General features: G+C 48.2%; 2 protein-coding genes and 1 pseudogene across 2 annotated transcripts in view; 2 read left to right on the forward strand and 1 right to left on the reverse strand.

Annotated features, from left to right (window-relative positions):
- The first annotated feature begins 12,862 nt into the window (after positions 1-12,862).
- On the forward strand, positions 12,863-15,551 carry LOC107124585 (annotated as a pseudogene).
- Positions 15,552-28,524: 12,973 nt separating this feature from the next.
- On the forward strand, positions 28,525-39,751 carry LOC107124582 (zinc finger protein 345-like). Its single transcript, XM_015428069.1, has 7 exons — positions 28,525-28,547; positions 28,680-28,929; positions 30,616-30,730; positions 32,165-32,235; positions 32,436-32,562; positions 37,519-39,313; positions 39,352-39,751. The coding sequence occupies exons 1-7, from the start codon at positions 28,525-28,527 to the stop codon at positions 39,524-39,526; spliced, it is 2,556 nt and encodes an 851-aa protein (XP_015283555.1). The 3' UTR covers positions 39,527-39,751.
- Positions 39,752-60,063: 20,312 nt separating this feature from the next.
- LOC107124583 overlaps positions 60,064-71,221 on the reverse strand; it is a 117,009-nt gene continuing 105,851 nt past the window's right edge. Inside the window, 3 exon segments of the mRNA XM_015428070.1 lie at positions 60,064-61,415; positions 65,595-65,721; positions 68,307-69,479. Of these exon segments, the coding sequence (XP_015283556.1) occupies positions 60,064-61,415; positions 65,595-65,721; positions 68,307-69,479 (2,652 nt within the window).

Here is a 71,221-nt window from a genome sequence, read left to right on the forward strand (position 1 = left end):
TAGGGCTTATTAGGAAACGGCCACCATTATAATGCCCCGGTATAGATCTATAGATCGAATACTGTGTACAATTCTGCTCACCACATCTGCAAAAGGACACTGCACAGCTGGAAAAAGTACAGAGGAGGGCGGCCAAGATGATGAGGGGTTTGGAGCAACTTCGCTATAAGGAAAGGCTGAAGAGTCTGGGACATTCCGGTTTAGAAAAGAGACGACTGGGGGGGGGGGGGGGGGGGTGCAGGGGGGGGGGAGGTGGGCGCGGGGCACGGGGGGTGGGTGGGGCAGAGGGTTGCTGGAGCCCTCGGGATTGGCTTACTTACCCATGGAGGCCACGGCACGTTTGGCCCCTGACCTGACTATGCTGGGCCGGGCCAGCCCAGGCACTTTCCCTGCCAGAAAAGGAAAGGGCCACTTACCTGCTGCCTATGTGGTGCTGCGATGCCCATGTGATGTTCGCAGGGAAGCAGAGATGGGGGAGGGAGGGAGGGTGCCAGGCTTTCCTTCTGAGGGAAACGTCCTGCCCCAAAGTGGCATGAAAGCGGCAAGCCTTGCGAGGAGGAGGGCCACACTGTGCCGTGGTGGTGTGGCTGCCGAGCAAGAGAGATACGTGTGAGACAGAATGCTGGACTAGATGGAACATTGGTCAGATCCAGCAGAGCTCTTCTTGTGTTCTTACGAGTCCTCTGTCAAATGGAGTACCTTCAGTTCTGGGATGGTTGAGTAAATCGCCGGTGCCCTGTGGTACAAAATGGGGGGGGGGGGTGTTGCAGGGCCTGTTTTCAAATATTTCGATAATCTGTAACAAACATATCCTGACCTAGTTATTAATATTTATAGTCAACTGCTAATGTCACAAGGAGCTGTGGTGGCTCAAGTGGTTAAGACGCTGAACTGCAGGCTGTGGAAGGTTGGTAGTTCAGCAGTTCGAGACCCGAGTGTGCCGCATGACGGAGTGAGCGCCCGTCTCTAGCTCCAGCTCCTGCCAACCTAGCAGTTCGAAAGCAAGAAATTACAAGTAGATAAATAGGGACCACTTCAGTGGGAAGGTAATAGCGTTCCGTGCACCTTGGTGTTTAGTCATGCCGGCCACATGACCACGGAAAGGTCTTTGGACAGCGCTGGCTCTTCGGCTTTGAAATGGAGATGAGCACCGCAACCCTAGAGTCGGATTCGACTGGCTTTAGAGCAAGGGAACCTTTACCTTTTTAAATAGGTACCACTTCGGTGGGAAGGTAGCAGTGTTCCATGCGCCTTGGTGTTTAGTCATGCCGGCCACATGACCATGGAAATGTCTTCGGACAGCGCTGGCTCTTCAGCTTGGAAACAGAGATGAGCACCGCAACCCTAGAGTCGGATTCAACTGGCTTTCGAGCAAGGGGAACCTTTATCTTTATACCAGAGAACTTTGACAAAAAAAATTCTCACAATACAAGAACTGAAGGGCACTCAATTACCTTTACCTTAATGTTGTCACAGCAATGTTAAATATTTGATGTTCTTAAACAGCCCTAATGTAGTGGGGGGGGGGAACTGACAGCTGAGGAGGGAGCTGAGGTAAGGAAATGGCCCCGAAGTGGGCAGGACCTGCAAAAGTGTGCGTTTTCTTGCCCACACAGTGAGCAAATGTGCTTTCCCAGAAGATTCTAAATCATATTTGAAAAACACTGCAGCCAAAGAGGGGAGGGGGAGCACAGAAGGTGTGCAATTTGGGGATGAGGTCATGTGGGTACTCCGAAAACCCATATCTGTGGAAGCAGATTCAGAGCAGCAAGATTCAAGTCCAGCAGTTCCTTAAGAGACTGACAAGAGACCTGGACTCGAATCTCGCTTGTTCTATTGAAGACCAACACAGTGACCCTTGATCCTCAGAGACAGCCTAAGAAAAATTTCCCAGTTGGAAATTCAGCCTTCATGAGGTTGGTTTGTGAAAAGCAATCCTGCATTGCCCTCTACTGGCAGATAGTATGTTTGTCCTGACAACATTTTTAAAATTTTACAGTTTTACATTTGTCACTTCCAAGGAAGTTGTTTTTTGGCCCTGAAGTAGCTTGGGAAATGAACTCTGAAAAGTGTGGCATTTAATAGGCATAACACGGAAGCACCATTTCCTACTCTATTTGGATTGGTTGCACAAATATGTTCCTGACATAAAAGACATTAACTAATGGGGTTGGCTGGAAATCTAGTCCCAGTGGTACACACCTGGCTGAACAGCAGGCCAAGAGCATGGCAAGAGTCCGATTCCCACAGAAAGTAGTCTCCTGAGCTGTAACTCCATCAACCCTCACTAGCACCCTGCTTCTGAGAAAGGATCCACAGGGCATCCAACAAGAAGGCAGATTCCTGCCCCTTTGTCATCCCACTAAGTCCACAGAAAGGGCTCTTTTTGTAGCAGGAACTCCTTTGCATATTAGGCCACACACCCCTAATGTAGCCAATCCTCCAAGAGCTTACAGAGCTCTTCTTACAGAGCTCTAGGGGTGTGTCGCTTAATATGCAATGAGTACCTGCTACAAAAAGAGCCCTAAAAAATTGCAAGGGAACTGCACAGACCTGTGCCCCATGAATAAGGGCAACACCTCAGAAGAGTACTTTTGGGGACTGGGTGGGGAAAAGCCTGTACTCCTATAAACACATGAAGCTGCACTATACTGATTCAGACTAATAGGCTCACTATTGCCTACTCAGACTGGCAGTGGCTCTCCAAGGTCTCAGGCTGAGGTCAGGTACTGCCGGTCCTTCTCACTGGAGATGCTGGGGATTGAACCTGGGATCTTCTGATTGCCAAGCAGATGCTCCGCCATTGAGCCAGGGCAGAATGCACCACCCAAAGGTGCTGGTACTCCCGTGCGTCTCGACACACACACACACACACACACCTCTTCCTAAAGCTGCCTTGAAGTAGGGACAGTGAGGTGAGGTCAGGGGTCCTTTCCTTACACCTCCCCCACCTGAAAGTAGTAACTTGTATGTCCCCCAAAGCCTCCGAGGGAAGAGAAAGGGGTCAGATCTCCAGGAATTTTCCCTGCAGGAGGTGGCAACCCACTCCGACGGTGCAAACTTCCAACACGACCCCCTAAGCAGGGACAGGGAGCGGACTCGCTGGTAGGCTGGTTTTCAGGAAGGGGGTACAGGAACACAGAGTATCGAAAACTACTTGAAGCCCCATTAAATAGGAAGCTTGTGGCGAGCCCCGCTCCGGATGGCTGAAAGGGAACCGGCTGGAGTTCGCCTCCCTCCCATCTCCCCACCAGCCCAATTGCCCCATTTGCTGAGAGGACTGATACAGAACAGCCTGGGATCCCCTGTGCAGCGTTACTCCCGAGAAGCCCCGTCGAGCAGTATTTTAGGCTGAGGACAGCCTTCCTGACGACCGGCCCCTCGGTCCGGATCTGAGCGCCGTGCCTCGCGGAGAGGACGGGAGGCTTTTCTAATTCATGTGTCTGCAGCACTGAGAGGGTTAAAGTGTGCGAGCTCATTCCTAGAGAGCCCGAGCAAGGGGGGGGGAGAGTCGACAAAGTATTTTCGGGGCGGGGCGGGGGAGGGGCTCTGCCATTGAATCTCCCAAAGAGAACCGGGAGGGGCTGCAGATTTGCAACTGGAGGGGGGAAAGTCGTGTTGCCGGATCCCTGGAAGGTTTACTCGCAAGTAAGTCATGGGAGGGGGTGTATCAGCTTTTCAGTCCTGGAAGAGAGAAATGGGGCTGTCCTGTGTTTTTGACGGGGAGCTGCTATTAAAGCAGTTTTAAGTAATAAAATGATCCCTGCTTCAGAACCATGTTTTTGCAGAATGGTGTCACCACGAAGTCCGTGATTTTTGTGGTGCAAGCTGTGGCCATGGACATGATATGTGATTTGATGACGTGCTTGGGGTGTTGTTGTTGTTCAGTCGCACAGTCGAGTCCGACTCTTCGCGACCCCATGGACCAGCTCCCGCCAGGCCTTCCTGTCTTCCACCGTCCTCTGAAGTTGGCTCAACTTCATGTTCGTTGCATCTATGACACTGTCTAACCATCTCATCCTTTGCCCTCCCCGTCTTCTTTGACCTTCAGTCTTTCCCAGCATCAGGGTCTTCTCCAGTGAGTGCTCCCTTCTCATTTGGTGGCCAAAGTATTTGAGCTTCAGTTTCATTATGCAAAAACCACGAGGATCCATGCTTTGGAACCATGTTTTTGCTGCATGTTGTTGCAAGGAAGCTGTGGATCTGTGATTTCTGTGGTGCAAGCTGTGCCTTTGTGATTTGATGGTGATGTTGGTGTGACCCAAAGGAAAAATTATAAGAATCTATGAGGATCCATGCTTTGGAATCATGTTTTTGCAGCATGGTATTGCCACAAATTCATGGACACATGATTTCTTTGGTGATAACTATGGCCATGGACATGATATGTGATTCGATGGTGAGTCTGGGGTGACCCAACACAAAATCCCTGAGGATCCATAAGGATCCATGGTTCAGAACCATGTTTTTGCAGTATGGAGTTGCCACCAAGCCATGGACTCATGATTTCTTTGGTGCAAGCTGTGGCCATGGACATGATATGTGATTTGATGGTGATGTTGAGGTGACCCAATTGAAAAACCCTGAGGATCCATGAAGATCTGTGCTTTGGAACCATGTTTTTGCACTTTTGTTGTGCCATGAATCCATGGAGGCATGATTCTTGTAGTGCTGCCTTTAGTCTAAGCAGGGGTTGTTTCGTAGAAAAAGAGCTAGGGGAACTCATTAGCATAACTCATTAGCCTATGCCACACCCCCTGACATCAGGGGCCTGGCGGTGGACCTGCAAGGCCGGAAGGAGAACGAGGAAGCCCCGTCAAGGCCCTCCCTGGCCCCAGGCAGGCGGGGGTGGGGAGAGGCAGGGAGGAAGCAACTTACCTTCCCTCTTCTCCTGCTTCCTCCTGGCTGAATGAGGGCCTGAAGCGGGGTGGCTGGAAGCAGGGGGCGGGGCTTCATCGTGTGCCCCCCCCCCGCACCTCACCGGGGGAACTGCGATCCCCCCCCCATCCCCCCCCGAAATGACCTCTGAGTCTAAGACATACTCTACCGTATGGTGGTGGTTTTATCTCGTTTCAGTACAAAAATCATATGAATTCATGAGGATCCATGCTTTTATAATCATGTTTTTGCACTGTTGTGATGCCATGAATTTTGTGGTGCTCCGTATACACTACCACATGGTCCACAGTATGATGGTGGTTTTAGTCTGTTTCAATGTAAAAATCATATGAATTCATGAGGATCCATGTAGACCCGACTTTTTTCCACAATTCTGGAAAGACAGAAGTAATGCCAGTTGGGAAGGTGGAGGTCTTGAGGGACATTCTGCTCCCCTCTTTCCGTGGGGGGTCAGCTGCCCTTGCTGACTCCCTTAAGTTCCTCAGGGTTTTATTGGACCCAATAGAATTGCTGGAGAAGCAAGTTAACGGGTTGCAAAAAGGGCTTCCTTCCAACTCAGCTCACCTTGATACAGTTGCTCTGGCCACTTGGATCCATCTCATGGTGACATCATGACTGCATTGATGCATTGAACACGGGTCTCCCCTGCACAAAATCAATTTGGGAATTCCAGTTGGTGCAGAATGCCGCAATTCTGTTATCCAAACAACAGGGACCCCCAAGCGTATGAAACGAACAGAGATGAAAAACGCTAGATGGAGTATGCATATTCCTCCCATTTTGCAGTCACTCCACTGGCTGCCCATCAGCTATGGGGCTCAGTTTAAAGCAGTGGCTACCCCATATAAAGCTCTTCATGGCCTTGGAGCCTCGTACTTGCAAGTCAGTCTCTCCTAGGCTCTGCCGTGATGGCTTCACTCATCTGAGCAGGGACTTCTGCAGGTCCCACCCGGCACATGGGCAGAATCAACCACTGCTGGTCCACGTGCCTTCTCCTTCGTGGCCCCCACCTTGTGGAGCGGCCTGCCTGAGGAGGTCAGAAAGGCTCCCACTCTCCTGCCTTTCCACAGACTATGGGAAATTGAACTATTCAAGAGGGGTTTTCTACAGAGAGGCAATAGGGTAACACTATACAAAATGATTCACAAACACGCTTGGAGAAATTCTTAGGGGTTGTGGTCTATATTAATGTATATTTGTTGCTGCTGTTGTTAAGTCACAGCTGGCGACCCTGTAGGGTTTTCAAGGCAAGAGACATCCAGAGGTGCTTTGCCATTGCCTGCCTCTCTGTCACGACCCTGGTATTCCTTTGAGGTCTCCCATCCATATATTAGCCAGAGTCAACCCTGCTTAGCTTCCAAGATCTGACTAAATCAGGCTAGCCTGGGCTATCCAGGGCAGGGTACTAACGTGTACAGCTTATCGTAAGTAAAAAGGTAAAGGTTCCCTTGCTCGAAAGCCAGTCGAGTCCGACTCTAGGGTTGCGGTGCTCATCCCCGTTTCAAAGCCGAAGAGCCAGCGCTGTCCGAAGACGTTTCCGTGGTCATGTGGCCGGCATGACTAAACACCAAGGCGCACGGAACGCTGTGACCTTCCCACCGAAGTGGTCCCTATTTATCTACTTGCAATTTCTTGCTTTCAAACTGCTAGGTTGGCAGGAGCTGGAACTAGAGACGGGAGCTCACTCCATCATGCGGCACACTCGGGTCTTGAACTGCTGAACTACCTACCTTCCACAGCCTGCAGTTTAGCGTCTTAACCACTTGAGCCACCGCAGCTCCTTTATCGTAAGTAGGATGGTATTATTTAATTTTTGTACTGCTGGAAGTTGAATCCTACTATGTAATTTTGCATCATTTAGCAGTTTGTGTTAACATTTATGCTTTTCTTTCAGTACTTTTTTTCAGGTTCCTGGTTGGTTCTACAACCCAAATTCTATTTCGTAGTCTATTGAACGTGCCATCCTACGGACTGTATTGAGTCATTCTGCGTGAACTCCCTTGAGTCCCCATGAGAAAGGTGGACTTAACATAAAGATATACATACATGTTTTAATCTGTTAGGCACCTGAATAAAGGTACCTTTCCACAGTAGGAGGCAACCCAAGGGAAGGGGAAGGAGATTGAAGAGAAGGGCCCAGAAGGACCTGTAATTGGTAAGAGATCAAGGAAAGGTCCCTGTCCCATCCAACCAGAGATCTTGGCTCAGGACACTATGACCTCAGATGGACGCAGCCGATGCTTCTGGCAGTTCTCTTACCACGAGGCCAATGGACCCCGAGAGGTTTGTAGCCAGCTCCATGGACTTTGCAACCACTGGCTGGAGCCAGAGAGGCACACCAAGAAGCAGATCCTGGACCTGGTGATCCTGGAGCAGTTCCTGGCCATCCTGCCCCAGGAAATGCAGTGCTGGGTCAGAGGGTGCGGGCCGGAGACCAGCTCCCAGGCAGTGGCCCTGGCCGAAGGTTTCCTCCTGAGTCAGGCAGAGGAGAAGAGGCAGGCAGACCAGGTATGGGGATTTCATTCACTCATTTCAAGCAATGACTTCATCCTAAGGCTTCCCAGCCAGATATTTCTGCCTCTAGAAAATTTGCTAGGCTGGGAAGAAAACCCAACACTGACTCTTGCCCCTGTGGTTACACCAGCTCTGCTAGTGGATGTAGGATGAGGAGTCTGGGAATGGGGCAGGATCCTTCTCCTGTTCCAATCCTTCTCTTACCCGTCTCCTTTTCTGCTCTTTCAGATGGGGGGACCAGCAGTGAAGATGGAAGCTAATTTCTCTGAGGAGGAAGGATCTCCTTTGGAGGAAGGACAGAGAGCTCAGGCCCAGGAAGGTGACCAAGATGCCCTCTCACATGGTAAGGCTGCTTTGTGGCCAGATGGGATTGGGGCACACAGTGAAGTTCTTGGGTAGAAGGTTTGGGACAGGAGAGAAAGGAAACGCTTCTGCTCACAACACACCTTCCTTCTATTAGTGGGACTCAAATCAGTTCAGAAGAGGAAAGGTCAGCCAATCTGGGCACAGCTGTAAGGTAAAGGTAAAGGTTTCCCTTGCTCGAAAGCCAGTCGAATCCGACTCTAGGGTTGCGGTGCTCATCTCTGTTTCAAAGCCGAAGAGCCAGCGCTGTCCGAAGACGTTTCCGTGGTCATGTGGCCGGCATGAGTAAACACCAAGGGGCACGGGACGCTGTTACCTTCCCACCGAAGTGGTACCTATTTATCTACTTGCAATTTCTTGCTTTCAAACTGCTAGGAGCTGGAACTAGAAACGGGAGCTCACTTCGTCATGCGGCACCCGGGTCTTGAACTGCTGAACTACTGACCTTCCACAGCCTGCAGTTCAGCGTCTTAACCACTTGAGCCACTGCAGCTGTGAGCCATGGCAAATGAATACCTCTGAAAAAACATTGCTAATGGCCGATGTTTGTCTTCTGTGCCCCTGCGGAAAGGCTTTCCGGGAGCATCTGATGTGCCACGGTCAGAAAGAGGATTGTGGACTATAGATGCCCTGTGACGTTTGGGGGTGTGTGTATGTTACTGGATGTGGTATCAGAGCATCAGCAGACACTCTGGAAATCCCTTCAATAGTACCCAGGAGTTTTCATAAACGCCAAAATCACCTCTTGGTTTTCGGAGGGTTGTGGCAGATAACGTGTTCTGCCCCCCTCTTTTTCTCCTGCCAGCCGGGAACGAAGGGCTTTTGGGAGGGCCCAGCTGGGGGGAGAACGGAGTCCCTGGGCCATGGGTCTGATCCGGCAGGGTGTCAGAACCCACAGCCAACAACGAAGTACACGCATTCAGGAACGGTTATACTTTTATTGCAGAGCTATAGATGCAGTAACATAAGCACTGTTAGGAATGGCGGCGGCCCCATGGGCATAATAGGATATAGGGTATTTGTATGCACCCCCCCCCCCATGGTACTGGCCAATTAGGCACCCTCCCACACGCGGGATTAGCTAGGAAATTGTTAGGTGGCTAAAGCTGAGAACCAGGAGTGTCTCACGGTACCTAGGAGACAATACAACCTCCTCCTGCACATCTGTAGAGATAAGCGTTTCAGCGAACGGCAGAACAGCATAGAAAGGAATGTAGCAGCAATTAACAAGATGCAGCCTGAGCTCCCCAACCCCCATGGCAGCATAGCTGACACAGGGGTGCTGTCCTGTTTTAGAACTTTAGAGATCACAGAGCAAATTTCAGTCCTCACGGAAATCTCAGCGGGTCAGCAGCATTTAGAAACCCCCAAGACTCAGCAGTTCGAGACCCGAGTGTGCCGCATGACGGAGTGAGCTCCCGTCTCTAGTTCCAGCTCCTGCCAACCTAGCAGTTCGAAAGCAAGAAATTGCAGGTAGATAAATAGGTACCACTTCAGTGGGAAGGTCACAGTGTTCCGTGCGCCTTGGTGTTTAGTCAGGCCGGCTACATGACCACGGAAATGTCTTCGGACAGTGCTGGCTCTGCGGATTCGACTGGCTTTCGAGCAAGGGAACCGTTACCTTTAAGACTCATGGGTACCTGGTGCTTCGCCAATGGTTTCCTAAAAATCATTACAAATGTTGTGGAGTATGTCTGTTGCAAAGTTTCACAGCCCTGTGAAGGAGGTTGCATGAAGCAGGATTCAAAGAAGCAAACAAACTAGGGAGTCGAGCCTAACAACCTTTCCTCCTCCTTTTTCTCCCTCTCAGGCAGTGGACAGGTGGTGTTCCGCCATCATCTTGGCAGAAGTCTGGAAAGAGCTGCTTCGCCTCCAGTCCAGGTAGAGGAGATGGGGGGAGGGCTTTCACAAGGGGGGCTTTTGCTCCTGCAGTTCCTGCTAAGATGGCCGAGGGGACGGGGCTCTGAATTCCACTCCCTTTGCCCATGCCAAGCTCTACGTTCTGTGGCCTCCCCCACTGCCCCTTTCCAGTGGGCCTTCTCTACCTGGCTTGATCTCTGAGGAGGGAATCTGCTTCTTCTTCCAGCGTCCCTTTTCCTTTGAGGAGGTGGCTGTGTATTTCACCAAGGCAGAGTGGGCGCTCCTGGATCCGGGCCAGAGAGCTCTCTACAGGGAAGTCATGCTGGAGAACTATGGGAGCGTGGCCTCTTTGGGTAAGGATCTTTCACGGGTGACAAAGGTGTGAACTGCTGCCATTGCGAGGAGGCATGAATCAAAATATTGGACACGGATGATGAATACATCGTTTTCAGGCCTGCCCCACTACCTGCCCCCTGTGGGTGGTCTCGAGGAGCTGGGGTGAAAGTGACGTTCAGCATGGCCCGGGAGAGCAACCCAAGCCCCCTGGCTGGCCCAGGGGCAACTGAGGCCACTGTTCTGGCCATCACTTGAGCCAGGGAGGGTGTCCTGGGCTGGAGACAAGGAGGGGCTGAGAGGCCCTCAGAAAGCGGTCTGTGACCCTTGCGTGTCCACCCCTGTAAACTAGCACAATCATCTTTCTGCTAGCAAAGAGAAAACACTTGTATTGTGGGGTATTAATTCCCTGAGATCGTAAACCTATGTCTATTAGGGCCACAGGAAGTGGTGGTGGCTACAAGCATGGACGGCTTCAAAAGGTAATTAGATAAGCATATGGAGCAGAGGTCCATCAGTGGCTATTAGCCACAAGGTATAGATAGGGACTCCGGGGCAAGTGATGCTCTGTCTTCTTGGTGCTTTGGGGGGGGGTCAACAGTGGGAGGGCTTCTAATGTCCTGGCCCCACTGGTGGACCTCCTGATGGCACCTGGTATTTCTGGCCACTGTGTGACAGAGTGTTGGACTGGATGGGCCTTTGGCCTGATCCAACATTGGCGTCTCTTATGTTCTTATTAGGGTCGAGATACAGACCAACGCTCAAATGAACAGTATCAGTTTCTTAAACAAGAAAACAATTTTATTACGTTCACAGAAAGAGAACTAGGCTAGGTCAGGTAAATAAAAATAGAGGCGCAACAGAAAAGAAATAAATGCACATGTGAAGTACAAATACGGTTTAAATCCTTTCCCTCACCAACGTCCTGCTACTAAGGGAAAAAAATAAAAGGGAAGAGTCAAAGGCATACAAGCCTGTTGTTTGAAGACAGCTGGGTAGCTCTGGAGAAGCACAGCAGAATAGAGTGGGAAAGGAGAGAAGCCAGCTGTACAGTTGGGGTAACAGGATGGGATCCAAAACCTGCTACAAATTGGAGGGCCTGAGGGAGATTGCTTTTTTGACCTTTCCGCTAAGATGAAGGAGGAGAAAAAAGGTGGAATGTGGGAGTGCTGAAAAGTCCATCACTCTGGAGATGAGCTAATTCGAAAAGGTTTTTTGTGTGTGTGCATTATGGAGGGGAGGTTTTCTTCTTTTGCATTACAGGTAAACGTATCCAGGAGAAGTGTTCCTTTGGGGAAACTGAGGGTTTAGATAGGCAAGTAGATGGCTGAGTTTTCATGATGGAGTGGGGGGAGAACTCTTTCTGTCTAGCACTTAAGATGAAGAAGAAATGGCGGGGGCTGGCCCGTCGTTCATTGTGTTGATTATTTGGGTTGTTATTCAGGCCAGGTGATCAGGAAGGGAACCTCTTAGGTCCTTGGGGAAAAGGCCCTTCGGTGGACTCCCACCAGATATGGTTCTTGCACGGTTAGTGGAGGAGTTACTTCACATTCCTTGCTCACTCTCAGTGTGACTCACTGTCGTTTTGATATCTGCATGATCCAGACTCCATTTTTCATTGCTAGGACCCTGCTAAGATGTGCCAAGTGTACAGGGATCCAAAACGGAGGTCCCCAGTGATGGGGACTCCCGTGGCATTGGGTCAGATCCTGATTTCTCAGTTGCCAACCTTTACAACACACCGTTCCCCTGGAATGGGATTCTGGCCATCCCCTCTGACCGTGATCTGGTATGGATTCATCCCCATTAAACTGCTTCAGATTGTGGGCTTTGATCCTGACCATGTTTCCATCCTTCCAGAAGAATTTTTCCTCTTCCTTGGAATCCTTTCCCATATAAGAATGACTGCTTTTTCTCTCTCTGTCAGCCAAAGAAGCCAGGAATGTAAGAGAGACCAGGGCGGAGACGCACAAAGGCCTTTCACCTGGAGAAAGGCTGGAGAGTTTCTCAGGAAAAGAGGGTATTTCCTTTGCAAATGAACCTGCTGTGAGTTGGTATCTTTCACGGTTATTTCAAAGGAATGGGCAAGGTATAGGAATGGAGGGTTTCTGCTCTCCTTCTTGGCATCTCTTGGTTTGGTAGGGTTAGGAGGGAAGGAAGCCTTCTGGGACCTGAAATCTGGAGGCTCAGAAGCTCCATCTCGGCCTGACCTCAGTGGTAGGTCTTGAGGGACTGCGATATCCATAAATATGGGATATTCTGGGGAGGGGGGGTTACTTAAGAACACCCAGGCTGAACAAAGCAAAAGGGGCATCAACGATTCTCTTCAGTTGTCACCTAGATGCCTTAACCCCCCCCCACCTTCCAAAAACCATGGGGGGTACCCTTTGAATTGTGGTGTTCACTTGGTGAGGTCCTGGCTACTCCCTCCCCCACAGGAGAAAAAGAAGTTCTACCAAAGGAAATGAACACTTGTGAATGAGGAGTGCCTGATTGGTGGCCTGGCTTCTTGCATAGGTGCTGATTGGACCTCTTTCTGTATTCCAGCAGTAAATGTAGAGGAGACAGATGGGGAATTCCAGGTGTTCTCTTTGGAAAAAGCCTAGAATGAAAAGGCTAAAGGAAACTTCAGAAATAGACCACACAGCAGGCAGGAACCCACTTCTAACCTGTCTATTATTCTATATGTCAATGTACAGCAGGAACAAATCCCTGGAATGCTTTGAGTGTGGATAGAATTTCAAGTGCAAATCAGACCTCCTTGTGTGGGTGCTAACGAGATCTCTCTCTGTATTCCAACAGGGGATGATCAGAGGAATGAGGAAGATGAGAAACTGCATCATCTATTGCCAGATGAAGTCAAGAATGAAGACCTGAAAGGAAACATCAAGAATCAAGGCAGACCCAAGAGGCAGAAGGGAAGCCACACAGTCCAGAAGAGGGATCAATCAATTCCTTGCCAAGGGGGGGATTCCTGTAAATTAATTCACATGGTGGAGGAAGCGTACAAGTGCTTGGAGTGTGGAATGAACTTCTCAGATCAAACCCAATATAATATGCATTTGCGAAAGCACAGTGGAAAGAAGACCCATCAATATCTGGAGTGTGGAAAGATCTTCCTTTGTAGAGCAGAACTAATTGGACATCTAAGAACACATGGAGCAGAGAAACATTATCATTGCTCAAAGGGTGACATGAGTTTCTCACAGGAACAGCATCTAAGAATCCACAGTGGTGAGAAACCTTTGGAATGCTCAGAGTGTGGAAAGAGATTCAGTCAGAGTGGCCATCTTCAACGGCATCAGAGAACCCACACAGGGGAGAAATCTTTTGAATGCTCAGAGTGTGGAAAGAGATTAAGTGACAGACTTAACCTTCGACAGCATCGAAGAACCCACACAGGGGAGAAACCTTTTGAATGCTCAGAGTGTGGAAAGAGAATCAGTCAGGGTGGCCATCTTCAACAGCATCAAAGAACCCACACCGGGGAGAAACCTTTTGAATGTTTGGAGTGTGGAAAGAGATTCAGTCGAAGTGGCGAACTCGTGCTGCATCAAAGAACCCACACAGGGGAGAAACCTTTTGAATGTTTGGAGTGTGGAAAGAGATTCAGTCAAAGTGGCAATCTCATGCTGCATCAAAGAACCCACACAGGAGAGAAACCTTTCGAATGTTTGGAGTGTGGAAAGAGATTCAGTCAGGGTGACTATCTTCAACAGCATCAAAGAACCCACACAGGGGAGAAACCTTTTGAATGTTTGAAGTGTGGAAAGAGATTCAGTCAGGGTGACTATCTTCAACAGCATCAAAGAACCCACACAGGGGAGAAACCGTTTGAATGTTTGGAGTGTGGAAAGAGATTCAGTCAGGGTGGCCATCTTCAACAACATCAAAGAACCCACACAGGGGAGAAACCGTTTGAATGTTTGGAGTGTGGAAAGAGATTCAGTCGAAGTGGCGATCTCGTGCTGCATCAAAGAACCCACACAGGGGAGAAACCTTTTGAATGTTTGGAGTGTGGAAAGAGATTCAGTCAGGGTGGCCATCTTCAACAGCATCAAAGAACCCACACAGGGGAGAAACCTTTTGAATGCTCAGAGTGTGGAAAGAGATTCAGTGACAGCCGTAACCTTCAACAGCATCGAAGAACCCACACAGGGGAGAAACCTTTTGAATGCTCAGAGTGTGGAAAGAGATTCAGTCGGAGTGACCATCTTCAACAGCATCAGAGAACCCACACCGGGGAGAAACCTTTTGAATGCTCAGAGTGTGGAAAGAGATTCAGTCGGAGTGACCATCTTCAACAGCATCAGAGAACCCACACCGGGGAGAAACCTTTTGAATGCTCAGAGTGTGGAAAGAGATTCAGTCGGAGTGACCATCTTCAACAGCATCAGAGAACCCACACCGGGGAGAAACCTTTTGAATGCTCAGAGTGTGGAAAGAGATTCAGTCGGAGTGACCATCTTCAACAGCATCAGAGAACCCACACCGGGGAGAAACCTTTTGAATGCTCAGAGTGTGGAAAGAGATTCAGTCGGAGTGACCATCTTCAACAGCATCAGAGAACCCACACCGGGGAGAAACCTTTTGAATGCTCAGAGTGTGGAAAGAGATTCAGTCGGAGTGACCATCTTCAACAGCATCAGAGAACCCACACCGGGGAGAAACCTTTTGAATGCTCAGAGTGTGGAAAGAGATTCAGTCGGAGTGACCATCTTCAACAGCATCAGAGAACCCACACCGGGGAGAAACCTTTTGAATGCTCAGAGTGTGGAAAGAGATTCAGTGACAGACGTAACCTTCAACAGCATCAAAGAACCCACAAAGGGGAGAAACCTTTGAATGTTTGCAGTGTGGAAAGAGATTCAGTCGGAGTGACAATCTTCAGGTGCATCACAGAACCCGCACAGGGGAGAAACCTTTTGAATGCTCAGAGTGTGGAAAGAGATTCAGTCGGAGTGACAATCTTCAGGTGCATCACAGAACCCGCACAGGGGAGAAACCTTTTGAATGCTTAGAGTGTGGAAAGAGATTCAGTCACAGTGGCACTCTCCAAGTGCATCAAAAAACCCACATGGGAGAAACCTTTGGAATGCTCAGAGTGTGGAAAGAGATTCAGTTGAAGTTGCACTATTCATCAGCATCAAAAGGCCCACAATGCGGAGAAACCTTTTGAATGCTCAGTGTGGAAAGAAATTCAGTAGGAGTTTTGTTCTTCAGCAGCACTGAAGAACCCATATAGGGGAGAAGCCTTTTGAATGCTCACTGTGTTGAAAGAGTTTCAGTCAGAGTGGCTGCTTCCAGAGCATCTAAGAGCCCACACAAGGAAAAGCCATTTAACACCATAGCTCATTAAAAGAGCTTTTCTTTTATTTCACATATAAAAGAGAACCACAGACCATATAAAGTATTGACACTATATTAACTCTTGTAGAAAGTGTCAATCTACACAGAAACCTTACCCTAACCAGGAAGAAATGTTAAAAATGCTCAGACTATGAAAGGAGCTTTACCCATGTTTGAAGCCCTCACTAGTTTCTTCCTCTTCAAGGTCTTCCACCACTGATTTTCCATCTTTATTCACCTTTTGTTGTTTTTTCAGAAAGTCCTTGGCCTTTTGGACAGAGTCAATTTTAGTTTTCTTTAAAGTTAAATAAAAGTCTTTTTGGGAAAATCCATTTATAGGTAATTGATTTATTTGGAAGGAAAGAAGTTAATTCTTTATATTGCCGTCTTCGTTTCCGGATCTCAAATGGAATGGAATGTCTTTTTCCTCCAGGAAGGGCACCAGGACGCCAATATCTGAAAGCCACGGAAGGAAGCCGGATGACAACTAGCCCGGGTGCTGGTAGGCAGTCACCACCCTGTAGACAATGTGGCCCTAGTCAGGTTAACTGGTTGGTTAGAACCACTATGTAAACCGCCCAGAGACCCTTCGGGGTCAGTGCGGTATATAAGCCGAAGGTATAAATAAATAAACTTCTGCACTCTCACAACAAAGTAGGCGAGTTCCTCTGTGTTGCCATCAAATGTGGCCTCAATCAGGTCTTTGGGCCATGGTACCGCTTGGCCCCATGGGCTGGCTGGTCTTGGGGCAGGTGCCAGGGCGTTGTCGGGTCTCTGGGGGAGTACTTCCCCAGGTTGCGCAGGTACTCCCGGTCCCGGCACCTGCGGGGCCGCCTGCCCTCCTGGCCCAGCAGGTCTTTGATCGAGCGCGTCTTCAATCTACTGTGACCAAGTCAGGGATTGCCTGGATCACGTCCTCCAGCAGTTGCTGCAGCTGTTGGATGTTGTGGTCAGCTGCTTCCACTCGCTCCGTTAGGTCCTCATCTGGGGACACCCGGCCACTTCACACCTTGGTTCAATCAGTCACCCACGATGGAGCCACCGGCTCAAACTGGCCTCCGAGGGGGGGGTAGCGCTGCCGCCATCCCTTGGTCGTACATACTGTCCCTGGAGGAGGCGCCCAACAGCGAGTATGTCTCTTTCGTCACATCGGGGTCGAATTGGCTCCAGCTGGTGCTGGGCCTGTTGCTTTGCCCATGTCGGGTCCTAGAACTCTGGGGAGTCAGGAACAGATGTGCTGAGGAGTACTTTGGGATGGTCCCCCCTGCTTTGGTGGCCAGAGGTTGAGTAGACACCGGTACCGAAGCTGTGGTCACCGGGGGACCTGTCCCTATATCCGGATCTCCGGGCTCCTCATTTTTGTTTCCATCAAGGATTTGCGGTTTCCCCTCTCCGTCGCTCATATCGGGATGGCTAGATGCGCTGAGATGGAGAATGAGGGATTCCTAACAGTATGTCAGGTCCCACAGCATCAACCGAGTACACACTTGCAAAAAGGTTATACGTTTATTGAAGCCATGAGTACATGTACAGGATCACTGTTAGGAATAACGGGGGACCTATGCGCATAAGAGGTTATAGTACATTCAAAATAGTGCTGCCCAATGAGCATGGTTCGCGCGCGTGCCAGGAGTGGTTCCCGTGCGCGCCAGGAGGCCTGAGAATTAACTGCCTTTCCAATCATAACAGGTACGAACTTCCCACGGCTAGTTAGGCTAAAGTCAAAGCAATCCAGCAATCTCATTTGTAACTCCTCCTGCGGCCTTGAGAGATACATGGTACGGCGAAGCGGCAATTAGGCATAGGGAATGGAATGCATATGGAAGAGGAAACAGAGAAACATTTGGCAGCTTGCTGACATCTGGTCACCACAGGGGCCAAATTCCTTCGTTGGGGAGGCCTTGGAGGATTGGCAACAGGTGCCTTGACTGTTTGCCTTCTCCCTTCCTGGGACTCCCCCCTTACAGTAGCGTGGTCTAAGGCGGTTGGGGGAACTGTGTGGTTCAGAGAACACTACCAGCTTCAAAGAGTAAAATATTTATTAAAAAGAGGAAAAGGTTACAAGCATAATTTTAGCGCAGCACCAAATCTGCAACCAGAAGGACAAATAAAACTTGGTTATAATCACATCCTTCTTTCCCTGGTTCTAAATTTACTCTACTATATGTTGAAATAGAGTAGGCAATTTCAAGCTTAGAAAGTTACAAAAGGTTCTACAGGTGTCTCGTCATCTAAGGCTCTCTGCAGTCAGCAAGCCAGGCCACATGGCCGATGGCTCCTGGTCTGCAGAACAGAGCTCAGCAGTCTGTCCTCTTCCAAAGATCAACACCAAGAGGCCCTCCCTCCTGGGAGCAAGCACTTTTATTAAACCTCAAGCTCCACCCATTTTACATCACTCTCCACCAATGCTCCCTCTAAGCTGTGGAGTCTTGTGAGCAAAAATTCTGCTTTGTGAGCTACTGGCATTAAAGTTGTGAGCGAGCAATTTGGCTGCTGCATAAATTATTTTGCTGTGGAGCCATCCCTTCCTGAGCTACGACAAAAATGAGTGAGCCGGAGGCTAAAAAACTGAGCTAGCTCACACTAACTCAGCTTATTTATTTATTTATTTATTCAATTTATATCCCGCCCTCCCTGCGAACAGGCTCAGGGCGACTTACACAGTTGGTACGATACCAATAAAATCACGTTAAAACAATTTAAATACAATTTATCGTACAACATAGGTGTTCATAATCCTTCATTCATTGTGATGGCATACTGTATATATTACTGCGGACAGTCCAGCTCATAATCTTAACCAGGCGATAGTATGGCCAGATGTTGGGCCAAGGGCCGGGCTCATTGATGGTATTGGTCAGAGCGGCTCCTAGTCAAAAGCCTGGCTGAAGAGCTCCGTCTTGCAGGCCCTGCAGAACTGTAAAAGGTCCCGCAGGGCCCTGATCTCTTCTGGGAGCTCATTCCACCAGCTAGGAGCTGTCACTGAAAAGACCCTGGCCCTGGTGGTGGCGAGCCTGACATATTTCGGGCCCGGGAGGGTCAGTTGATTCTGTGACCCCGACCGCAGTGCTCTCTGGGGTATATATGGGGAAAGGCGGTCCCTCAGGTATGTCGGACCCTGGCCATATAGGGCTTTAAAGGTAAGCACCAGCACCTTGAAGCTAATTTGGTATGCTATTGGCAGCCAGTGCAGTGCCTTCAGCGTGGGCTGGATGTGCTCCCATCTGGGCAGGCCCATCAAGAGCATTCTGCACTAGCTACAGCTTCCGGATTAGCAACAAGGGCAGCCCCATGTAGAGAGTGTTACAGTAGTCTATTCTCGAGGTGACCATCGCATGGATCACTGTGGCCAGGTTGTCGAGGTTGAGGAAGGGAACCAACTGCCTCATCAGCTGAAGATAGTAAAAGGCCGACTTGGCAGTGTCTGCTACCTGGGCCTCCATTGTTAAGGAGGTATCCAGGAGCACTCCCAAACTCCTAACCACTGGCGCTGGCACCAAGGGTGTCCTGGCGAAGGTCGGAAGTGGGACCCCCGCCCTCAAACCACCCCGACCCATACACAGGACTTCTGTCTTCGCCGGATTCAGCTTCAGCTGGCTCAAACTGAGCCAACCAGCCATGGCCTATAATGCCCGGTCCAAGTCCTTCAGTCTGGAGTCCGACCGGCCGCCCAGCATCAGATAGAGCTGGGTGTCATCAGCATACTAGTAAAAAGCAAATTATACAGCACACAGTCTATAAAGCCACAAACATCAAAAAACAACAACTGTGAGCTGAGAAGCCCGCAAGTAAAAAGTACAAAGAGACTTTAATACAGTGAAAAAGAGCATAAGATAAGCCACATCAATAATACATGGGAGTAAAACATCCTCAATGATGAAAAACAGTCAAATCCCGAGAAGATTTCAACACTTTTCCTAGGTAAATACTAGTGTTTCAAACTCCTGGTCCTTCTTCAGGAACATGGAACTGTAAAATACAGAATTGTACAAGTATAGCATACAGCAATGCTTAATGACAATGTAGCTTCTAAAACATGCTTAAAAATTACTGTTATACAGAGTCTCATGTATCTTACCAATATAGGAAGTCTCATACCAGTTTTAATACTAGTGACATCCCAGCCCATACCTCCAGGCTATCTGGGCAAGGGGGCACATATAGATGTTAAAGAGCATCGGGGAAAGGCACTGCCCCTTGAGGCACTCCGCACTCCAGCGGGTACCTCCGGGACTGCTGTTCCCCCTAGTGCCACCCTCTGTCCCCGACCTTGGAGACCATTGCAAGGCAAGCCCCTGAAGGCGAGGCGGTGGAACAGCAGCTGATGATCGACCATGTTGAACGCAGCTGACAGGTCCAACAGCAGCAATACTGCCGACTCGCCCCGATCCAGATGCCTCCGGAGGTTGTCAGTCAGAGCAACCAATGCCGTCTCCGTCCCGTCTCCCGGGCAATAGCCGGACTGGAAGGGATCTAACATGGAGGTGTCATCCATGAAGCCCTGTAACTGTGTCGCCACCGCCCTCTCAATTAATTTGCCCAAGTAGGGCAAATTGATGGGAGCTGCGGTGGCTCAAGTGGTCAAGACGCTGGACTGCAGGCTGTGGAAGGTCGGTAGTTCAGCAGTTCGAGACCCGGGTTGCCGCATGACGGAGTGAGCTCCCGTCTCTAGTTCCAGTTCCTGCCAACCTAGCAGTTCGAAAGCAAGAAATTGCAAGTAGATAAATAGGGACCACTTCGGTGGGAAGGTAACAGCGTTCCGTGCGCCTTGGTGTTTAGTCATGCCGGCCACATGACCACGGAAACGTCTTCGGACAGCGCTGGCTCTTCGGCTTTGAAATGGAGATGAGCACCGCAACCCTAGAGTCGGACTCGACTGGCTTTCGAGCGAGGGAACCTTTACTTTTACCTTTTTAGGGCAAATTGAAAACTGGCCAGTACTTGGCCAATTCGGCCGGGTCCAGAGATGTTTTTTTTTTTAAAGAGAGGGTGGACCATCTCTTCCTTGAGTGCCCCCAGGAACAGCCCTCAGAAAGGGACTTGTTGATAATTTCCCTTGGGGCAAATCACCAAACTCTCCCCGGCCTCCCACGTCAGGCCGACACACTCAATACCCATGATCTTTGGCAGCGGGAGCGCCTTGAAGGAGTAAGCCTCACGGATGAATAGTGCCACTCCTCCCCCCCCCGCCCCCTAGTCCACGATTGGTGAAGGACCGAAAACCCAGGAGGGGCAAGTTGGGATTGAGCTACCATCTCCCCTTCCCGCACCCAGGTCTCGGTCATGCACGCCAGGTCTACATTCTGCTCTCGCATGAAGTCCCAAAGAACCATGGTCTTATTATTTATAGACCTGGTGTTACACAACGCCAATGTCGGACGGTGGTTAACTATCCTCGCCCCACTGCCAACACCCAACACAGCATAAAGCAATACCGGTGAATCTGAGGAGAACGTCAAGCACACAGGAGCTGAGAGCAGCAGGACTGACAGCTACTGGTCCAAAGGGGCCAGGAAAGAGAAATAACATCGGCACACTGATGGTGGGGGCCCCCCCAGTGTAATCTGCCACCTACCCTTGAGACCCCCAGGACTGACAGGCCTAGAGCAGACTTACAGGTCGACAACTGCCAGAACTGTTTACCCCTCATTTGTTTTTGGCTTGGTTTGTTCCTGGTTTGTTTTCTCTGTCTTTGTCCTAGTGTCCGGTAGTACTGCTTGTTTATGAGCAGGGGTCATTTCCTGTAGGAGCGTACAGGAGAGGAGCTCTGGCAGTAAAGAGCCCAGGGGGTGGGCACATGCAACAAGCCCCACCCTCTGCTCCCAGCAGCCCTCACAGAGCAAGAAGCAGCCAGGTAAGTTGCAGAGGGGCCCCCCGGTCCAAAACAGTCCAGTGGCACATTTAAGTTTTGTTCAGGTACAAGCTCTCCCTCCTCTGTGAGGACAGATCTGCACGTTCCCCCCCCCCCCAATAGCTAACAATCCAAAACAGTCCAGTGGAGCCTGAGCGGTGGGTGTTGCCTTCTGACACACTTCCGGTGGTGTCAGGGGGTGTGGCATATGCAAATTAAGCTGAGTTATGCTAATGAGCTCCAGCACCTCTTTTTCTACGAAATAACCCCTGTTTATGAGTCACAGCTACTACCCTATCTACCCTGAGTTACTAACTAATTGAATTTATTAGCCTGCATATTAATCACTCTATTTGTTAACATTTTGACTAGGAAATGAAGTTGTCCTTTTGGGGACCACCCCCAGCCCTCTTCCAAACACAGCAAGCTTGATGACTTTTTAAAACTAAGTGCTAGGACTCACAATAACTTTAAAGCTCTCCAGGCTAACAGACTGTTATGTCCGCTGACTGCCACCACGGGCCAGCGAATACCCCCTAGCTTGACTCTGTAGGAACAGTGGGGACTTGTACCAGTAAACCATGCTGATCACTACATCTGTCTCAGCCCCGCCCCCTGCTTCCGGCCACCCCGCTTCTGGCCCTCATTCAGCCAGGAGGAGGCAGGAGAAGAGGGAGGGTAAGTTGCTTCCTCCCTGCCTCTCCCCACCCCTGCCTGCCTGGGGCCAGGGAGGGCTTTCGCAGGGCTTCCTCGCACTCCCGCCGGCCTTGCAGGTCCACCGGCAGGCCACTCATGGGGCTCGGCAGTGGAGCTGCAAGGCCGGCGGCGGCGGCCGGGACCATTGGGGGCGGGGTGTGTGGCCTTATGACACACTTCCGGTGATGTCAGGGGGTGTGGCATACACTAATGAGTTCCCCTAGCTCTTTTTCTACAAAATGACCCCTGGTTGTAAGGATTAAATCTTTTGGGGGGGCCTTCTTCAAAGAGACGTGTTTGATAGGTGCAGAAATCTCGGGATTTATTTTATTGCAGAAATCTCAGTATTTATTTATTTACTAGGACCAAGGACTTGTGGGATGCTTCTCTCATTCCTCCCACCCCCACCATTTCATATTTCCCTTTCCTGGAAGACCTCATAGCGCCGCCTCTTTTCATGCTTCCTTCTTTCCTTTCTGTGCTGATCTGAAGCAGCAGGACCCAGTGTGAGCCCAGCGGCACCTTTAAGATCAACAACATTGTACTCTGAGTATAAGGTTTTGTGTGCGTGCACACTTCTGAAATGTGTGTGCACACTTAAGCTTATACCCAGAATAAAACTTTGTTGGTCTTCAAGGTGCTACTGGACTCAAATGTTGTTGTCCTGTACATTGGTCTTCCCTCAGAATCAGTTCTGAAACTCCAGTTGGGGCAGAACTCGACGGCTCAGCTATTATCGGGAGCTGGAGTACCGTGGTCCTGATCCACTGACTCAGGGAAAATCTAAAAAGGAATTCACAGAGGGCATTATCCCTCTACATGCTCGTGTAACCCAGCACAACCCTGGCTGCATAGACCCCCTCTCCCAAGTTATCTTTTCCAGCTGGAGAGTTTGGGGGGGAGGGGGACTCGGATCATTCAATGGCACAGTCTTGTGGCTTGAGAAGTGACTGAAATTGCTTCAGAAAAACCCCAAACATTCAGGGTATTACAGGTTTCAAGGTAACGAACATTTCTCATAAACCCAACAACTTTACAACCACAAGTGTCTAACAAATTGTGCCAGGTAACACAAAGACAAGAGCAAGTCCACAGTGTTCACTTACGCAAGTGTTGCACTTGTGTCTTCCCCTCTGTGTTCTTCGAAGGCTCTTGCTGCTGCTCTTGATTTCTTGGGCCTGCCAAGAAATCAGCCGTTGGCCTAGTGTCACCAGGTCCCCGCCACCAGGGGTGGGTGGTGGGTGGTGGGCAATGTTCCCTCTAAGCTGCAGAGTCTTGTGTGCAAAAATTCCACTTTGTGAGTGACTACCATTAAAGTTGTGAGCGAGCGATTTGGCTGCTGCATAAATTAGTTTGCTCTGGAGCCATCCTTCCTGAGCCAAGACAAAAATGTGTGAGCCAGAGGCTAAAAAACTGTGAGCTAGCTCACACTAACTCAGCTTAGAGGGAACACTGGTGGTGGGTAGGGTTTCCAGATCCAGGTTGGGAAACTTCTGGAGATTTGGGGGTGGAGCCTGGGAAGGACAGGGACTTCAGTGGGGTACAATGCCAAAGAGTCCACTTTCCAAAGCAGCCATTGTCTCCAGAGGAACTGATCTCTGAAGTCTGGAGATGTTCCAGTCCAACACTCTGTGTCACACGCTGGCCAAAATCCAGGTGCCATCAGAAGATCCACAGCGGGGGCCTGAACTCCAGAAGCCCTCCCACTGTTGCCCCCCCCCAGCACCAAGAGTACAAAGCATCACTTGCCCCAGATAGAGTGATCTATCTGTACCTTGTGGCTAAGAGCCACTGATGGACCTCTACTACATAAGGGACCTCTGGACTCCAAATTTGTTCTACTGCTTCAGACCAACACGACTGACCACCTGGAGCTCTGAAAGAGTTAAGCCAGGAGTGCTGTTTGCTAGAGAGGTTGGGGGGGGGCTTTTCTGGGGAGGGGGTTGCTTCTGAATCCTGAAAGAGAACAGGAAAAGCCTCAGATATGCAACGCCAGGGAAAAGGCTTGAGGTCAGACCCTGGGGAGGTCTACTCACAAGTAAGTCATGGGGCGGGGAGGGGGTCACGCTTTTAAATCTTGGAAGAGAGATATGAGGGAAGATGGAAACAGCCTGATAAAAATTTCCCTGTTGGAAATTCACCCTTCATGAGGCTGGTTTGTGAAAAGCAATCCCTCATTGCCCTCTACTGGCAAATAGTATGTTTGTCCTCAGAACTTTTTTCTAATTTTACAGTTTTAAATGTAGCGCTACTGAGGAAGAAGCTTGGGAAACAAACTCTGAAAAGTGGCATTTAATAGGAATAACAGAGAAACACCGTTTCCTACTCTTTTTGGATTGGTTGCACAAATATATTCCTGACATAAAAGCCGTGGACTAATTGTGATGGTTAGTTGGCGATCCAGCCCAGTGGCAGTGACCTGGTCCAGGCCAAGAGAGTGCCGAGAGAGTCAGGTTCCTACAGAAAGGACTCTCCCAAGCTGTCGCTATCACTGGCACCCTGCTTCTGAGAAGGGATCCACAGGGAATCCAGCGAGCAGACAGGTTCCCACACCTTTGCCATCCCACTAAGTCCACAGGACAGGGTTCTGTTTGATTCTGATGCTGCACAGCTGGTGTCTCCTGCAACCAAAATGCAAAGAAGCTGCTTTATGCCCCGTGCATAAAGGGGAACAACTCAAAAGAGTCCTTTTGGGGGGTGGATAGGGAAAAGCCTGTGGTCATATAAACTCTTGAAGCTGCCTTCTACTGAATCAGACCATCAGTCTATCAAGGTCAGTATTGCCTACTCAGACAGGCAGGGGGCTCTCCAAGGCCTCAGGCCGAGGTCTTTCCCATCACCGACTGCCCAGTCCTTCCCACTGGAGACGCTGGGAATTGAGCCTGGGGCCTTCTGCGTGCCAAGCAGATGCTCGTTCCCTCTAAGCTGTGAAGTCCTGTGAGCAAAAATTCTACTTTGTGAGCTACTGGCAATAAAGTTGTGAGCAAGTAATTTGGCTGCTGCATAAATTAGTTTGCTCTGGAGCCATTCCTCCTGAGCTAAGATAAAAATGTGTGAGCTGGAGGCTAAAAAACAGTGAGCTAGCTCACACTAACTCAGCTTAGAGGGAACAGTGCTCCCCACCACTGAGCCAGGGCTTGCCACGAGTTCCACTCTCAAGACTGAGCAGAATGCGCCCCCCCCCCCAAAAAAAAAGAAGTGCACGCACACAACCCTGCCAAAAGGTGTCTTGAAGTAGGAACAGTGAGGTCAGGTCAGGGATGCCCTTCCTTAGCCCCCCCCCCCCCCCCCCCCCCCCCCCCCCCCCCCCCCCAAACTGAAAACAGTTCTTTGAATACGGCCAAAGCCTCCGCGGGAAGAGAAAGTGGCCAGATCTCCAGGAATTTCCCAAGCAGGAGGTGGCAACCCTCACCGACAGGGCAGACCACCCCCAGGCAGGGAGAGGAAGCGGGCTCGCCGGCAGGCTGGTTTGGAGGAAGAGGGTATAGGAACAGACATTTCCCGTGCAATCCTAAAACCGCTTGAGCCTCAGGAAACAAGAGGCTTGTGAGTCGACCTGCTCTGGATGGCTGAAGGGGAGCGGGCTGCAGTTTGCCTCCATCTCTTTCCCCCCTCCCGGCTCAACCGCCCCATTTTCTGAGAGGGCTGGCCGGTCTGGGATCTCCCCGTGCAGAATTACTCCCGAGCAGTTCCGTCGAGCTGCATTACTAGGGCGTCGCTGAGGGCAGTCTGGCCGCGGCGCCCCGTGGAGAGGAGGAGAGGGAGCTTTTTCTCATGCATTGGTCTGCAGCACTGAAAGGGTTAAAGTGAGCGAGCGGCTTCCTAGACAGGCCAAACAAGGCGTGGGGGCGGGAAAGAGGGAAGGGTCACTTCCGGGGTGGGGGTGGGGCTTGGTTATTGAATGGCCAAGGAGACCAGGGAGGACTGCAGATCTGCAACAGAGGAGGGAAAAAAAGGCGGTTTTGCCGTCGGATCCCGAGAAGGTTTACTCACAAGTAAGTCACGGGGAAGGTTTTCAGTCCTGGGATACAGAAACGCGGCTGTCGTGTGCTTTTGACGGGGAGGAGCTGGTATGAAATTGTCTTGAGATGTAATACATAGTTTTAAAGCGTCTGTTCCCTGTAGACAAAAGTCCGGTCTCCTTGTGGCTCCTCCTGGATCTCTCTGCTGCCCTTGTCGCAGCGGACCCTGCCACCACCCCCATATAGGGGGTGGTGACCCTGCCCTCCTGCAGAGACGTCTGGGGGCGGAATTGGGCATCGGGGGCTGTAAGGACTGTCCCATCCAGAGCCCTTCATGGCCTTGGAGCCTCATACCTGCAAGACAGCCTCTCCCCTTATGCTCTGCCATGACAGCTTTGCTCACCTGAGCAGGGACTTCTGCAGGTCCTACCCTGCAAAGGGGCAGAATCAACAACTGTCCATCCACGTGCCTTCTCCTTTATTTATTTGATTATTTGATTTATATCCCGCCCTCCCTGCCAAGGCAGGCTCAGGGCGGCTCACATGCAGTGTGTTAAAACTACTAAAACACAGATTCACCCCATAAAACCACAAAACCCCCACCTAGTAGAATGGGCTACCTGAGGAGGTCAGAAAGGTTCCCGCTCTCCTGGCTACGGGAAATTGAATTATTCCAAGAGGGTTTTTCTACACGGGCAATAGGGTAGCACTGTCCAGAATGATTCACGAAGTCACTTGGAGAAATTCTTAGGGACTGTGGTCTATATTAATGCGTATTTGTTGTTGCCACCAATTCACAGCTAACTTACGTTTACCCTGTAGGGTTTTCAAGGTAAGTGATGTTCAGAGGTGGTATGCCATTGCCTGCCTCCACATCACAACCAGTGTTCCCTCTAAGCTGAATTGATGTGAGCTAGCTCACAGTTTTTTAGCCTCTGGCTCACACTTTTTTGTCTCAGCTCAGCAAGGACGGCTCCAGAGCAAACTGATTTATGCAGTAGGCAAATCGCTTGCTCACAACTTTAATACCCGTAGCTCACAAGGTAGAATTTTTGCTCACAAGACTCCACATCTTAGAGGGAACATTGATCACAACCACGGTATTTCTTGAAGGTCTCCCATCCAAATGGCTGCCCCTTCTATCTGGATTTTGAATATTGCAGACTGGGCCTAAACAGATCCATTGGCATATGAACTAAAACACACACGGGTGAACATCTCTGTGTGAATAAGGTCTACAGTGTATTTGATAACTGTTGGCTTTTAGGTCCATTCTGTGTATGATGAGTTTGAAATATATTGATGTTTAACTTACTGAGTGCTCAGCTTGTATTTTACCACCAAGAAAGGCTTTTTAGCTGAATCATGTTTGGTGCTTGTATTTGGGCATGTTTTGTACCTTTTAGCTTGTGTTTATATATTCTGTCATTTGTCCTGATATTAGGTACAGGTGCTTATGTGCAGATCCATAGATACGTGGTTTTTATTGTGATTTTAATATTTCCTATACATAATTAAAATATATTCTATATTTTTATATTAGCACTGCATGTTTAGCCATATTTGATTATTGTTTCCACCTTAACCTCTTTGGTTACCTTTTCTATAATGGGTTGGTTCTCCCACCTTTTTTTTTTTTGGTCTACGGGACCACCTCTCCTGGTATACCCCTTGAAGAGCATTATGCTCTGGGGAAAAGACTTTCCTGATGATCTCTGGCCTGAGGGATATCCGGCTGTCCTCGACCAGAGCCAGGGCCTTTTTGGCCTGGTGGAACTCTCTGCCTAACAACATCCATGCCCTGTGGGACCTAATACAGTTCCACAAACCCTGTAAGACAGAGATGTTCTACCAGGCCGATGGTTGAGGACAGCAACAGTTGCCAACAAGCCTGGCCTCCTTTCCTTTCTGGTTTATACTTTATCCTTCATCTCTTCTATTGGGTGGTCTAGAAATAAAATAAATTAATAAATAGTCTATTTTCCTTTGATGGTAGGGAGGCCCAGAAAGGACTCCCGGCCGGGCATGATCACATGGGATGAATCATACAAGCCCATTGGCTGCTCCACATGCAAAGCATTTCGGGCAGTGCTTCACGTACCATCTGCCATTTTCCTGAGGGTTCATTGCCTCCCCCCGTTCATCCAGGCAGCCCCTCTGCCTTAAACTGGAGAGGCTTCATGCTCCTCTGTCCCTTCCCCCACTGCCAAGGACTTGGACAGAGCTATTGCCAAATGCATCCAGCCTATGGAGGAGGTATCTGTAATGGTCAGTGTTCCCTCTAAGCTGAGTTATTGTGAGCTAGCTCACAGTTTTTTAGCCTCCGGCTCACACATTTTTGCCTTAGCTCAGGAAGGGTGGCTCCAAATTGTTTGCTCAGAACGTTAATGCCAGTAACTCACAGAGGAGAATTTTTGCTCATGAGACTCCACAGCTTAGAGGGAACATTGGTAATGGTTAAGCCCTTACCAGTCATTGAAGGTTAAGCCTTTGACAACATATCTGCAATGGTTAAGCCCTTACCAGTCATTTTGTCCCAGGCTCCAATTTACATTGAGAGACAGACTGATCCCCAGAAACTGGAGGCCAAGATCATAACATCAGCAACAGATCTTTAAAGAACCAAAAAGAGATGGTTTACTTTCCTAAAGAAGCAAACAAGAATATCTTTAAAAGCTTGATATGTAATATTGCACAATGACCATAATCCTGGTCCAAAAGTAAACAAGGCCACTCCATCGGATCCACCGGGGCAACCCCTGGGTGTCTCCTGGTCAGGGTCGGTGATATTGCTCCTTTCTCTTTTGGTTTCTTTCTGCCTTTTTGATGTGTTTTCCTCTCCCTCTTCATAGCTTCGTGACTAAGGATAACTTTCCACACATGGAGACAACCCAAGGGAAAGGGAAGAGGGTGGAAGAGGAGGACCCAGAAAGACCTGGAATTGGCAAGAGATCAAGGAAAGGTCCCTATCCCATCCACACAGGTGCTGAATATTGGGAAAGAGCTGTGCCAAAGATATTGGTTCAGGACACTATGACCACAGATGTACACGGCCGATGCTTCCGGCAGTTCCGGTACCAGGAAGACAGGGGCCCCCGAGAGGTTTGCAGCCGACTCCATGGACTTTGCAGCCACTGGCTAAAGCCAGAAAGGTACACCAAGAAGGAGATCTTGGACCTGGTGATCCTGGAGCAGTTCCTGGCCATCCTGCCCCAGGGAATGCAGTGCTGGGTCAGAGGGTGTGGGCCGGAGACCAGTTCCCAGGCAGTGGCCCTGGCCGAAGGTTTCCTCCTGAGTCAGGCAGAAGAGAAGAGGCAGGCAGAGAAGGTGAGGGGGTTTCCTTCGCTAAGGTCAAGGGACAACCTTTTCCTATGGCTTCCCATCCAGATCTTTCTGCCTCTAGAGAATTCGCTCAGCTGGGAAGAAAACTCATCCCTGCTCCTATGGTTGAAGCAGCTCTCCTGGACGATGCAGGGATGAGGAGTCCGGGAGTGGGACAGGATCCTTCTCCTCGACCAGGCACTGGTCTGGTGGAACTCTGCCCAATGACATCCGTGTCCTGCAGGACCTAATGCACTTCTGCAGGGCCTTTAAGACAGAGATGTTCTCCCAAGCCTGTGGTTGAGGACAGCAACAGTCGCCAACAAGCCTGGCCTCCTTTCCTTTCTCTTTTATACTTTATCCTTCCTCTCTCCTGTTACATGGATTGCCTGGGGCAGTACACGTGTACAAGGGTTCTTTATACTCTATGTATACGAGGTCAAATTGCGAGAGATACCTGTGGAAGGAAGAGACCTTTTGATTAAATGAATGGAGTTTTTATTGTAAATAAAGGCAAAGCTCACACTACTCGCTCATGCAAAAATAGTAACAATAGATCAATGCACACAGAGTTAGGAAACAGAGGTGATCAGTAGTGAGAAGAAGGGGGTTTTAGATTAGGGCAATATTCACCTGATCCTGAAGTCCACGGCCAACCAGCGGTTCATGTCAAAGGCTCAGACAGAGTCTGAGTCCTATGGGCCCCAAGAGCTGTACAAAAATTGAGGCACAGTGTGCCGGTTTAAATGTGGTTTGGAGAGCCAGGGGGTGGGCTGGCCTGGGGTGTAATGAGTAGCTGGATTAAGGTGGGCATGTGCAGAAGCTTGTTTTGGACTTCCGAGGTTGGGAAGGTCACCAGTGTTTGCGTTTCCAAGTGTCTGTGGCTTGATGTTGGTTGGGGAAAGGTGCTAGATGCTGGGAATGGCTTCGAAGAGACAGTTCAGTTTACCCAGATTGGTGTCTGGGTCAGAGGAGATAGGATTTAGGGATTAGTACATTGATGAAGATCTTTCTTAATTATTGGCTGATCATGAGGTCCCGCACATGTGCTAACTACTGGACTCGGTTCCTCCTGATCTAGCTTGGCTGGTTCAAAATGGAGTCTTTTCCTGGCTCCCTGTTGCCTGCCCTTGCTGGACCAATGTGAGGCGTGGAACCCTGGCCTTACTCGCCTCTCTGGCTGCTGGGTCCCTCCACGTTTTCCAGAGAGAGTGAGTTTAGCACAGGTACATCTGGGGAGGTAACACTCCACCCACCCAGGAGGAGTAGGATACTAATATTTTAATGCCATCGTGAATAGTTTGAGTGCTGTTGAGAGAGAATTCACTCAGCTGGGAAGAAAACCCAACCCTGATCTCTTGTCCCTGTGGTTGAACCAGCTGAGCCAGAGTCTGGGAGTGGGGAAGAATCCGTCTCCTCGGCCTGTTCTATTCCTTCTCTTAGCCATCTCCTTTTCTGTTCTTTCAGATGTCGGGACCAGCAGTGAAGATGGAAGCGAACTTCTCTGAGGAGGAAGGATCTCCTTTGGAGGAAGGGAACGGGGCTCAGGCCCAGGAGCGCACCCAAAATGGCCCCTCACATGGTAAGGCTGTTTTGTGGCCAGATGGGATTGGGGCACACAGTGAAGTTGTTCAGTAGAAGGTTTGGGACAGGAGAAAAGGGAAATAACTTCTGCTCACAACACAGAGTTAAGTTCTGGGATTCAGTGCCATAGCATGTAGCGATGGCCACTCCCTTGAAAGGCAATCAGACAGATTCATAGAAGGCAATTCTATTCTTATTCACATTTACTAAAATATTGCCATGTCAGCCTCCCTCTATTAGTGGGATCCAATGCAGCTCCCAAAGGGAACTGGGTGTAGCTCTTAGCCATGGCAAATGACTGGAACTTCCAAAGGAAGTTTAGAAAACTTATTGAGGGCCAAAAGTTAAAAACCCGCACGCGGGGAGGGCAGGGTATAAATGAAAAAAAAAACCATAAGTAAGTGTACAAAAGAGTGTTTATTACAAAGACATGTAAAAACCTAGTAGGGGCCCCAATAAAACCTCATAAAATGTTCAAAGTTACAAATACACACACAAAAAAGGACAGTGTATGACCAGACCTGACGCGTTTTGGCTCGGAAGATCCTTCTTCAGAGGTCAAATAGTGCAAAATACAACAAGCAACAGAGTCCCTGTAACACATGTAAGGCAATTAACAATAAATAAGGTAGGACCAAAATTGGAATGTTCCAATATGGAATTGAATGACATATTTGTCAGGGACAATGTGCTATCAATATGTAACAGTCCCTGACAAGGCAATTTATTTGCACTCTTAGGACCTAAACTGGAAGGTACATATTATTTCCAGTATATACAACTACTTGTGACACAAGGCCAGATATATTTGTGGCCCCAAATAGAAAATTTTTGGTGTGTCATTCAATTCCATATTGGAACATTTTATGAGGCTTTATTTGGGCCCCTGATGGGTTTTTATATGTCTTTGTAATAAATACTCTCTTGTACACTTATGTTTTTAACTTTTGGTCCTCAATAAGTTTTCTAAACTTCCTTTGGAGGTTTGTGCTTTGTTGGTTTACATTCCCCCCCCCCTTTTTTGGGGGGTGAAATGAATGGAACCTCCATGTTCTGGGGCAGCATACCTCTGAAAAGGCATTGCTAGTGGCCAACATTTGCCTTCTGGGCCACAGTCAGAAAGAGAGTGGACTATGGATGTTTGGGGGTGGCGTGTGACTGGATGTAATGTCAGGGCACCAGCAGACACTCTGGAAACCCATTGATAGTCACCTGGAGTTTTCATATACACCGAAGTCACATCTTGGTTTTCAGAGTACCTGGTGCTTCTCTTCTTCTTTCACAATTTACTAAAAATCGTTGCAGATTTTGTCGAGTGTGCCTATGGCAAGGTTTCAGAGCCCCGGGAAGGAGGGTGCACGAAGCAGGATTCAAACAAGCAAACAAACGAGGGAGTCTAGGCTAACCCTTCCTTCTTTTGTCTCCCTCTCAGGCAGTGGACAGATGGTGTTCAGCCATAGTCTTGGCAGAGTTGTGGAAACAGCTGCTGCACCTCCAGTCCAGGTAGAGGAGATGAGCAGGGGACAGCCTGGTCCCCTCCACCCCTTTCACAGAAGGGCTTTTGCTCCTGCGGTTGCTGCTGAAGTTTCCCTTTGCCCATGCCAAGCTCAACATCCTGTGCCCTCCCCGACTTCCCCCCCCCTCCCAGTGTGCCTTCTGTACCTGTCGTGATCTCTGAGTCGGGAATCTGCTCTTTCTTCCAGTGTACCTTTTCTTTTGACGATGTGTCTGTCCGTTTCAACACGGAAGAATGGGCCCTACTGGATCCAGGCCAAAGAGCTCTCTACAGGGAAGTCATGCTGGAGAACCATAGGAGCGTGGCCTTTCTGGGTAAGGGTCTTTCACAGGTGCCCAAGGTGTGAATTGCTGCCATTGGGATGAGGCATGAATCAAAACAATGAACACTAATACATCGTTTTTGGGCCTGCCCCATTACTTTCCCCCTACTGGGAGTCTTGAGGAGTTGGGGTGGCAGTGAAAGTGACCTCCAGCATGGCCTGGGAGAGTGACCCAAGCCACTTGGCTGGCCCAGGGGCAACTGAGGCCACTGTTGTGGCCATCACCCAAGCCAGAGAGGGTGTCCTATCCTGGAGCCAAGGAGGGGCTGAGAGGCCCTCAGAAAGGGTTACCCAAATCACTCATGCATGTGCACCCTTGTAGCTGGCAAAAGCATCCTTCTGCTAGCAAAGAAAAACCCCATGTATTGTGGGGTATTAATTCCTGAGATCGTAAAGCTATGCCTACCAGGATCGAGATACAGACCAACACTCAAAAGAAATGAAGGGTATCAACTTCTTAAACAAGAAAATTCATTAACAGAAAGAGGACTGGGTTAGGTCAGTTAAATAAAAATAGAGGTGCTAGGGAAAGGAACTAAATGCACACGTGAAGTGCAAACACAGTTTAAACCCTTTCCCTCACCAACTTCCTGCTATGAAGGGAGAAAATAAAAGGGAAGAGTCAAAGGCACACAAGCCCGCTTCCTGAAGACAGCTTGACAGCTCTGGAGAAGTACAGCAGACTAGGGTGGAAAAGCAGAGAAGCCACCCATACAGTTGGGGGAAGAGGCTGGGGTCCAAGACCTGCTGCAAATCGGATGGACTGAGGGATCTCTTTTTATACATTTCTGCTAAGATGAAGGAGGAGAAAAAGTGTTGGCACTGGGATGTGGGAGTGATGCAAAGTCCATCTCTGGACTTTTTCTTTGGAGGTTTTCAGACTGGGGCTAGTTGGCCATCTGACAGCAATGCGGATTCTGTGAACTGAGGCAGATCATGAGAGGGAGGGCAGGAAGGGTTGCCTCAGTGCTTAGTTCTCGTGGCCCTTTCTTATATGCCCAGGGAAATGCTGAGGTCAGGAAGCAATTTTTCTCCAGGCCAGTTTGTCTGGAGATCCTGGAGGGTTTTGCTCATCTTCTGGACATGGAACTGGGGTCATTGGGTGTGTGTGGAGGGGGAGGTATATGTGAATTTCCAGCATTGTGCAGGGGGTTGGACTAGATGACCCTGGAGGTCCCTTCCAACTCTATGATTCTATGATCTCTCGGGGATCAGAGTTTGCATGTGGGGGTGTCCAGGCAGTCCTTTGCTGGGACCTGCGGGCGGCCTGTGCTGCTGCCGTATTCGCACCACTCATATTGCAGCTGTGCTTTGGCACATCGGGGGCCTAATCCTGCCACTGAGCACGCACCTCAGCTGCAGGGCCTCCCTCCCCCAAGGACAACCCGGTGGCCTTCGTCCATAAGTGGCTGCTGCCTGGTAAGGGGGCAGTGTGGCAATCTCCAGTTACACTGGTTGCTGGATGGCCCTGGGGCCCCTGCCACACACGCAGTCTTATGTGGGCACAGTGCCCGCTTCCCCACCAGATGATCCAGCCGCCTGGGGCGGCTGCCACTGCATGGGGATGATGCAGCTTGCTGACAATCTCCGGTTTGAAACCCCCAGCATTGCCCTGCCGTGGATCACTGAACAGCATTGGCTGAAGGCAGCTGCTGCCACACAGGAATCTCCGGATTATTGGGCTTTGCTTGGCCTGGGTCCTGCCACGCACGTGGCCTCTGACCTGGGCCACCTCCCCGCTTCTGCAGGTGGGGGGACTTAGTTCAGCTTGTCTTCCCAGCCCCTTCCATGGTGACTCAGGGACATGGGGGAGCTCGCAGCACCCAGCCGCTTTGCATTTTTACCCTGGGGCCTGGGCTCACAGCACTGGCGAAGGGAGTGGGGTGGGGAAGGGGTTTGCCCCTCCTCCAGGCAGCGCGGGATCATCTGCCCAGTGCTGCACCACTGGCTCTCCAGTCCCCCCCCCCATGCCCACGGGGCCTTGCTGTGAGGACACACCAATGCAAAGCTTATTAGCTTCGACAGGAAGCAAAGAGTAGGACTCAACGGACAGTTCTCCCAAAGGAGTGAAGTAAGCAGTGGGGTCCCACAAGGATCGTTATTGGGGCTGGTACTATTCAATTTATTCACCAGAGTGGTGGTATCCTGAGTGCACCGGTTCCAACCGCATTATCCCCGTCTGATCGCTCTCCGACGGTGTAGAGCCACTTCCGTTTGGAAGCCCGAGGCTTCCGCTTTTCGGCCGCCATTTTTTTAAGCCTCCTCGATGTGCGCTTGGGCGAAGCTTTGCCCCGGCATTAAAAAAAAAAAAAAGATGCTTCGTTTTAGACTGCAGATGAGTCTGGGACCTCACAGAGGCCCTTTTCGCTGTAAAAGTTTAAAGGGAAGTCTTCGCTTCAGGGCACGCTTTTCGGGATGGAGTGTTCTGCGTCTGCGCGAAGATCTCAACTCTGTGGATGGCTGCCTATGCGCATGTGCAAAATGTAAAAAAAAAATTTAAAGACCGCTGACACGCACTGCTGCGTGTCGGTATTGTGAACGGGCATATCACGATGTGCTGCGCAGTCAGGAGGTGAGTATGATCGCATTTCTTCCAGATCAAATTGCACCGGTTGGAACCGCAGCAGTTTATACCGGTATAAATGCCCCGTCTGAATGCACCCTACATCTCCTCCCCCAACCCATGGGGCCTTGCAGTGAGGACACACCAACTTGAAGCTTACTAGGTTCGACACAAAGCAAAGCAATAGGTTCTCACAATCATAGAAGCATAGAGTTGGAAGGGATCTCTAGGGTCATCTAGTCCAACCCCCTGCACAAGGCAGGAAATGTACAAATACCTCCCCCCTCCACCCCCACAGGGACTGCTGTTCCACGCCCAGAAGGTAACAAAAAAACTCTCCAGAATTGCTTCCTGACCCCAAAGTGGCAATCAGCATTTCCCTGGGCGTGTAAAAAAGGGCCACAAGAACTAAGCACTGAGGCAACCCTTCCTGCCCTCCCTCTCATGATCTGCCTATATTCACAGAATCACCATTGCTGTCAGATGGCCATCTAGCTTCTGTTTAAAAACCTCCAAGGAAGGAGAGCCCACCACCTCCTGAGAAAGCCTGTTCCACTGAGGAACCGCTCTGTCAGGAAGTTCTTCCTAATGTTTAGCCGAAAACTCTTCTGATTTAATTTCAACCCGTTCTGGTCCAACATTCTGGGGCAACAAAAAACAACTCCACACGATCTTCTAGATGACAGCCCTTCAAGTATCATATCACCTCTCAGTCGTCTCCGGGCTAAACATACCCAGCTCCTTCAACCTTTCCTCACAGGTCTTGTTCTCCAGACCCCTCACCATCTTCGTTGCTCTCCTCTGGACTCGTTTCAGCTTGTCTATATCCTTCTTAAATTGTGGTGCCCAAAACTGAACACAATACTCTAGGTGAGGTCTAACAATGAAGGAAAGTAAGCAGTGGGGTCCCACAAGGATCAGTACTGGGGCTGGTACTATTTATTCATCAGTGATTTGGAACTAGGGGTAAATAGTGTAGTGGCCAAGTTTGCAGATGACACCAAATGATTCAGGCTGGTGAAAAACCAAGGCTGAGTGTGATGAGCTCCAAGAAGACCTCCACAAATTGGGTGAGTGGGCGACAATGTGTCAAAAGAAGTTCAGTGTTGGTAATTGTAAGGTGATGCACATTGGGACAAAAAAAATTCTAATTTCAAGTATAGGCTATTGAGGTCTGAACTTGCTGAGTCATAGGCAAGTCTATGTTAGGGATAATTAGGAAAGGGATTGAGAATAAAACAGCCAATATTGTAAGGCCCCTGTATAGATCCTGGTGTGGCCTCATTTGGAATCCCGTGTACAGTTCTGGTCACCATTTCTTAAAACAGACATTACAGAGCTGGAAAAAGTACAGAGGGGGGCAACTAAGATGATGAGATGTTGGAGCAACTTCCATATGAGAAGAGACTGAAGAATCTGGTTCTTTTAAGTTAGAAAAGAGACAACGAAGAGGGGAAACATGCTAAAGCTTTATAAAATTATGCATGGGGTGGAGAGAGTTGACAAAGTGAACTTTCTCTCCCTTTCCTTAAATACTAGAACTCAAGGGCTGTGGAGCAGAGGGAGAAATCTTCCTGCCCAGTACTTCAGATAAGGAAGAAGTGACTGGGGCTGGTCCTTTGCTCATTGTCTTCATTATTTGGGTCCTTATTCAGGCCAGATGTTCAGGGAGGTAACCTCTTGGGTCCGTGGGGAAAAGGCCCTTTGGTTGACTCCTACCAGATATGGTTTTCATATGATTAATGGAGGAGTTGCATGACTAATGGGGAATTGGGTTATTTAAGAACAGCCAGGCTGAATGAGCAAAAGGGGTCATCAACACTTGTCTTCAGTCATTATCTATATGCCTTAACAACCCCCCCCCCCCATATCTTTTCCACAAACCATAGCGGTACCCTTTAAATTTTGCAGTTAACTTGGAGATGTCTTAACTTCTCCCTTCCCTGCAGCAAACGTGTTTGGAGGAGATAGAAGTTGTACCAAAGAAAATGGCACCCTTGTGAATGAGGATTGCCTGATTGGTGGTCTGGTTTCTTTATTTTCTTTTCTTTTATTAGATTTATATACCGCCCTCCTGTGATGGGTTCAGGGCAGTGTCCAACAGTTGCCTGGGTGGAGGCTGGACCTCTTTTGTGATTCCGGCAGCAGATGTAGAGGAGACAGGTGGGGAATTCCAGGGGTTCTCTTTGGAAAAAGCCAAGAATGAAGAGGCTGAAGGAAACTTCAGAGATGGACCACACAGACAGATGGGAAGACACTTTTAACATGTATATTATTGTACATTCCAATGCACAGCTGAAACCAGCCCTGTGTGGATGGAATTTCAAGTGCAAATCAGACCTCCTTATGTGGGTGCTAACGGGATCTCTCTCTTTATTCCAACAGAAGGTGATCAGAGGAATGAGGAGAATGAGAATCTGCATCATCTATCGCTAGATGAAGTCAAGAATGAAGACTTGAGAGGAAACTTCAGGAACCAAGGCAAACTTAAGAGGCAGAAAGGAAGCTATGTAGTCGAGAAGAGGGATGAGCCCATTCCTTGCCAAGGTGGGGATTTCCATGAAGTAATTCACTTGGTGGAAGAAACATACAACTGCTTGGAGTGTGGAAAGAACTTCTCAGATCAAGCCCAATATAATATCCATTTGCGAATGCACAATGGAAAGAAGACCCATCAAGGCCTGGAGTGTGGAAAGAGCTTCCTTTGCAGAGCAGAGCTCCTAAATAATCAACAAACAAATGGAGGAGAGAAACATTATACTTGCTCAGATTGTGGCACGTGTTTGTCACGGAAATCTGACCTTATTAAACACCAAAGCATTCATTCAGGAGAGAAGCCATTTATCTCTTCAGAGAGTGGAGTGACATCCTCTGATGAAAGACAGGGAAATGTACATTTTCCAAGGAACATTATAATGAAGGCATGTAAATGCTTTCAGTGTGGAAAGTATTTTAAATACAGATCACAGCTCCTTGTGCACCAAAGAGCTCACACAGGGGAGAAACCCTTTGAATGCTCAGAGTGTGGAAAGAAATTCAATCAGAGCAGCCACCTTCAAGAACATCAAAGATCCCACACAGGGGCAAAACCTTTTGAATGCTCAGAGTGTGGAAAGAAATTCAGTAAGAGTAACAATCTTTTACAGCATCAAAGAACTCACACTGGGGAGAAACCTTTTGAGTGTTCAGAGTGTGGGAAGAGATTCAGTGGCACATGTAGGCTTCGAAAGCACCTACGAGTCCACACAGGGGAGAAACCTTTTGAATGCTCAGAGTGTGGAAAGAAATTCAGTAAGAATAACAGTCTTCTACAGCATCAAAGATCTCACACAAGCGAAAAACCTTTTGAATGCTCAGAATTTGAAAAGGAATTCAGTAAGAGTGGCAGTCTCCTTCTACAACAAAGAACCCACACAGGGGAGAAACCTTTTGAATGCTCAGAGTGTGGAAAGAAATTCAGTAAGAATAACAGTCTTCTACAGCATCAAAGATCTCACACAAGCGAAAAACCTTTTGAATGCTCAGAATTTGAAAAGGAATTCAGTAAGAGTGGCAGTCTCCTTCTACAACAAAGAACCCACACAGGGGAGAAACCTTTTGAATGCTTAGAATGTGGAAAGAGATTCAGTAAGAGTGGCAGTCTCCTATTACATCAAAGAACCCACACAGGGGAGAAACCTTTTGAATGCTTAGAATGTGGAAAGAGATTCAGTAAGAGTGGCAGTCTCCTATTACATCAAAGAACCCACACAGGGGAGAGACCCTTTGAGTGTTCAGAATGTGGAAAGAGGTTCAGTCGGAGCAGCCATCTTCAGAGCCATTTAAGAACCCACACCGGGGAGAAACCTTTTGCATGCTCAGAATGCGGAAAAAGATTCAGTCAGAGTGGCGATCTCTTACTGCATCAAAGAACCCACACAGGGGAGAGACCCTTTGAGTGTTCAGAATGTGGAAAGAGATTCAGTAAGAATGGCCATCTTCAACGTCATCAAAGAATCCACACAGGGGAGAAACCCTTTGAATGTTCAGAGTGTGGAAAGAGATTCAATCAGAGCAGCCATCTTCGCAACCATTTAATAACCCACACTGGTGAGAAACCTTTTGAATGCTCAGAGTGTGGAAAGAAATTCAGTCAGCTTGGTAATCTTCAACAACATCAAAAAGCCCACACAGGAGAAATGTTTTGAGTGCTCAGAGTGTGGAAAGAGATTCTGTCAGCATCATCGAGTGCTTAGAGTGTGAAAAGAGATTCAGTCAGAGTGGTGATCTCGTACTGCATCAAAGAACCCACACAGGGGAGAAACCTTTTGAATGCTCAGAATGTGGAAAGAGGTTATGTCAGTTGGACAATCTTCAGCTGCATCAGAGAATCCACATGGGAGAAACCTTTTGAATGCTCAGAGTCTGGAAGCGCCTCCAACCTGAGCATTACTTTTCAACACCATCTAAGAACCCACAACAAGGAAAAAATCTTTTGAATGCACAAAGTGAGAAAAGAAACCAGTTCAGAGATGTGATCTTCAAAACATCTATGAACGCACACATGGAGAAGCCTTCTGAATGCTCAGAGTCTGAGAAGAGATTCAGTTAGCCTGGCCATCTTCAGCAGCATCAAAGAACCCACACATTGAGAAACCAGATAACTGCTTAGCTTGTAAAAAGAGTTTTTGTCTTGTTTCACATGAAAAAGCAAACCACAGCGCATAGAAAGGGTTCAAACCAGGTAAACTCTTGTAAAGTGCTTGTATCTGCGCAGAATCCTTATCCTAACCTGGAAGAAATGATAGAAATATTCAACTGTGGATAGAGCGCAAATCAATCTCATGGGGAAGAAAGGATGTGTTCTAAGGGTGGACGGAGATTCAAGACTTTCCCATATCTCCTTAACCATTGAAGAATCCACACAGGTGAGGAATCTCATAAATACTGTGTAGCAAGAGCTTGAGGCAGAGATCCAGTCTTCTTCCTGTTTCTCAGGTAATCCACACGAGGACAAACCTTTCCAGTAGTGGGTTCTGATGAGGCTTTTCTTTGAAAGCCCAGATGCTGGAGGCTCAGAAATGCTCTGAGATGTGAAGAAGAGCCTCTTTAGTGGAATTGAAAGGACTGAGGAAATACTGACTAGGGATCTCAACATTTTATCTGATCACTACCAATGTTCCCTCTAAGCTGTGGAGTCTTGTGAGCAAAAATTCTACTTTGTGGGCTACTGGCATTAAAGCTGTGAGCAAGTGATTTGGTTACTGCATAAATTAGTTTGCTCTGGAGCCTCCCTTCTTGAGCTAAGACTAAAATGTGTCAGCCGGGGGCTAAAAAACTGTGAGCTAACTCACACTAACTCAGCTTAGAGGGAACACTGATCACTACCGTAAATGGCAGTTCATTCCCAAGTCCAGGAAAAACAGATTGCTCCTGTTTTCATCTCAGTAACAAATTTGCCAACTGTGAACTGAATATCTACCTTAGTGTCACTCAACTTACACACAACCATATACCTAAATACCTTGAGCTATAAACATCTTACCAAAGTAGCAGCAAAAATACGCACACGAAACAACATTCTCCAAAAATGATATGGTACAACTTGGGGTGTGACTGCTAGAACACTGTGTTGTTTAAATGGGGCAAAACCCAAGACCAGAATGCAATTGTGGTGCAGCCCGCCAAACTATTTTCCATCTGTCACAGGAATGTGAGCGTTGTGCTTTCCAGGGAGATGTGGCAGAGCTCTTTGAACAATCGAGTGGATTGAAAATTCAGATTTAACGGTTAGGGGGATTGCCCAGTCTGTCTGCACACCCATTGTATCAACTTCGTTACATATTTTATATTATTATATGCTTCCTGTGTGTAATTCTGCCATATGATAAATAAAAAATGGTGGTTGCCCTACTTTAATTTATCTGCCAAGCTAAGTCCTTCTGACATCTGCAGAACTGGTAAAAGACAAGCCTGTTTTCCAAATTCTGTGATGAAATAGACAAGCCAGGGATAGCACATATCTGTGGGTAGATTTCAGGAGGGTCTGTGAACTTGGATGGGGGAAAATTGCATCTTTATTTTGGCTAACCTCTGAAATTCAGCACTTCTTTCAATTATGCCTGTAGGCCACAAACCACAGTAGTATTAGCAGTACCTGTGACTTTGTCACCAAGAGAAATCATAGATTTTTTTTATATCACATTACAGTTGTTGCAGACACATTATCATTTACGCTCATCACTACTTTGAAATGAGGGTAGTTATTAGACCCAAGGGCGGGATTCAGGCTCACTGGTGCCCTAAGCACTGACCAGTCTTGGTGCCCACCTCCTTCTCATTCTCTTTTGCACGTTTTCTCTTTTTGCGCACCGCTCAAGTGAACACACTTCATTTTTGACGTTTACATGGGGCTGAAATGAAAAAGGGGCAGAGAGGGTCATTGAAATGACTGTCGTGACAACTGAATTTGGCTCCATCATTTTACGTTTAAACACAGCCTATGACACTGCACCTCGCCACCAAAAAATAGAAGACCACCCTAGGGTGCACCATGATCAATGTGCACTAGTTTTATCAATTTTTTAAAACAAATCTTCATTCGTTTTTTTTCCTTTTCACCCTTTCCCCAACTTTGCGGTGCCCCTTTTAGCCCTGGTGCCCTAAGCGCGTGCTTAGTCTGCTTAATGGTTAATCTGCCACTGATTAGACCCACTGCCAGACTGCACAGAATCGCAGTCTTCCTCTCTACAGATGCTTGTGTGATGCAGCTGGCCAACTATCAGGCAACTGTGCACTTTATTGTCGTTCAGCTTGTCGTCATTCAGAAGTCGGATGTTCTCAGATTTGTGGCCCAGACATTGATTTCCAGTATTCCTATATACAATTGTTTATTGATCAATACATGGAAGGAAGTGAGTCGTTTTCATTCCTTGTTAAAGTTCTGGAACACGAGAGTTCAAAGGAGAATTCTTACCTCTCCATAAGGCTGCGCAGCCTTTTGTGACACAAGTGTGGGGGCTGCGAGGGGACGCCAGGCAAGTTTAGTCAAGTTCACATTGTTATTTAATGCATGGATAAAGAAGCACACACAATGCTATATTTTTTTTAAAATCATATCTGTGTTTCAATATAATTGGTTTCCTTTATATATGCTTTATTTTATGCATTTAAAAACATTATTCTGAGAAGGGCTCCATAGGCTGTGCCAGAGGGGTCCATGGCACAAGAAAGGTTAAGAACCCTAGGGAGAGAGGGAAATCCCTGCCTTGGAAGGAGAAAAGCGGTTGGCAGGAAAAACAGGGGAGAGGGGGGCGCTTCCCCTCCCCACACGCATCTATGAGGGGGCTGTTTTTACAAGGGGGGGCTGCACCTGAAACAGCAGCATGTTCTTGGATGCGGTTTGCACAAAGCAACGAGGCGAAGGTATAAGGTGTGGCTCACAGAGGGTTTCCAACCTCCAAGTGGGGCCTGGGGAGCTCCCAGAATTAGAACTGGTCTCCAGGTGACAGAGATCAGTTCTCCTGCAGAAAACAGCTACTTTGCGGGATGGATTCCAGGGCATTATACCCCACTGAGGTTCCACTCCTCCCCAAAATCCCCTCCATCCCCTAAATATTCATGTATTTCCCAAGCAGGAGCTGACAACGCTAGGTGGCTGGCCAGAGATGTTGCAAGTTGGTAGGCTCCTCCTAGCAATTGGGATGGGTAGAGGCCTTACCAGTAGAAAGGAGGAGGCCACATTGTTGGCATTGCACATGAAGTCACATCATGCCAGCGACTTCTGAGTGGCACGCTGGTATTTGGGCAAAAACTCTATGGTAAAACTGGCTTCTCACATAGTGTTTTTGCTCGGATACGGGTGTCACCTGGAAGTCATTGGTGTGATGACATCACTTCCTCTGCAACTCTGGCAATGTGGCCTAGGCCTTTCTACTGCTAAGTCCTCCCGCTGGCCAGCTGACCAGCACCTGGGGGGCAGGGGTCGGCAGTGGGGACCCCTGCTTCCACCAAGGGGGGGGGGGTCTGGCAACACTATTTGGGGGTGAGGTGGGCAATGTTCCCTCTAAGCTGTGGAATCTTGTGAGCAAAAATTCTACTTTGTGAGCTACTGGCATTAAAGTTGTGAGCGAGTGATTTGGCTGTTGCAGAAATTAGTTCGCTCTGGAGCCATCCTTCCTGAGCAAAGACAAAAATGTGTGAGCCGGAGGATAAAAAACTGAGAGCTAGCTCACACTAACTCAGCTTAGAAGGAACACTGGAGGTGGGTATATGTAGCTCTGTGGGGTCCTTGGTAGGCAAAGCTGCCACTTCCCAAGCTGCTAGTCCTCAGCGAGGCCGTCTGCCAGAAGGAGCTGCCTAGGGGGGTGAATCCTCCGCGTGTGGGAGGCTGATCCTAAAACGGATTATCTTTTCACACACAAACTCCCTGTGATCGTGCCACGAGGACTATTCTGTTGTTCTGAAAGTGGGTTTCATTTATTTATGTTTAAAATCCCATCTTTCCTCTAAAGAGCTCAGGGGGACGTATCTCGGTCTCCTCTCCTGTTACCCGCAAGCTTCATAGCACAGTCAGGGATTGGAAAGTGACTCTCCCAGATCCTGCCCCAGCCCGCTGACCACTTCCACCACACTGTCTGTAATGTATTGAGATCGCTTGTATGAATCGCCTCATTCACTCCCTATGCAAAACTTGAGCCAGAAGAAGGCTCCTCCGAACCACTCTCTCATTGGTCGCCCTCTAACAGCGACCAATCAGGAACTGCACAAGCTCCAGCGAGGGAAAGACTCTCATTGGCCTTTAACTCATCAATCTCATTGGTTGTTAATTGTAAATAGGCGTGGCTATATTAGCCCGGTAATGTTTAAAAGGAGCATAGCTCCAATGTTAAGCTGTTCTGGTTTTGGAATGCGTTTGAGTGTTTGTTCGCTACTTCAAATAAAGCTGAATCACTGAGCTGAAATCATTATCCGATCCTTTGTTAGCGCGATCTAACACTGTCCCCCAGGCTTCACACTGGCCACCAGAGAAAAAGCTCCCAAAGTGCTGTTTCAGAAAATTTGACCTCCACCCCAGGCTGAATTTAGGAGAGTGGATGAGAGAAGCTTAGGAGAGAAAGCCATACAGAAGGGTAGAAGAGTGGACGGACTTGATGTTTTTGGAGGGTGGTGGGGATTGGGGGAGGAATGTGAATTGGTCATACTGGCATGGAGGAATGACAAATGACTTGCACGGTTTTCACTGCCAGATGTCACAACTACATCAGTACACATGGAAGAAATGGTGAATGCGGAGCACGGATTGCTCTGGAACTGGAATGACGAGAGTCCAGAATGTAATGATGGTCATTCCTGTCCAAGACCACCTCCGCTCCATCTAGGAGGGAAGTGGGGGATCTAAGAGTGGTGCTGCATGCCCCCACATCAGAGCCCACCCCAGTGGCCTCCTCTTCTGCTCCGCCACTGGCAGGAGTGGTGCCAGAGTGTCCTTGGAAACCTAGAACCCCTTCCCCTCTATCAGGTGCCCAGTTTTGCTCACAGGAATCGGTCCCTTTAAGCTTGGAGGGGAACTCCTGAAAACGAGTGGAACTCCTATGGCCCATCCCTCTCTGCTCTCTGCTTGAGATGGACGCTGGACTCCACCCCCTTGCCACATGGCCCCTGATTGGCTTTGCTGGCCTTGTCCATCATAGTTCCACCACCTCCATACAATGCCGGCCTTGGTAGGGAGGACAGGGTATACATTTGATATTAAATAAAATAAATGCCTCCACCGACACAGCACAGTTGCTATATGGTATGATGGTGGTTTTATTTCATTTCAATGTAAAAATTGTATTCATAAGGAGCCATGCCTCGGATCCACATTTTTGTGCTGCTGCGGTCCAGCAAAGTGGATCCATGTTTTTTATGGTCCAGCCCATAGTCCTGGCTTCCACATGTGATTTGATGCTGGGTTTGGTGGAGTTCTCTTTTTAAAAGTGGAGAATCCATGTAGATCTACTTTCCCCCCAAACGGAATACTCTGTTTCCCCTGCTGAAATAGCCAAACATGTTTTTAATTGCACCTTTAGATCGGCCGCTGAAATCTTAGTTGCACTGACAGTTTGCAAAACCCCTGCTAACAATTGTTGCAGCTCAGGAGAAAAGTTTGCAGCAGGGGGAGAGGTTGCAACCGGAGTCCTTTCATCCAGATAACTGCCACCCAGCATTCTTCCTTCTTCCTGTGCTGCAAACTGTGCATCGAGGGATCACATTCCATGCAGCTTGTGCTACCCAGGCCCATAATTACAATGGGGCCGCTCGGGGCCCAGCCCCCCGACTTACCACCAAGGCCCCTCGACTTCCCATCCAGCCCAGCCCTCTAAACTTTCAATTTTTATTTTATTTATTGTGCTCACTTGGGGGGGCGGTTGTGCGAGTGTGTGTGTGCAGGGGTGCCCCCCAACTTATTTAAAGGCCCCCTGAATTAAAAAAAAATCCTGGCTACAGGCCTGTTGCTACCAGCACTGCTTTCCTATTCTCCAGACAGAACCAGGTGTCTGGAATTCACACAGCAACATCACTTTCCCTCTTCCATTTATCCTTCACATCTTAGCAATTGTGCCATACAGTTCTACAGCATTTTGAATATCCTCATTTACATGGCTTTTTTTTTTTGTAGAAAAAGCCCAGCAGGAACTCATTAGCATAATAGGCCACACCAAACAGCAGAAACCCATTAGCATATTAGGCCACACCCCTGACACCACATCTCATTAGCATATAAGGCCCCATGCCTTCCCTTGGCTTGTCTGGTCGCCCTGCGGCTGTGGAGAGCCTGGGTAAACCAACTCTGGGACAGGCTGGGGGAAGGCACAGGGAGGCATTTAAATGCCTCCCCGATCCTTCCAGGCCCTCCCTGGCCCACCTGCCTCGGAGTTGCTGGGGGGGTGTCGCTCTCCAGGCCTTCCCTCTGTAGCCATGCATGCAGAGGTTTTGGCTGTAGTGGGCGTGGCCAACTCTGGAGCCAGCCGGAACTCCGTTCCTGTGCATCCCTGTCCAAAAATAGCCCTGCTCATTTACATCTTTTGAACTTATATCACCTAACAAAGCAGTTTTACGAGGATCAAACCCCAACTTTCTGCACGCTTCCCTTGCAAGCAGTTTATATTTGCAAGTTCACTTCCAAGCCCCACGTTCGTTGGGCGCCAATTTTGTAACCTCAGCTTGTGGAGTCTGTGGGGCAGAGCTTGGAATGAATTTTGCAATGATCCAAAGAGAATACCACACCTTTACTTTTCACTTAATATCATATCATGTAACAAAAACATAGAACCTAGTAACTCAACAGAACAATTATCCAAACAATTAACTTTCCCCTCATTCACAGCTTGCCACCCTAAAGTCCATCTCTTTCTTTTGGTCGGTGGCCCAGGAAGTCTCCAGCTGAGCACTTTGCGCATCGGCTTCGAAGATGAGGGTCCCAAATGAACTCCCCATTAGATAATGCAGCACTTAAACAAGGTGTTAAGAGCCTATAATTAAGGTTCAAGCTCCCCAGCAGGGCAGTCTCGCTTCCCTCTTCTGCTTCCCACAAGTTCTGTACCCTTCCGCATCTAAAGGCTCCATCCCTTCCCTGGCTTATTCCGTTCCCAGCTAGGGGTTACAATAGCTCTTGATCATGGTTAGTGACCTCTATGCTGGTACTCTGTACTGGGCCATATCCACTCATTGTACTGTTTGGACTGCCTCAATCTTTCATTAATTTTCCTTTTTATCTACCGTGAAACCACAACGTAGGCATATACAAAGCAGCCACGGTGATGTATTTTATTTGTCTTTCTGGTGAGGTGTTTTATCTATCTCCCTATCTGTCTTGTTTTTAATCCTACCAGTTTGGTGTCGTGGTTAAGTGCGCGGACTCTAATCTGGGAGAACCGGGTTTGATTCCCCACTCCTCCACTTGCACCTGCTGATGTGACCTTGGGTCAGTCACAAGCTCTGGCACAGCTGTCCTTGAGAAAGAGCCGTTTGTGTCAGAGTTCTCTCAGCCCCACCCACCTCACAGGGTGCCTGTTGTGGGGAGGGGAAGGGAAAGGAGCTTGTAAGACGCTCTGAGACTCCAAGTGAAGGGCGGGGTATAAATCCAATCTCCTCCTCCTCCTCCTCCTCCCCCTCCTCCCCCTCTTCTTCTTCTTCTTCTTTTGTTGCCCAGTGGCAGCTGATTTATGGCAACTCTGTAGGGTTTTCAGGGCAATAGACATTCAGAGGTGGTTTGCCATTGCCTGCCTCTGTGCAGCAACCATGGTCTTCCTTGGCAGTTTCCCATCCAAATATTAACCGGGGCTGACCCTACTTTGTATCTGTCTTCTTCTTCTTCTTCTTCTTCTACCTTCCTCCAAGGAAATCAAAGCAGTATACATGTTTCTTTTTTATTCTTTTTTATATTTGTACACACAGCATGAACACCAAACAAGAAAATAGAACAAGACAAAAATAATCTAATAACTTCCTATCCAATATATAATGCCATCCTATTATGTATTGTTACCCACCACAAAAAACACGGAGCATGAAAATATCTAAACCAAAAAAAAAAAAAAAGGAAAGGAAAAGGTAGAGGGAGGGGGGAGCTTCCATCCAATTTGGCTTTAATTTAACATATATTAAATCCATTTTTGAATGATAATATCCTGTAACATAACTATTCAATACCTCAGACAAATTTTCAAATAAGGGTCTCATCCAATTAAAGAACATTTTAAAAAGAGCTGTATTATGGAAATTCCATTGAATAATATGAAACTATTCCAAATTATCTTAAAGTCGCCTTTCTTTCTTCTCCTCTGAATTAATCTAATCTTGTTTGTCAATTTTTCAACTGCCACTATGTTTCTTAATTTAGCATGCCACCGATCCAAGGAAATCTCTTAAGCATTGTTCCAGCACCGGACAACAAAAGTCCTAGCTGTGACTAAAAGAAAATTAATATGTTTTTGTTTATATTGAGAATTTTCATTGGCAAATAAATTAAGCAGGGCTAATTCAACAGTAGCCTTTATTTGTTCCTGAGTTATTTTACCAATTTCTGTAAATATCGATTTCCAAAAATTTGCTATAACTGGGCACGACCACCACATCTGTAAAAATGTCCCTAATTCACCACAGTCTCTCCAGAAATTTTTATTCTCTATTTTCATTAAATGGGCTACCCTCACTGGGGTCCAAAAGTACCTTTGGGGCACTTTTAAGGCATGCTCTTGTACACCTCTTGAAATCGGTTTATAAGGAAATCATTGAAATATTTGTTTCTAATCCTTGTCATTAAATTTAGTATTCAGTTCTACTTCCCAATTCTTTTTAATCGTCTGCACAAGAATTTGTCTTCGATTTAACAGTATCCTTGTCCCAGTCCCGGGACTCAAGATGCCCCACCCCAACCTCAGGGTCATCAAGATGCCTCTGTACCTGCTGAAGACCCGGGCTGACAGCCAGGGGTGAGCAGGCCATCAGAGGCCCCATGAGGACCGATGGTGGAGGAGCAGAGCAGTGGCGACCAAGTACAGGAGATGCCAGGCAAGGAGGGAGCAGCCGGGCGCGCTCGGCTCAGAGAATGAGTGCATCGCAGCGGCCTCAAGGGAGACATCAGACCCAACCCGGGGCCGACGCAAGAAGCAGCAGAGGCGCAGCAAGCCACCGCAGACCACCAGGAACACCACAGAATGCCGGGCGACAAGGACGACACTCGGCCCGGCCGCCAACTTCCACCTCAGCATGCCCAAGACCTGGGAGCGCATCGACAGTCTTGTAGGAGGGCAGGGCCGGGAGGAGGAGAGGGCCGGCGAGGCTGGAGGGCGGCACTGGGGATGGACCTGGGGAATAAAAGGAATGGGAACCAAGGAGTCAAGGAGGAGTAGCATGGGCTAGCTAGGGAGGGCAGCAGTCACTCGGGATGGAGGAAGAGAGAGAACCGGGTGGACTCTGCCCCTCCTGTGACCTGGCTGGGTCTAAGGCCACGCCCTTGCTGACAGAGGGACACCCTGGGTGTCAGTTAACCCTGTCTCCTGGTGCGCTGAGACCCTTCAGCACACCTCCCTTGTGAGCCAGTCATTAGTCCCAGGGCCGCCCCACCTGCTAGTGATGAGATGCCACCACGGCCACAGGTGGTGGACCCCCCCAGAGAATTGAGTGAGCCTGACAATCCTATATATTTTAGTAATTAATTTCCCCTCCTCATTATCTATATTTTGGATTAATTATTCAAATTCAGTTAATGGTCTGTTTATTTGATCTTTTTTTAATAATAATTTTATTTGGAAATAAAAGGATTAAACAAGAAAAACAGACATTTCCAAGTATAACAGTAAATTGTGGAGAATCTCCACTGTGATACAGATTGGTATGATTAAAAGGCTTGATACAAAATTGTAACATTACATAAATGAGAAATCTAAGCAATATTTAGAGTAACCTTATAAGATAAAAGAATAATGAGTAAGACATTTGACTAATCTACATCCTGTTTACAGTATAGTATTAGAACCATTGTAGATAGTTTTTCCAAGAGGGTGAAATAAATTCAGCTGAAGATAGGAATTCTAGAATAGGAAACCACTTTGCATTAAAGTTTGATACCAAGGGGTTTATGGCATTATTATTGAGTTTATCTGTGATACTTTCCATGATGAATTGATCCCAGAGCTTGCGGAACCATACTTGAATGTTGGGAGGGGAGGGATCTTTCCAGTATGAGGCAATTTGAGATTCTTGCTGCGTATAACATTATTTCAAGCATCTGTTTGTGGTGATGGTGTTCTATGTTTGGAGGCCAGATACCAAGAAATAAATGTTCAGGTTTCAGAGGAACGACAGTATTTGTTTAATATATTGAAGTACTTCCTCCCAAAACGTACGTACCACCCCACATTGCCACCAGCAATGGGCAAAATTCCCTTCCTGTTCACACCTTTTCCAGCAACGCAAAGAGTAGTTTGAGGACATGTGTGATATTCTTATAGGAGTTAAATACCATCTGGATAGGATTTTAAACCTATGTAGGTCCATCGGAATGGAGCGTGGGGTGCAGCCTTTGGTTGCCCAGATTTTGTGCCAGGTTTCATCATCAATTATAATATTGCAATCTCATTGCCAGGCTGTTTGATAGGGTAGATTTTTGGGGCCTGAGTCTTTTAATAATAGTTTGTATATAGCAGATATAATTCCTCTATGCTGTGTAGTGAATAATTTAATGATGTCCTCCAGCTCTGTGTGTGGATGTGCTATGACTGTTGCAATTTTGTTCCTGTTCACTATATGTTGGAGTTGTATATATAAAAACCAGGGGATGTTAACACCTAATTTACGTTCTAATTCAATTTTAGGACAAATTCCATTTTTGTCCGCAATGTCACAGTAACGGAATAGATTCGCTTCTCTCCATTTGGATTGGGTTTTTGGTAGAATGTGGCTGGAAAACCAAGTATGGTGAGTGAAAGTGGCGTATTTGGAGATTTCTGGGAGAAATTTTTTGCTGAAGGATTTCCATAAGTATATGGAAGGGTATAGAAAAATGTTTTCTCTCACACCATTGAGATTTAGCGAGATTTTATCCCAGATCAATCCATCAATTGAGGGAGGTATAAGTTGGTCTGAACAATTGAACCCATTCAGGCATAGAATTTGGATGTGTTACCTTTACTACATTGGCCAGTAGGGTAGCCTTATAATAGCAAAGAAGACCAGGTAAGCCAAATGCACCTAGGCTTTTGCCCCTATGCATTATTTGGTGACCTACTCTTGGTTTTTTCCCATCCCAAAGAAAGTTCTGTAAGGTTGTCTGCCAATTTCTTAGAATACTATGGGGAATGTTGATGGGTATGGCCCTGAATAAAAATAGAAATTTGGGTAAAATAAAAGATTTGACAAGATGGTACCATTCAGTCCATGGAAGATTCAATTTGCCCCATCTGAGAATGGTATCTCATATATCTTTATGAACTTCATGATGATTTACCTGCAGTAATTTTGATAAATCAATTGGAATATTAATTCCCAAGTAGTGTAGATATGAGGCAACCCAGGTAAATTGAAATTTGTTCTTCAAACTTTCTTGAGCATCTGTTTCAATACAAATAGGTAATATTTGAGATTTAGAGTCATTAATCTTTAACCCTGAAATTTTATGGAAGGAGTCTAAGACGTAACAAAGGTGGTATAGACAATTAAGGGATTGGTAATGTATAATAACATATCGTCTGGAAACATAGACAACTTATATTCCTTATCTTTTAATTTGATGCCAGAGATGGATGCATTGGATCTAATCGCGTGTGCTAAGGGTTCGATTACTAAAGCAAATAAAAGAGGGGAGAGCGGACAACCTTGTCTGGTTCCTTTTTGAAGTGTGATAGTGTTAGTGATAGATCTATTTATTTTTATGTTGGTGGTGGGTTTGGCATAGAGGCCTTTCATAGCTGATAGAAATTTATTATCGAATCCCATATTATGTAGAATGGTAAAAAGGTAGGGGAAACGGACAGTATCGAAAGCTTTTTCGATGTCCAATGTGAGAAAGGCAGTGGGTATTTTATTGTGGTTACAATATTTTATTAGATTCAAGGTTTTGTGTGTGTTATCTGCCAAGTCCCTGTTGGGTATGAACCCCACCTGGTTCGGATGGATATACTCTGAAATGAAAGTTTAGTATAATATTCCTCAAATCTGTTGAGAATATCTTGGGTGTTTGTAGTGGTTTTCCCCTGCGATGTTTTTATGGCTTTGATGTTTTTGGTTAGGGCTTGTTCCTTTATTTTATAAGCTAGCAGTTTTAGTGATCTGGATGATTTTATCCAATATTTCTATTTGGTGAAAAGTAGATTTTTTAAAATTTTCGCCGTTTCTAATAATGCTAGGTTTCTAATAATGCTAGGTTCCTTCGTTCTATATTCAAAAGTTGTACGATTTGTGGTGAACCTGTTTGTTTATGTTGGTGATCTAGTGTGTTAATTTTGTCTAAAATGTCTGCTTCTAATTTTGTTCTTTGTTTTTTCAGGTAAGAGGACTTTGAAATGATACTGGTTTCATAGCATCCCAAACCATTATTGGAGATATTTCGTCCTGAGAGTTAATTTTAAAGTATCTGTCCAGTTCTTTCATCATTTCCTCTCTGAAGATCTGATTGTTCAACAAAGATGAGTTCAATGTCCACTGTTTGTGAGGAATACTTTGGTCAAATGAGGACAAGGTGCATTCCAACCAAGCATGATCGGACCATCATGATGGTTCTATGTTGGTGGAAACTACATTATGTATTAATGATGGAGATAATAGTATGAGATCTATATGGGTGTGTATGTTGTATTGAGAGGAAAAGTATGTGTAATCTTTCTCTCTCATACGTGTCAAACGCCAAATATCAATTAAATCTTGTTGTTTCAAAAGATCATGCAGTTTCGTGTATCTTTTCTGGGGTTTCAGTGTGGATGGGAGGTGGTACAATTTGTCTATGTGTGTATCTGTTATCATGTTAAAATCCCCCCCAAGAATGATGTCTCCTTCAGCAAAGAGTTTTAGCTTGTTTAGTACATCTGTAAGGAAGTCTAATTGTCCACTGTTCGGGGCGTATAAAGTGGCTATTGTTACCATTCTATTGTCTAGTTGCCCTTTTAGAAATAAAAATCTGCCTAATGTATCTTTCTTTTGGGCACTTAGTGTAAAACGTAAGTTCTGGGCCAGAAGAATGGCTACCCCTCTGGATTTTGATGATCCAGGGGCCATGTATTCGGTTTGAAACTTACCTGATCGGAATACAAATTGTTCATCTTTCTTTATATGAGTCTCCTGTAGCATAATTATGCTTGAGTTTAGTTTTAACAAATTGTTCAGAATTCTGCGTCTTTTGATGGGATTGTTCAATCCACGGACATTTGATGAAATGACTTTTATATTAGCTTGCATTGTCATTTAGTTCTTGGGAAAGCTGTCTGAATTAAATAGATGTTGTTAGGGTATAGAACCGGATTGCTGCAAGAAAATCAGAAAGTATCAGTGATAAATGGGCCTCAGGAGTGAGGATATATTGAGCCAAACCCCTTGGTATCAATCCCAGCGTGCAATTGAGTCCTTAATGTGGTTCAAGAAGACCTGGAAGTATTGGTGAAGTAGGTAAGTTTTAGATAAGGCTGCTAGAAACGTGATACAGCAAAAGTTATATGCAAAAATATTGAGGGTTGAGTTAAAAGAAGCTAAAATACCAATGAGTTGTGGTTTGCTATTACGCTTTTAAGCCCAGTGAAAGTGTGGATGGTAGAAATAAAAACAAATTTAATAAAATTAGGCCTTGGCCTTAAGCAATTAAGTCTAGACAGTACCTGCTGCAGTAGTGGAATTCCTAGGGTATTGGGTTGAAACACCAAGATAATCACTTGGATAATTGATTAGGTGAGTAAAAAGGGTTAGTTCATTAGTTCCCTTTTATATTTAAAAACAGTAAATTAAGTTAGAAAGTTAATAAATATTAAAACTTATATAATCAGCAGTAGATCAATTGATTAAGTAGATGGTTAAGGCATTTAGCACTTTATGAATGCCAAAAAGTAATAAATTTAGGAGATATTATAATTTATTCAGTGGTGTTATTGTGAGTCCCTACTTGTCAAAATTGTCTTGGGGCAACTTGTTAAAGAGTGTATTAGCAGTTGAGTACTTATGAATAAATATAGTTCAAGCTATGCAATCTGTAAACTGGATGTAGAACAATACTTTTTATTTTATTTATTTTTTAAAAAACAAAGAACAATAAGTGTATTATTGTCAATAATACAGTCAACGGGTTATTCTAAGTCTTAAATATGCAATTCAGATAAAATGCTATTGATGGAGATTCTTATGTAAGTTTTTAACAGGTTAAATACAGTCTAGGTACAATGCCGAATGTGGATACGTTAAAATGACTGTAAGAGTAACCACTATACAGCTCTGTCTCCTGTAAGCTTCACTCTCAGATCTCCCGGCTATAGAGCAATAGACGGGATGCTGGGTTGATCTATTGATCACTATGCCACCCAGTGCTCAGGTATAGAGAGTGAGCACGTCTATCCTAACTAACAAAAACAACAAAATTATAAAACTGAAAAGCCCCCCCTTCTCCCCACCCGCCCCCCGATTGTAGAATATAAAACATACAACGTGCATCAACAATAAGCCACAAGTAAAAACAACGAAACCAGAACTTTAAGAACATTTTGAAATAAACTGTAGTGTATAAAGTAGGTGTTTTGACAATTAAAAGCTGGTAATGCAACCTGATCAGAGTTGTTGTAACTGCTTTGGTGTAAACGTTAAGTCGGGCGGATCAGGCTTATACACTTATAATATTATTTTAAGCTATTTTTTAAAACATTTTTGAGGAACGATAATAACGGATAGAAAATTAGAGTATTGTTTGTGTCTACTTATCCCTCTGAAGAAGAGAAGCCTCGTGATGACTGAATTGGTGGCGGAGATGAAGAAGAAGATGAATGGCGTCTTTTGTTTTGTTGTCTGGTGAGCTCCATAGGGATTTCTAAATTCAGCATTCTCAGAGCCTTGTAGCCTTCATCGATTGTTGGAAATTTATGCTGTTTCCTGCGGTAAGATAGTTGTAGAACTAGTGGGGTCACCCATGAATATCTGATGTCTGCTTCGATTAAGCAATTGGTAATTGGCTTCTCGTGAGCATTGCTTCTTGTGGCAAGTCGGGGAAGATTTCTATTTTTTCTCCTTGGTAAAGTATGTGGTCCTTCTTTCTTGCTTCTGCCAAGATAGCTTTCCTGTATCTAGCGTTCAGGAGGGTGATTAAAACGTCGCGGGCTGGTCTTGTTCGAAGGAGAGCAGTAAGACCCAGGCGGAACGCTTTAGTGATGACTTTAGAGTGCTCGCCTTCCATTTTAATATTTTGAGATAGCCACGCCAAAATGTAGATGGCGAGGTCGCCATTTTCTTCAATTTTTTCTCCTAGTCCGCATAATTTGAGGTTGTTTTGTCGCATTGTTAAGTCGAGACGTAACGTTTTTTCTGCTAAGAGGTCTTCAGTCATATGGATCTGATGGATTTCGGTTTGATTGTGAATGCTGCGCTGTGACGCTCCTTCAGCTATGTTCCGTGTATCAAACAGGTTTTTTTGCATAGTTTCACACTTCTCATAAAGAGGCTTAAACATTCCAGCGATGTGTTCAAGGAATGTTTTTTCCATATTGATAAGTGCATTGGATAAGTCTGTGCAGGGCTGTAGTCGGGGGGGAGCTCTCGGGTACGGAGCTCCGGAAGAGAACCTCTAGGGGGCGGGGCGGTCACGTGGTGAAGCCCCGCCCCCTTCTTTACCCCGCCCTCTGCTTCGATCCTCATTCCGTTTGGGAATGAGGATGAAGCAGGAGGGTAAGTAGCCGGGCCTTCTGACACACTTCCGGTGATGTCAGGGGGTGTGGCCTTCTGTCACTTCCGGTGATGTCAGGGGGCGTGGCATATGCAAATAAGTTATGCTAATGAGTTATGCTAATGAGCTCCGGCAGCTCTTTTTCTACAACAAGACCCCTGAGTCTGTGGCTGTTATAGAGGACGAGTCTTTGACTGCAGTATTGATGCCCAACGCCATTTTGTCACTCGTTGTTTCAAGAAGGCCGTTAGACAATCCTGTCTGTTGCTCTGAATCTAAGAGTTGTAGTTTCTTTTGTTTTTTCTGATAAGGATGATTAGTCGTTCCGGTTTCTGTCCCCATAAATTAGGTTATGAAGGCTCCAGTATGATCGATTAGGGGGGCTGGGTGTGGATCAAGGTGAGCGGAGCAAAAGGCTTAAGCTGCCATTCCATTTTCCCGCCACCGGAAGTCGTTTATTTGATCTTTAACTTCCTATTTTTGGAGGAAGCTTAACGTTTGATGTTTCATCAGCCATTTTGTCCCTTCCAAAATCCTTCCTTCAGTACAGAATTGAGTATTATTTAATAGCATCATATTTGCATTCATTAAGGTTATTTGATTAAGAAAAGAGTCTCTGCACCATGAACCACAATTTTTAACTGAAACAAATTTTGGGTGACACAAAATGGGGGTCAGTGGGGAAATTCCTGGGTACAATACCCTTTCCCTATTTCCTCCATACCAGGATAGGGCCATGGAGTGTTGACAGTGAGTTCAACTTTAATTCTTTACACAAAGCATTATCAAATAATGAATGATATCCCCCATCTCTTTACATTTAAATCTCTCTAATACTAGCCAACTTACTTGCTTAGAGAAGGGTAAACAAGGGATTAAATGTCTCAAATGATATACATCATAGTATAAAGAAATACTCGGAGTACCCCATTCTTGGACTCTTAGAATTAAAAATAAACTGATCTACTTTTAATTGCAAATCCTACCAAAATCTTATCCGAAATATGAAGAGGTAATACATAGAATATATATATTTTTTTTTGGCAGGACAGATGTTTTGATATTGCAACTCGAGTATTCATAGCTGTTTTCTGCTTTGTCCATCTAATCAGATCCAATTTCATCTGTCTCCACAATACTTTATATCGATACATTTTATTTAGTTTTTTTGGAGTGGATGTTCCAAGATATCTAAAACTTTTATGTACTAATGGAATATTTAAAGTGTGAGAGGCTTTCAATTGAATTGTAGGGAGGAGATTTTGTAAAGTTTACCCTAAGGCCAGAAATTTGATTGAATTCAAAGTTTTTTTTAAAAGGTTGTATAGCTTCTGTCAAATTTGTGAGAGATACCATATCATCCACATACATTATTAACAGAAGTTCTTTTTCTCCACATTTAACTCTTCTGGTATCTTGATTAGATCTCAATTTATTAGCTAGTGTTTGGTGTAGTGGTTAAGAGTGGCAGACTCTAATCTGGAGAATGAGGTTTGATTCCCCACTTTTCCACATGCCACCAGCTGGGTGACCTTGGATCAGTCACAGTTCTCTCAAAGGTGTTCTCTCAAGAGCAGTTCTCTCAGAGCTCTCTCAGCCCCACCTACCTCACAGGGTGTCTGTTGTGGGGTGAGGAAGGGAAGGAGATTGTAAACCAATTTGAGACTCCGAGTGAAGACTCCAAGAGTATAAATCTAACTCTTCTTCTTCTTAGCTAGTGGCTTCAAAGCAGTATACATGTTTCTGTCCTCCATTCACATTGTATTATTGTTATATCATCTCTGGGCAACATTAACAAGAGATATAACGAAGACAATAACAACAGCCAGTTGGTTTAACGTGTTGATGCATCCAACAGCTCGTCGCTCACTTCCATCTAAGATCTTATTTCACAGACCATTCTCCCCCCCGCCCCCAAACTCCAGCAGCTTGTATTTCATTCTTATTCATTTCAGGTGACTACACAAGAGACTGTTTGTAACCCCGACCCAATAAATCCATTCATTTTAACAATTGGTCTATCCTGCCCTGATCCGGAGGGCCCAGGCTAGCCTAATCTCGTTAGATCCTGTAAGATAAGCAGGGTCAGCCCTGGCTAGTATTTGGATGGGAGACAATGCTCCCTCTAAGCTGTGGAGTCTTGTGAGCAAAAATTCTACTCTGTGAGCTACTGGCACTAAAGTTGTGAGCGAGCCATTTGGCTGCTGCATAAATTAGTTTGCTCAAAAATTCTACTCTGTGAGCTACTGGCACTAAAGTTGTGAGCGAGCCATTTGGCTGCTGCATAAATTAGTTTGCTCTGGAGCCATCCTTCCTGAGCGGAGACAGAAATGTGTGAGCTGGAGGCTAAAAAATTGTGAGCTAGCTCACACTGACTCAGCTTAGAGGGAACACCGGAGACCACCAAGAAAGTCCCGACACAGGCAGGCAATGGCAAACCACTGCTGAATGTCCCTTACCTTGGAAACCCTACGGGGTGGCCGTAAATCGGTAGTGACTCAACAGCACTTTCCACAACGTCGTTAGTTCATCCTAATCTTCGTATTGTAGCTTTTAGTCCATTCTAATCTCATTCCCCTTGCGGCATCCCTTCCCCCAAACTGGCCTCCCTCCCCACCTGCATCGTACTTTTGTCGATTATTTTAGCAGACACCTCACCTTTTCGTGGAGGGTCTGAACGGATAAGTTTTCTAAAATGGCAGAAAGAAAACGTTAAATGAAAATGCCCTCTTCAGTTGGTTTGATCCCAACAACTAAATGCTTGCCAAAAGATAACTTTCTCTGCTTCCTCTATGGGCACAGGCTAGGGCGGTAGTGAGCCCCTGTAGTGAGAAGGGGGAGTTCCACAGAAGCAGAGAGCAGCTACCGAACACTGATGTTCAAATGGCTCATGGACGCTGCCTGCGATTTGGCCGTCCCATATTCAAACAGGGATGGAGGTTAACCAAGCCGATGCCAGTTTGTCTCAGCTGCCCCTTTCATTCCAACTGCTAAATTCCAGGAGATGCCCAGAACTCCTCACCCACTGGGGATACAGTGGCATGACAGAAAATTCAGCACGTGCTCTACAAACCTGTGTATGTTTATAATATAAGCATTTTTGACAGAAGCACACTGGCCCATACACACACACTCATGCAAACTCATCTTATGGTATGTTCACAAAACATCAAGGGATCAGATAAATATAAGGAGGATGAAAAGCTATTGCATGGTTATTCAGCCAGAAGAGCAAATTCTGGGCACTGAATGCCAGTGATGAACGGACAAGAACGATGGCAACTTTGAAAACCAGTCCATGCAAGTTACTAGTCCACAAAGGTTTACCCAGCTTGCTGGCCACATCATTTTACAAACGTTTGAATGTACAAAATGCCTCGTATCATGGGTCCATCTAGTTCAGTATCGTCTGTTCCGACTGGCAGAGTGTCATGTGGAGAAAGGTCCTGTGACATGCCCAATGTCCCTTTCTAAGGGAGACGATGCGCAATGGAACCTGAGACCTTCCACATGTGCTGTCCCACTGCACCAAGTCCCCTCCCCCAGCTCCCCAGTTCGGTCACCTGGCGATGACTCTTTTCTTCCACTGGCCATCAACACACTTGTATATAGTTTCCCAGCACAACCTCACAGACGTCTGGGCAAACCATTTCACCCACATCCCTTATTAAAAGCTTAGAGAACCAACAAGGCATTACGAGAGTTCTGGGAAGATGTGCAATCCCCGTTCGTCACATAAGAACACTTCTGGCAACCAAACGGCTGGGATACGGAGAGATGAAGGAATCACACCCTTGTGGAATCTGGTTGGCTGCCATCTGAAGATAGGGTGCCAGTTCGGGTGGACTGTTTGTTCTGAACTGACATGTAGTTCTTTACTTCCTGCATGCCAGGTCTAGCCTTCCCTTGAGGCAGTTTCCTTGGGTGCCGTTCAAGCTGAGCGGATTGTCTGTTATCTATTCTACTGTTATTAGTAAAGGTAAAGGTTTCCCTTGCTCGAAAGCCAGTCGAATCCGACTCTAGGGCATGGTGCTCATCTCCGTTTCCAAGCCAAAGAGCCAGCGCTATCCGAAGTCATTTCCGTGGTCATGTGGCTGGCATGACTAGACGCCAAGGTGCACGGAACACTGTGACCTTCCCACCGAAGTGGTACCTATTTATCTACTTGCAATTTCTTGCTTTTGAACTGCTAGGATGGCAGGAGCTGGGACCAGAGACGGGAGCTCACTCCATCATGCGGTACTCAGGTCTCGAACTGCTGAACTACCGACCTTCTGGTCTGCAGTTCAGCGTCTTAACCCCTTGAGCCACCGCAGCCCCATTCTATTATTATCACCGTCAGATTACTGAAAATGTCCTTGATCCATAATCCGAGTAAAACAATGCTTCCAAAAGGGAAAAATAAGAGCATATTTGGTTTCTAGAAAACATCCTTGTTGCAGCAGATACCGTCTTAAAAGAGACATGCCCTCCTTTTTGAAAGGAGGGGGCTGCCTACAGTTTTTGTAAGTGCTTATGTCTTGAAAGATGACTATTTAAAAAATATGTTTCCTGATTTATCAGGAAGACTTTGGTAGTCGATCAGGTGGGGTTTTTGATCGATTTATCAGCTGCTTTGTGTTCTTCTGCAAGTCTTTGGGATTTGGCTGCATGAACGTTCTTCGGCCCGGAGACGACTTGGGGGGTGACCCTCTGGCACCTGGGTGGACACGGGTGTGCTTGACAAGGTGTGAAAGCTGGCTGAACCTCCGCTCACATTCCTGGCACGCATAAGGTCTCTCGCCTGTGTGCGTGCGCTCGTGTTGCACCAAGGTAGATCGGTCCGCAAAGCGCTTAGGGCAGACGGAGCAGGCGTAGGGGCGCTCCCCGGTGTGCACACGCTGGTGGATGATGAGGATGGAGCGGTGGAGGAAGGACTTGCTGCAAACGCAGCAGCGGAACGGCTTGCTCCCGCTGTGGATCTTGCGGTGCGTCCGCAGGTTGCAGCTCTGGGTGAAGGCCTTCCCGCACTCCGGGCACTTGTACGGCCGCTCGCCGCTGTGCGTCCGCTGGTGAATGTGCAGGTTGCTCGGGTGGCCGAAACGCTTGTCACACAGCGCGCAGGCGTATGGCTTCTCCTTGGTGTGGACATACCGATGGCGGCGCACATCGGCCCTCTGCCTGAAGGCCCGCCCGCAATCCGGACACGCGAGGTCTGAAGCCACCGTGGCACTGAACGGCGGGTGCCACGTGACGATTGGGATGGTGGTCTCGGGGAATTTCACCTCGATGGATGGCGGCGGCTCTTTCTCCTCCTGAGGCTGTTTCTCCCCCTGAGGCTGGCTCTTCTCCCCCTGAGGCTGGCTCTTCTCCCCAGGAGGTGTGTCATCTGGCAATGGCTGTTCCTTCTTCAGCTTGGGGGGCTCATTGCTTGCCTCTAGTTTATTTCTCAGTTTGGGAGGTTCACCTTGCAACGACGGCTGCTTCTTCAGCTTTGGGGGTCTGTCCTGCGGGCCGGGTCTCTTCTTGCGCTTACGGGGCTTGGCAGTTGCAGTTGTGGAGCTAGCTCCCTGCTCTCCAGATGTTTCTCCTTGCAAAGGTGACTGAGACATCTCGGGCCTGGAAGCAAGCTGGCTTATCGGCGGTGTCTTCTGCATTTTTCTTTTGAGTTTTTTACCCTTGGGGGCTGATGCTTGCCTTTTCGTGGGGCGATTTCTTCTCGGGGACATCCTTTTATGCCCCCTTTTGTGGGGTTTAGAAGACTGCTGCTTCTCAGGAGTGGGAAACTCATTGTTAACCAGATCCACCAGGCCTGAACACTCCTGACTTGCTTCCATTGCCATGGATTCTCCCGTCCCCACTGTTTGGGCCCTCTTTGTCTCAGGCCTCTTCTCCAGTACCAGTTTCTTAAAGGCTAGAAGCAGTGCATTTCCTGCAAGAGAAAGAATGAAAAGCTGATGCAAGTTTGTCTCCGAAGGTCCCCCCCCCAACAGCTCCTAGTCCAGATTTCTGGTTGATGATAAGAAAAAATGCATGTATGATGTGGGGAGAAAAGACCATCCTACGTTTTTGGTGTGGAATAGGAGCAGGGCTCTTTTTGTAGAAAAAGCCCAGCAGGAACTCATTAGCATATTAGGCCACACCCCTGCTAGCACAGCTCATTAGCACCTGTGTTACCAGAAGTGTGGTTATCCAGCCACACCCACCTTTTGCTTGTTATTATGTTTACTTTGTTTGTTGTCAAAACCCAGGGCCTTTTTTTGGAGCAGGAACTCCTTTGCATGTTAAGCCACACACCCCTAATGTAGCCAATCCTAATGAATTTCTGCTGTTGGGTGTGGCCTATTATGCTAATGAGTTCCTGCTGGGCGTGGCCAACCTGGGAGACAGCCGGAACTCCGTTCCTGTGCGTTCCTGCCCAAAAATAGCCCTGGGAATAAGCATAAGAAGTTCCACAACCACCTTCTGCTCCAGGTCCCGTACATTCTGTTGCCATCCTGGTTTATCAGTCAGGCTGCGATCACACGCCCCTTTAGATACGACGTAGGTGCAAAAGCCTGATGGATCTAAAGGGCACGATCAGACAGCAACGTCTCGGAAGCGTCCCGCCGTCGGCGGCACCCCGTGCTGTTCCGCCACAGAACCGGAGTTAAAAGACAGCAGGGAACGTCCGGCTCTGACAGGTTCCAATGGGCCACGGATGGACTTTCCCTTGTCTGATCGCACAAGTACGCTCTCACGCCATCGGGATGGTCTGATCATGCCATCCCAGCTCAGTGCCTCCCCCCCCCTTCGCAGTATGTGCATCATCGCATACTCCATAGAGGGCCCTCAGTGCAGAGGTGTGATTCCTCGTTTATGCGCATGGGAAACAAACGGCCAAAAAAACCCAATTCACCCACAGTTGCGTCCAGGGCTTTTTTTGTAGAAAAAGCCCAGCAGGAACTAATTAGCATATTAGGCCGCACCCCCATGTTACCAGAAGTCTGGTCATCCAGCCACCCCCATCTTTTGCTTCTTATTCTGTTTACCTTGTTTGTTGTCAAAACCCAGAGCCTTTTTTTGGAACAGGAACTCCTTTGCATGTTAGGCCACATGCCCCTAATGTAGCCAATCCTAATGAGTTTCTGCTGTTGGGTGTGGCCTGTTATGTTAATGAGTTCCTGCTGGGCGTGGCCAACTCCGGAGCCAGCCGGAACTCCGTTCCTGGGCGTTCCTGCCCAAAAATAGCCCTGGTTGCGTCTGATCACACAGTGACGGGCTGAGCCCGCAGCTACAAAGGGAGGTGTGATCTCGCAACTGCATGTCGAATTCCTCCGGAAGAAATAACCTCACTTCCCCACCATTCCAAGTGGCGCGTGTGACCGAAGCCTGAGGATAAGGATGAATGATCTGTGCTGAAGGACCCCAGAGATTACGAGAGCCAGAAATCAGCATTTATTGCTGCTGCTGCTGCTGCTACTGAATTCTGTAGGGACAAAAGCCTTTTAAAAGCAAGGACAAGGTTCTAGTCCTCAAAAGAGACAGCCAGTGTAGTGCAGCATTTAGAGTGTCAGACTAAGATACGGGAGACCCGGGTTCAGTTTCCCACTCTGCCACGGAAACTTACTGGGAGACCTTGGGCCAGTCACGCACTCTCAGACCAGCTGACCTCACAGGGTTGTTGTGAGGATAAAATGGAGGAGAGGAGAAGGATGGAAGCTGCTTTCAGTCAGGGAGAAAAATGGGATATAAATAAAGTAAACGAATAAAGTTAGGAATTTTATTTCTTCCTTTATGCCCTGCCTTTCTCCCCAGTGGGGACCCAAAGCTGCTTACATCATTCTCCTTGCTTCCATTTTATCCACACAACATCCCTGTGAGGTAGGCTAGGCTTGGAATGTGTGACTGCTCCCAAGTCAACCAGCGAGCTTTCCTGGTTGAGTCGGAATTTGAACCTGCATCTCATAGAATCACAGAGTTGGAAGGGACCTCCAGGGTCATCTAGTTCAACCCTCTGCACAATGCAGGAAATTCATAATTACCTCCCTCACATACTCCCAGTGACCCCCGCTCCATGCCCAGAAGATGAAGGAGAGACTGGATTTATACCCCGCCCTTCACTCGGAGTCTCAGAGCGGCTTACAAACTCCTTTCCCTTCCCCTCCCCACAACAGACACCCTGTGAGGTCCGTGGGGCTAAGAGAGCTCTTTCAAAAATGGCCATTTCAAGGACAGTTCTGACAGAACTATGGCTTGCCCAAAGTCATCCAGCAGCTGCAAGTGGAGGAGTGGGGAATCAAACCCAGTTTTATGGCAAACCCCCCCCCCAAAAAAAACCCTAACCCTCCAGGATCCCTGGCTAAACTGGTCTGGAGGAAATTACTTCTTGACCCTAAAGTGGCCATCGGCATTTCCCTGGGTGTGTAAGAAAGGGCTACAAGAACTAAGCACCGAGGCAACCCTTCCCGCCCTCCCTTTCATGATCTGCCTCAGTTCACAGAATCAGCATTGCTGTCAGATGGCCATCTAGCCTCTGTTTGAAAACCTCCAAAGAAGAAGAGCCCACCACCTCCCAAGGAAGCCTGTTCCACTGAGGAACCACTCTAACCGTCAAGAAGTTCTTCCTAATGTTTATCTGAAAACTCTTTTGATCTAATTTCAGTCTGTGGGTTCCATGATTATTGAACTTCCACAGATAGTTTACTATTGGAATTATGCGCATTGGGAGACACCCTAAACGAGGAGAGTCCCGAGCCTTTCTGAGCCTGTGAGGACGTTTGGAATTCTGACACGGGATGGTGGGCACAACCACAAAATGGCTGCTGCAGGAGGCAAAGCCAACAACAAAATGACTGCTGCAGAAGGCAGAGCCGACCACAAAATGGCTGCCGCAGGAGGCGGAGCCAACCACAAAATGGCTGCCGCAGGAGGTGGAGCCAACCACAAAATGGCTGCCACCGGAGGTGGAGTCAACCACAAAATGGCTGCTACAGGAGGTGGAGCCAACCACAAAATGGCTGCCGCAGGAGGTGAAGCCCCTCCCTTGAACTGACCTTCTGAAGAATCTTCTCTTATGGTCGCTGAGCTTTCACCTTGGAAACGTGGTTCTCCCCTTTCCTCTATCTGGGTGATTAACCTGGGCTTCTGCTGAGGAACTCCTGCAAAAGAGAGAGAAGGGAGATCTGTCAGGGTGTGAGCAGAGTCTGCTTAAAGTCAAAACCAAGAAAGGCTGTTCCAGTTGGCATGTCTCTATAACACATTTAAGACCTGCTTTAACTGTTAGGGATCATGGTTCAAGGGACCCCAGGAAAAGTTCTCTGAATGCCTAACAAAAATTTGCAACAATGATTTCCAGACCTGACATGGCCCCAGGGTACTGCTCTTTGCCACACTGAGGGCTGCATGCTTACTGACTGAATGCCCATGTACTGCGGCCAATTGTCTTCAGCTGGGGATAATACCTGGCACACAGGCCATTTCTAGCTGGGAGGCCGATGCAGAGGGGAAGGTACCATGGTCCTGATCTGAATTGGGCCCCCACGAGCTATGGAGTCAAGTTTCCCAGAGGAAGTCTGCTTGATGGGGGACAATGGGTTGGATCTATGGCTGGCGGGGACCCCCCCCCCAGGGATGGGGGGGAGGGTTGCCAGATCCAGGTTGGGAAACTCCTGGAGATTTGGGGGTGGAGCCTGGGGAGGACAGGGGCCTCAGTGGGGTACAATGCCATAGAGTCCTCTCTCCAAAGCATCCATTTTCTCCAAGGGAACTGATCTCTATAATCTGGAGTTCAGCCATAATTCCAGGGGATCCCCAGGCCTGACCTGGAGGCTGGCATCCCTAGTTGGATCCAACCAGCTTTTTCTGGTGGTGAAAAGGTAAGGAAGCACACACATCCCCTTGATCATTTGCTGGGGTCATGAAACCTACATCTACCAAAGCCATGTGGGATGGGGGTGGTCACGTGGAAGGGAACTGGGTGAGACTAGGTGGAAAAGCTGGATGGATCCAACCCACTGTACAATGTAGTTAAGGTCCCCAGGGTTGATGAGGGAACTAGGAAAGAGTCGGCCCTGGCGCTTGCTGCAAGGGACACACAAGAGAGAAGCCTAGAGAGCAGGCCGATTCTCACCCAGTGTGGACACATTCCGGAAGTTCTCCAGCATGACCTCGCAATACAACGCCTTCTGCTCCTCTGACAGCAAGGCCCACTCGGTGTCGGTGAACTTCACGCAGACCTCTCTGAACGGCACCGGTGGCTTCAGGGAGAGGAAAGAAGCATCTGTTTAGAAATGGAAAGGGAAAACACAAGCCAGGCTCCACCAGGCCCAAAATACACTGAGGGAAAGGCCCTTTTCCCAGTCTTCCGATACAGCAGTAAGAACGACTCAGCAGCCAGCCCCAGCTCAGCTGTGAAATCTGAACAGTGTCCCCAGACACAAGAGGTTAGATCCAGGCAGATTTCCCCACTCAATCTCACCCCATTTTTCTCCTTAACACAGCTCCGCCCCCCCCCCCCGGGGGGGGGGCTTCTGTCCATGATCCACAGTATAGCTTTTTTAGGTGCTAAAAGGGAATATTCCCTTTTTTACCAGCAGAAAAGCTGGCTGGATCCAACCCAAAGGCTATTGCAAGGCCACCACCTCCCCCTACCTCACCCCAAAGAATTCAAGCTACTCTGTGGCACCTCTGAGGGTTGTCACCAGGGCTATTTTTGGGCAGGACTGCACAAGAACGGAGTTCCGGCTGGCTCCCAAGTTGGCCAGCAGGAACTCATTAGCATAATAGGCCACACCCAATAGCAGAAACTCATTAGGATGGGCTACATTAGGGGTGTGTGGCCTAACATGCAAAGGAGTTCCTGCTACAAAAAAAGCCCTGGGTTTGGACAACAAACAAGGTGAACAGAATAAGAGGCAAAAGGAGGGTGTGGCTGGATAACCTAACTTCTGGTAACATGGGGGTGTGGCCTAAAAGGTTCATGAGCTGGGTTGTCAGGGTGTGGCCTAATATGCTAATAGGTTCCTGCTGTTGGGTGTGGCCTATTATGCTAATGAGTTCCTGCTGGGCTTTTTCTACCCAAAAAGCCCTGGTTGTCACTGCTTTCATACCCTCTTTGTGGGCTTCCAAAGGTAGGTTTGCCAGTCCCCAGGCTGGGGTGGGGTTTCCCGTGGTTTTGGGGGGGTTCTGCCTGCTGCTGGCCAGTGGGGGAAACCTCACCCCAAAAACCCCGATTCCCGGCGCGCCGGAATCGGGGCCCGGGGGAACCCCCACCCCCGCGTGGACGTCACCCGGAAGTGACGTCGCACGCTGGGGGCGGAGCCACGCCGTTTGAGGGGAAAACAAAGAGTTTTCCCCTCAAACGGCGTGGCCCCGCCCAGCGTGTGACGTCACTTCCGGTGACGTCCTGGCGGCGCGCGCGCACACATCCCCCAGCGGCTCCCGGACCAGCCGGAGGAACCCCCGCCGGTAAGAAAATCACATTTGGCAACCCTACCAAACACCCACCTCAAAAATGTCATAATCACACTGAGGATGTTGCGCGGGGACACTCTGGTTTGTGGGCAAAACTCTATGGTTTTAAGCCAGTTTTACCACAGTTTTGCCCTCAAACTAGAGCCCCCGGGTGACATCATCACATTGGGGACATCCCAGAACAACCCCCAAATCCCCGCACCAGAGAGAGGAGGGGATCTGGCAACCCTATCCCAAACTCGTCAGGTTGGCCACTGTAGGAAACGGGTGTTGGACTTGTTGGGCCTTTGGTCTCATCCAGCTAGAATTGGCATTCTCCAGCTGGTCTCCAGAGAGGGTTGCCAGCTCCAGGTTGGAAATTCCTGGAATTTTTTTTTTTTGGGGGGGTAGAATTGGGCTTTGAGAGAGGAGGGATCTCGGCGGGGTATATTGCTATAGAGTCCACCCTCCAAAGCGGCCATTTTCTCTGTCATCTGGAGATCGGTTGTAATTCTGGGAGATCTCTGGGCCCTACGTGGAGGTTGGCAATCCTATCTCCAGTCCACAGAAATCAGCTCCTATGGGAGAAAAATGGCTGGTTTGGAGGGGGGAATCTATGGCATTATATCCCAGTTGAGGTCCCTCTCCTCCTCCCCAAACTGTGTTCTCCTCAGGCATAGGGCTGCCAAGTAGGGCTGCCAAGTCCCCCCGGGGGGGCAGAAATCCCCACGCCCCAGAGGCCCATTCCCCGACGCCAGGGAATCGGGCCCCAGGGGGAACCCCGCCCCAGCGTGCACGTCACAGGGAAGTGACGTCATGACGCCGGGCACGCTGGGGGCGGGGCCACGGCCATACAAGGGAAACACACACCCCGGGAGCCAAACAGGAGTCCCCCGCCGGCAGGGTAAGTGCCACTTGGCAACCCTACTGCCAAGTGGGGGCGGGTGGTGGGTAAACCCCCACTTTGGAGGCCCGATTTCCGCTGCTGCGGAATCGGGCCCCAGGGGGAACGCCGCCCCTCGAAGCGTGGCGTGACGCAACCACGTCGATCACGTTGGGGGCGTGGCCCCGATCGTTGGAGGGAAAACTCTATGGTTTTCCCTCCGACGATCGGGGCCACGCCCCCAACGTGATCGACATCGCGTGTCACTTCTGGCGGCGCGCGCATCCACGGACACCTCCCGGAGCCCAGCAAGGCTCCCCCGCCGGGCTCTAAAATACACTTGGCAACCCTACTCAGGCACCACCCCCAAATTGTCAGGAATTGCGAGCCTAGATCCAGCAAGGTGCTTCTTGTGTTCTGAATATCTCGAGGTCGACAAAGAAATGAATACAAAGCGGCCTCCTTGCTCACAGGGAGCAAGTCCTCCCCATCTCTCTGCTCAGTTACCTGCTTTCCCAGCTGGAAGCTTTCGGCGAGATCCACCGCCTGGGCACAGGTGTCGGGGCTACATTTCCTGACCCAGCTCTGCATTTCCTGTGGCAGGATCGTCAGGAACTGCTCTAAGATCAGCAACTCCAAGATGTGCTCCTTGGTGTGTTTCTCTGGCTTCAGCCAGCGGTGCCCGAGTGCCCGCAGCTTCTTACACGCCTCTCGGGGCCCCTCAGCCTCCTGGTACCGGAACTGCCTGAAGCGTTGCCGTTGTTTCTCTAGAGTGACGCCGTACCGGTTGAGGATTCTCTCCTTCACTAGGTGGTAGTCCTGAGTAGAGAGGCACTCGGAGACTCTGCAGGCCAGAAGAGCTTGGCCACTCAGGTACGCCTTCAGCCGGGCAACCCACTCTTCTCTGGGCCACTGGCAGGCGTGGGCCACTCCCTCAAAGGCCTCCAGGTAGGCCTCAATATCATCCTCCAGGTGGAATTTAAGCGCCCACGTGTTGTTCAGTGAGAGTGACCATTCTGGCACTGCCTCAGAAGAGGCATCTACACCTGTAAGGAACCCCTCAGATGTCCTGGCTCGTTCCAAGAATGTTGGAGGACGGTGGGCCTCTCTAGACTCCAGCTTTTCACTCCTGGAGATACACGGCAAGGACTGGGTTCCCATGGCCTGTAACACCCGCTGCCAAGAGTCCTCCCAGCACTGTGGCGTAACATCGTGCGCCTGCTCTGGAGCCACATGACGGAGCAGCTCTTCCATTGTGCCACACTGCACCACGCTGGGCAGACTGGCCGGCCTTCCTAGGGCATCGGCCTCCTGGGGGGGCGGCTCTGTCAGGGCCTGAACAGCAAGCGTGGATCCGGTCTCTACCTTGGCAGCCATGTCTTCCAACTCAGTGCCTTGGACCTCCTCAGACGTCCTTGCTGGTTCCGAGCACGTCGGAAGACAATGGGCCTCCCTAGACTGCAAGTTTTCATTCGTGGAGATACAAGGCAAGAACTGGGTCCCCATGGCTTGTAACACCCGCTGCCAAGAGTCCTCCCAGCACTGTGGCGTAACAGCGTGCGCTTGCTCTGGAGCCACCTGACGGAGCAGCTCTTCCATTGTGCCACACTGCACCACACTGGGCAGACTGGCCGGCCTTCCTAGGGCATCGGCCTCCTGGAGGGCCGGCTCTGTCAGAGCCTGAACACCAAGCGTGGATCCGGTCTCAACCCTGGCAGCCATTTTTCTAAGTCTTTCCAGCTCGGTGCCTTGGACCTGGGAAGTCTCTTTCTCAGGAAGTTGCTGGGCTGCCCCCAGATGCCAGCTTCATGAGCTGGGCTCCGCGCAAAAGGGCTGGGGTGATCTGTATTGGGCCTCCAACACGGTTACCACAGGATGCTCTCAACCACAGCCGAGGGAAAGTCTTTTCCGAAGGCTCAGAGGCTTCAACGTGCACTCCTTCTGGGCAAAGAGAACGAAAAGAAGCAAAATGTTAAATCAGCAGACCAGTTGATGGTAAATGTGAGGGAACAACCTGTTTATTCTAACGGCAGTTCAGGAACAGGGTGCTTGGAGAAGTAATGGAATTGCCCTTTCAGAGGTTCAAAGGGGAGAGGCACTTGTCAGGAACACTGGTATACCCTAGGGCTTTTGGACCGACTAGAAGAAGAAGAGAAGAGATTGAATGTATACCCCACCCTTCACTTGGAGTCTCAGAGCAGCTTACAATCTCCTTTCCCTTCCCTTCCCCACAGCAGACACACTGTGAGCACAGTTCCCTCTAAGTTGCACTAGGGTGCACTGGCACACAAGATTTCAGAGGGCTGCTCAGCGCATTTAGCTTCAACTCACAACAACAACTGAAGATGGGGGCACCTCCTTCTGGGGCCCATAGAATTGAACCCCCTGGTCCAATCCTCTTGAATCCTGGGGTGGGGATTAAGGAGAGGCACCAGCAGCTATGTTGCAAATTTGGTGCCTCTACCTCAAACAAAACAGCCCCCAGAGGCCCAGATACACCCAGATCAATTCTCCATTATAGTCTATGGGGGTCATTGGCTATAATGGTCCCCATAGGCTATAATTGAGCCGGGGGGGGGGGGAACGTGATTTTTTTGCACAACCCTATTATGCTTTTCTGTATTATTTGTAAGCTGCCTTGAGTCACAGGGAAAAGTGGGATATAAGTATTTGAATAAATATTTTGGGCAGGTTGATAACATTTAAGCAACTTCCTGTTTGTTAGGTTAACCAGGGTTCTGACTGTGATTGTTCCACCTCTGGGATACTTGACCTGTAATGCTGGCTGTCATATTGCACTTTAAAATCCTAAAGTAGACTGCAAGAGTTTTTTCTCCCCTAAGTACTGGTATGTTTTCTAAGGGTCAGCACAATGCGACGGTCCAAGCTCAGGTCTACCAATATAGTGGACTGGGGTGGGTAGACCTGTTCTCCAGAGGCCAGGTTACCAATGTAATGGACTGCGGTGGCTAGACCCCTGGAGACCAGGTCTACTAATATAGTGGATTGGGGCAGGTAGACCTGTTCTCCGGAGGTAGGGTTGCCAAGTGTATTCTTCGCCGGGAGTAGGGGGCTCCTGGCCGGTGGCCGCACATCACCCAGAAGTGACGGGAGGACGCCAGGCATGCTGGGGGCGGGGCCACGGCCATACAAGGGAAAACCATAGAGTTTTCCCTTGTATGGCCGTGGCCCTGCCCCCAGCGTGCCCACGTAACTTCCTGGTGACGCGCACGCAGGGGTGGGGTTCCCCCTGGGGCCCAATTCCATGGTGTCAGAAATCGGGCCTCCAAAGTGGGGGTTTACCTGCCCCCCACCCCCACTTGGCAGCCGTATCCGGAGGCCAGGTCTACCAATATAGTAGAAAGGGGTGGGGAGACCTGTTCTCTTGAGAGAACAGCTCTGAGAGAACCTGTCACTGACTT

The sequence above is a fragment of the Gekko japonicus genome, unplaced genomic scaffold (genome assembly GCF_001447785.1).
Source record: "Gekko japonicus isolate JY-2015 unplaced genomic scaffold, Gekko_japonicus_V1.1 scaffold1053, whole genome shotgun sequence".
NCBI lineage: Eukaryota > Metazoa > Chordata > Lepidosauria > Squamata > Gekkonidae > Gekko > Gekko japonicus.

Bases quoted from the DNA above. Each gene is read 5' to 3' on its own strand.
- LOC107124582 (XM_015428069.1), top strand. From the start codon at position 28,525: ATGACCATAATCCTGGTCCAAAA. The intron at 32,563-37,518 runs GTAAGGGTCTTT...TTATTCCAACAG, and splicing joins TAGGAGCGTGGCCTTTCTGG to AAGGTGATCAGAGGAATGAG. The intron at 39,314-39,351 runs GTTTTGAGTGCT...AGATTCTGTCAG, and splicing joins AAAGCCCACACAGGAGAAAT to CATCATCGAGTGCTTAGAGT.